The sequence below is a fragment of the Amblyomma mixtum genome, chromosome 4 (assembly GCF_055824585.1).
Source record: "Amblyomma mixtum isolate Tamu chromosome 4, ASM5582458v1, whole genome shotgun sequence".
Taxonomy (NCBI): Eukaryota; Metazoa; Arthropoda; class Arachnida; order Ixodida; family Ixodidae; genus Amblyomma; species Amblyomma mixtum.
This window is the reverse complement of record NC_143015.1, coordinates 92,407,155-92,466,789: the sequence shown is the minus strand read 5'-3', so window position 1 is coordinate 92,466,789 and position 59,635 is coordinate 92,407,155. Positions and strand designations below refer to the sequence as shown.

The following is a 59,635-nucleotide window of genomic DNA, read 5'->3' as shown; positions in this document are numbered from 1 at the left end:
ACGCACATCCGGACAGCTGGAGGCCATCTGGTGACACCGCTTGGCGTCTGCACCGCCAGAATGGAGATTCGTGTTGTCACCTTCATTGCCTGCTTCGCTGTGTTGGCTCATTGCTCGAAGGACCTCATCCTCGGGTTTGATTTTCTTCGGGAACACGGTGCGATAATCAACCTCCGCGAATTTGTCGTGACGTTCTCACCTCAGTGTGCCATAGCCGACAGCAGCGAGCCCAACAGGTATGTTTTTCGCGTGTGTGATGACAATGTCACGCTACCACCACGCTCCAGTTTGTTTATTACGGTGGAATGCTCCAACCCACGCACGCCTCACGGGGTTGCGGAAGGTAACCTGTCGTTACTGCTGAGTCAACAAGTCTGCGTTGCGCGGGGTGTTACTTCCCTCCGCGGAATGCGAACGCAGTTTTTTGTTACCAACTTTAGCGCCGAATACCGCCACTTGCCGCAAGCAACAGCCATAGCATATTTCGATTAAATTAGTGACTCAGTCTCCCACTGCACCTTGTCCCTCAACGATACCCATGCATAGACGTCTGACGCCCCCGTTATGACTGACATGAACCCCGACCTAACCGCCGATCAGAAACACCGCCTTCACATGATCCTCGACTCTTTTCGGGACTGCTTTGCGACCACTTCTAACGTTCGGCAAACATCGGTTGCTAATTATCGCATTGTAGTTGATGAAGGGGAGAGGCCTATACAACACCACCCCTATCGAGTGTCTGCGAAAGAACGGGAGATGATTAGGAGGCAGGTTGAGGAAATGCTCCGCGACGAGGTTATCCAGCCGTCAACAAGCCCGTGGGCTTCGCCCGTTGTGCTGGTCGCCAAGAAGGATGGCACTCTCCGATTCTGCGTCGACTATCGTCGCCTCAACAAGATTACTAAAAAGGACGTTTATCCGTTGCCCCGAATTGATGACTCGTTCGATCGCCTGCGTCATGCCCGATACTTTTCCTCTCTTGATCTACGCAGTGGGTACTGGCACATCGAAGTCGATGAACGAGACCGTGAAAAGACCGCGTTCATAACCCCCGACAGTTTGTACGAGTTCAAGGTGCTCCCCATTGGCCTGTGTACCGCTCCTGCCACCTTTCAAAGAATGATGGACACTGTCCTGGTTGGCCTCAAATGGCAGTCGTGTCTCGTCTATCTTGATGATGTGGTTATTTTCGCTGCGACCTACGAAGAACATCTCAAACGCTTGAGTGCAGTATTGACGGCAATCCGATCAGCCGGTCTGTCTCTAAAACCCGAAAAATGCCACTTCCCGTACCAACGGCTGAAGTTTTTGGGCCATGTTGTGACACCTGAGGGCGTCAGCCCCGACCCCGACAAGACGCCGCTGTAGCTGCGTTCCCGACTCCCACTTCTAGAGCAATAAAAGTCTTTCCTACCTACCCACTGATAAGCGAGCTGTGCGCCGGTTTCTTGGCCTCTGCGCTGAGCCTCTTACACGGCTGACAAAAGACGATCAGCCTTTCGTCTGGGCACAGGAACAGCAGGACGCCTTCGAAAAGCTCCGCAAATGCCTACAAACAACGCCCATTCTTGCCCATTTTGACGAGGAGGCGGACACTGAACTTCACACCGATACCAGCAACATTGGCCTCGGTGCAGTCCTCGTCCAGTGGCAAGATGGTGTTGAGCGCGTGATTACTTACGGCATCCGCACGCTGTGTCGGTCCGAGGCGAATTACTCAACCACTGAAAAGGAGTGCCTAGCTGTTGTGTGGGCGATAACGAAGTTCCGGCCCTATTTGTATGGTCGCCCGTTTCGGGTCGTGAGTGACCACCACTCACTGTGTTGGCTCGCAAATCTTAAAGACCCCTCGGGCCGGCTAGCCCGTTGGAGCCTTCGATTGCAAGAATTTGATGTAACAGTTGTCTACAAGTCGGGCAACAAACACAGCGATGCAGACTGCTTGTCCCGTGCTCCTATCCCGTCCAGCTCTGATGACCTCGAAGATGACCCTCTATTTATTGGTGCTCTGACCACGTCCGCCCTCGCACAACAACAGAGGGACGACACGGAATTGCGGCCACTCATCGATTATCTTAAGGGTACCGCCTCGTTACCGCCTCGTCTATTCGAGCGTGGCTTGTCGTCGTTTTGCTTGCGAGATGGCGTCCTCTACAAACGAAATTACGGCCCGACGGACTCTGGTTACCTGCTCGTGGTTCCAACGGCGCTCCGCACTGACGTTTTGCAGACATGCCACGACGAGTTTCCTTCCGGCCACCTCGGATTTTCTCGAACGATGGCACGTGTTCGTCACCATTATTACTGGCCCAAGCTTTCTGCGGCTGTCAAGCGTTATGTACGCACTTGCCGCGAGTGTCAACGTCGGAAGAAACCACCTTTCAAGCCGGCTGGCTTGCTCCAGCCCATTGCTCCGCCGAGAATTCCTTTCCACCAAGTCGGCATGGACTTACTGGGCCCATTTCCCACGTCATCATTGGGTAACCGGTATATTGTGGTTGCCACCGACTACCTCACCCGGTATTGTAAGACAAAAGCTCTTCCCCGCGGCACTGCTGCTGAAATTGCTGACTTTTTCATCATCAGCATAGTCCTCCGCCATGGCGCCCCTTATGTTGTTTTAACTGACCGAGGCACAGCGTTCACGTCCACGCTTACTCAGGAAGTTATGCGGCTCAGTGGCACAAGTCATTGTAAGGCCACAGCTTACCATCCTCAAACCAACGGCCTAACCGAGGGCCTCAATAAGACTATCGCTGATATGATTTCTATGTACGTCGACGATTACCATAAGAACTGGGACGAAATACTTCCGTACGTCACGTTTGCCTACAATACTGCCCTTCAAGAGACGACGGGGTTCACGCCATTTCGTTTGGTACACGGTCGTGAAGTCGTGACTATGTTGGACACGATGTTGTTGCCCGATATTGCGCACCCATTCGTTGCCGACGCTGATGCATTCGTTCGCCATGCAGAGGCTGCCCGCCAGCTGGCTCGGCAACGAACCTGCGTGCGGCAAGAAGTCGATGCTCACCGCTATAACCTTCGCCATCGTGAAGTCATTTTCCAGCCTGGCGATCAAGTGTGGGTTTGGAGTTCCATCCGTCTGCGCGGTCGCTCCGAGAAGCTTTGCGCCGTTACTTCGGCCCCTACGAGGTACTCCGCAAACTCAGCGACGTTAAGTATGAAGTGCGCCCGCAAGGAACTGTTCGTTCTTCCAGACGCCCGCCGACATCCGAAATTGTGCACGTCGCAAGACTCAAGCCATACCATGCCCGCTAGGACAACTCTCACCACGTTCAGTGCCTGGGACTCTGTTAACGCCCACACGTGGCTCCCCCTCACTTTCAGGCATCGAGTCGATGCCTCTCCAGAGGGGAGGGGCAATGCCGCACTTAGTTTAGACACCACTCTACCGGCACCCCCGTGCGGTCTGTCTTCGTCCTTTGTCGCGCGCCGGACTTCGTCATCTTCTGCTCGGTGCTAGGGTCGGCCGACTGCGCTCTGTCCAGTGTGCTCGCCAGGTACTGTTCTGCCAGGGATAGAACGTTCTACCGGCGTCCGTGACAATATAAAGAGCGAGGGCCTAATGCGTACACGACCTGCAATAAAGCATGTACGAGCTGAAGACAAGGAATTGCATTTCGAACGTTTTGAAAATCCGACTACAGGAGCGGTTGTCAGCATAGCGTGCAATGGAAAATTTATATTGAGGCCGAGAACTACATGTGCGTAGAAAACGACAGCACTAACAGTGGTAGATAACAAATCACTTTCTCTGAATTTGCCTAAGGTGATCACAATATGTGGGCATGATGGCAAGCAGAATCGCACTGGCGACGCCGCCATGCCTGGCGCACAACACACCAAGGGAGAATTCAAAGCGGTGAACCCTTTTTGAAAGTTTGATGCTTTATTCACCACAAAAATTATATAAACTGTGCTTCGTACATTAAGCATAATCCTTTATCAAGGCGGATGGTGCTCTTTTTCACTGTTTGCAGGTTGTGAAAAGTCTGGTTGTGTGCTAGAAGGGCCACTGGACGTAAAGAACGGAGATCTTTTTTGCTTCAAGAGTACTTGTCAGGTTCATGCACAGCCGGATGATTTTGCACTGAACGGCTTTCAGAGCGGTTAGGCATGCAAAATGTTCAAAAATTTCATTTGTTGCAGGTTTGATGAATGTTGACAAAAATTGGCAAAAGGTACAACGACTCATTTTGTTTAGCGCAGGCCGAATTTTTACACTTGCTTAAACGAAATACGGCCGAAGGTAAAAAAGGAAAGAAGGCAGTTTTCGGATCATAAGTAGCAATAATTGCTTCTTATTCTTTTCTTCAGATGTATCCAAGGGCATATCTCTTGAGATTGGTTTATCTTCCCAAATAATTATAACTCAATGCAGCCTTCATTGCCCAATATTGTAAGGCAGCTACCAGTATAGAAACAAACGCTCAATGCAAAAATGAACTATCGTAATGTATACGTAGAGCGGCGGTGGCCGAAAGCGACAGCACGAATTGTCAGCCGACGACCTTCATGAGGTACGCTATTCCGTGCTTGAGAACTCTGCTTGAAGGCGCTGCCTTAGCTGCACATAGCTGCAAAAACACGGGAGGCAATTTCAGTATAATCCTGCTTTCACGAACAACCTACAGTAAGATCATAAGCTCCGCGAGTGAAATAAGCTGAGATGGCTGTCTTTTGTTCGAAGAGCAAACTTATAACACCAGAAACAGTACTACCGCATCCTCTACACAGTTATCTCAGCAAAACGTGTGTGTGTATATATATATATATATATATATATATATATATATATATATATATATATATATATATACTAGTATGTTTCTCGCATTTATATTGCTTATCCTTAAAGCGCGCTCCTGATGTTATATTCAGGTATTTCGTGAAGAAACCTGCCATTAAACTCGGCACAAAGCATTTTAGTAAAACCTCGAAACAACGAAACAAAAGTTTTCAATAAATATATGCCAAATTTCTGGTTTTTCGGGGTCTCAGCTTTTCCATTCTGCTCTCGTACATTTAGAATGTTATAAGGTGCCACAGGTTTCATAGAAGGTATGAAAAAATAACCAGACTGTGCGTATTGCACACTCTTAACATAGTTTTGAAACACACATCTTTGAATTAAAACGGAGCACCGTACGGAACAGCTGCGTGACACCAGAAAGGAGAGTCATGCCGAGCGCCGCGATCTCGCATGCGCAACTTTCGGGTTTGGGCTGAAATTTTTAATGTCCGTACCTCAGGACACAGGTTCGTACGAATATTGTACAAAATAGAACAGTATTTGTATGCCACTGCTTCCAAGTTTCCAATAAAAACATGCACGTTAATTGCAGTGAAAAAAAAGTTGATGAATATATTTTGTTTAATTGCGGAGGCTATAATTACAATTTTTCTCACTGTTTGTGCCCGCCTGCCGCATAACCTATTTATAATTATGTTTTCACACTGCTCTTGGTATATATTTCGGAAATTGGTTTGGTTTGGTTTGGTTTGGTTTATTGGAGTTTAACGTCCCGAAGCAACTCAGGCTATGAGGGACGCCGCAGTGAAGGGCTCCGGAAATTTCGACCACCTGTAGTTCTTTAACGTACACTGACATCGCACAGCACACGGGCCTCTAGAATTTCGCCTTCATCGAAATTCGGCCGCCGCGGCAGGGACCGAACCCGCGTCTTTCGGGTCAGCAGCCGAGCGCCTTAACCACTGAACCACCGCGGCGGGGCATTTTTTATGCGAAGCATATTACTAGAGCTACACTACAGCCCGTCGAGCGCGGCGGTGGAGCTACCATTGACCTTTAGCGTGACCACGTGACACCACGTGACAACATGACGTCACAGCAGAGGAGAGATGGGCTGCCGGCTCGCGCGGTCGGCCGCGGCGGTGGAGGCTCCACATCAGAGGCGCTGCAGCTGACCACGTGACGCTACAGCAGCGGTATAAAGCTGAGCTTGCCTCGCTCTCCGGGCACTTACGAGGCGGCCAGGTGTTGGGATACCGCCTAGAAGCAGGGCTGATTTGAACGAGAAGCGAAAGCTTCAGCGTGCCACAGAGACCGATGAAGAGCGGGATGAACGTCTGGTAAGCGGCGTGCTCAATATGCGGCTCGGCGACAACGTTCTACAACAACTGAAGAACAAAGCGAGGAACTTTACCAAGCCTAGCCATCAATATGCTTCGCATCTGACTAGGCTTAACCTTAGCTAAGCCTCAGCCATTTTTTTTTTAATCGTTAAAGCATAATGTTCAATACACTGTTAATATTTAGCAAGCCGACAAGCATACTTGCTGCTGTACAAGCAAGAACGTCCATTAAACATTCATATTTCTGTAGTCGGTTCATCGCTATATCTTGCCCCTATAGCTAGGGCACTCTACTACTACAGACGATGCGCGCTTGTTACTTAGCGCCCTCATAACTTATGCATCAAGTAGCTTAAGAAAAGTTATTTTCGACGTGGCACCCAAGACTGACTACGCACACATCGAAGAAGAGGCCGAGGGAAGCTCTCCGATATTTTTTGCCATCTGGTCGAGCATGCCTAACCACGTTTATGGTCGGTAATAATGGGTTCAGAAGAAATACTTGCCACATCTCAGCTGACTAGCAGCCAGGTCTGCCTTCTTCTATGACAGCGTACCTCACTTGGGTTTACACATCTGTCTGATACAGCACTCTTAACGAGCCTTATAGTAGTGTGTACTTTGATCCAATTATAGTTTACTGCTGTTCTATGCAAAAAGTGAACAGAGGCGGCGACAAAAATGATGCTGCCAACTACCGACCAGTGTCAGTTCTCCCAGTGTTTTCAAAAGGTCTTGAAAAAGTTATTCTGTCTCGTCTCGACCCCTTTTTTACCAAGCATAAACTTCTTTCTGAATGTCAGCATGGGTTCAGAAAAGGGTGCTCTACCGAGTCTGCCCTTTTGATTCAAAAGGAATTGATACTCAAAAACATGGATGCAAATAAACTAACGCTTGGGGTGTTTGTAGATTATAGCAAAGCTTTCGACTGCCTCAACCATACTGTTCTCCTTAATAAACTGTATCACTATGGCATTCGGGGCATACCCCATTCACTCTTAAAGTCATACCTTGCAACACGCATGCAGTCTGTAGTTATCGATGGCAGTCTGTCGTCCTTTAAAGAAATACCATGCGGCGTCCCTCAAGGCAGCGTTTTGGGACCGTTTTTGTTTAATATCTATGTGAACGATGTGGTTCGTATTGATAAGCATGTCAAGTTTGTTTTGTACGCTGATGATACCAGCTTGTTTTTCACATCAGATAATAGTTTTCACCTACTGCATACCGCTAATGAAACTCTCTGCAAATTGCTTGATTGGTCGAGCAAAAACTGTTTAAGAATAAATCCTAAAAAATCAAAAGCCATTCTGTTTGCTTCAAAAAACAAACCAGTAAGTTTGATTGGCGGGCTCCGCTTGGGCAGCTCTACAATCGATATAGTCAAAGAGCACAAGGTTTTAGGAGTGGTACTATCGCACCGTATGACTTGGGATGCGCATATACAGCAACTGGTGAAAAAACTCTCTTCCGCTGTTGGCTTAATACGTCGATCTCGCGATATTTTTCCAACTAACATTAAACTTCAAGTTTTTCACTCCGTCTTTCGGTCCCACATTAACTACTGCACGTTAATTTGGGCCACGACTACTAAAAAAAAACATAACTACACTACATAGGCTCGAAAAGAAAGCTGTTCGTTGCATTGCTAATGTTTCATACTTTCACCACACTCATGACCTCTTTACTCAGTTCAAGTTGGTCAGTATACAACAGATTTACGATTACCGTCTACTATACCTGCTGTACTTCTCAAGTGTATCTTACCAGCAGTTCCTGAAGGAGCTGTGTACTCTTACTTTGCAAACTCGCACATATCGAACCAGAGCGTCTGAGGAATGGTTTGTACCGCGGCCACGCACTAATTATCTTCTGCAAACATTAACGTACAACGTACCATTTCTATTAAACAAGATTAAAACACAATTTTCTGGTTCCATTGCCCTAACGCGCACCGCATTGCGCAGCATGTTTGTTTCTGGGCAATTTTCTAAGACTGTTTTATGAGTTTGAGTGGTAATTGTGAAATTGGGCATACAGAGTGAGTGTGTGTGTTTGCCTTCTCATCGGGATCTCACATGTAAAACGCTTTATGGTACTAATTTTTATTCGTTTGTTGCGTAGTTTTATTGTAGGGCACATTGTTCTTTTGTGGCGTAGTTAAGTTGATGAATGAAGTCCGTGTATTCCATTACAATATTCACTTGCATTTTAACTATTGTACTCAGTAAGTAGGACAATGTATGTATTCTGTTGCACATTTCATTTGTATTTGAATTATTGAAGTGTATATGAAGTCGCTGCTGCCAAAATGGTTCCCTGACCTAGTCAAGCTGTCCTCACAGCTTTTTGTCACGGAAGCCATCAACAATGTACCAATGTTGAAAATAAATTTTTGATTTGATTTGATTAGAAGGAAAGCATTCTTACCGCGCCTTCCTCCACAATCCGCATTTGGTCTAGCGGAAGGATATCGCTCCCAATCTGAAAAAAAATACCGAACCCTTCATTGCTTTAGGTAAAGGAGCGCCAAAAAGAGCACTTTTCTCCAGTCCATGCACTGCCCTCAAAGAAGCAGCCAGGGTTCAGGTAGCGCGACTGAATGCTCCACTGGGGCAGTGATTGAGAAGTATGGGTCGACCATCATGAGGGAATTGGCCCTGTGTGGTAGCTCTGAGGAGGATGAACACTTGACACGTGTGTGGCGGGGAAGACTATCGTGTGCAGAACAAGCCGATGCGGCGGGCCCCTGAACCTACTGAAAGTTTCCATATGACGACTTCCATAATTCCATATGTCTCCATAAGAAATTTTATGGAGTCAGTAAGGTGAATATGGAGTCTGTATCGCCTATAACTAAGCACGTATATAAGCAAACCACCTAGACTTTGGAATTCCCAAGGCTTGCCAAGTGCCACGTAACGGTGTTTAGCGGCGGCACGGCACCACTGGATGGAGGGGTTTGTAGTGTGCCATTACTCCCCCTCTCTCAAAGGCACCGATTCGATGCAGCAGCAATGTCAGACGGAACGAGGAAGCACGTAGCATGTGCCTGTCATATGGTGTAAACACTCAAGAGACGCTAGCGGGCGTGGTATGGCTTCGTATGGGCGACGTGGGCAACTTTGGAAGTAGACAGTCTAGAGGAGCGAACTGTTGCTTGTGGAATAACTTCGTAGGTGACCTCACTGAGTTGGTGGAGCACCTCATAAGGGTGAAAGTATCGACGTAGAAGCTTTTCAGAACATCCTCTGATACGGATTGGGCTCCACGCCCAGACATTCTTGCCGGGATGGCAACGCACATCTCTGTGGCGGAGGTATAGCGGCGAGAGTCGTGGGCTTCCTGGTGCTGGATGCGCTGTCGAACGAATTGGTGGGCGGCCTCAGTGTGACGGATGAATTGGGCAGCACCTACAGCAGCGGAGGTAGTACTAGCTGGAAGCAGCATTGTGTCCAGCATGGTTGTGGCTTCTCGACCACGCACTAAACGACATGGAGTGAAGCGCGTCGTTTCTTGAATCGCATAGTATCATAGACAAATGTGAAGTAAGAGAGTAAGACATCGCAGTCCCTCTGGTCCGTGTCGAAGTACATGAAAATCGTGCCGGCTATATAGTATTGTTGAACCGTTCGGTGAGGCCGTTGGTTTGAAGGTGGCAAGCTGTTGTTTAGCGGTGACTTGTGCCGCTGAGCCACATAACCTCCTGCATAAGGACCGAGTTGAACGCTGTTCCCTTGTCAGTTAGAAAGTTGGCGCGTGCACCGCGGCGAAACCCAATGTTTTCAATTATAAAGTCCTCAATTTTGTCATCGGTACAACGGAGGAGAGCTTTAGTCTCAAAGTATCGCTGAGGTAGTCGGTGGAGGCCACAGTGTAACGGTTACTTTGCGAGGACTCCGGAAACGGGCCGAGCAAGTCCATAGCAACTTAGTGGAAAGCGACTTGTGGCGGATCAATAGTCTGCAATAGTCCGGCTGGCTTTGTCGGCGCCGTCTTGCGACGGTGGCACTAGCGGCAGGTTCTGTTGCAATGCTTCCCAACTGCAGTCGGCGTCACTGCTCTTCCGACCGGAATTATAGACGATGGTGACGTCGAGGGCTCCATCGTGCAACCAGTACCGATGGATCTTTGAGGTTATCCAGCCAATACGGGGAGTGGTGGTCGCTGGCAACTCTAAAAGGGCGGCCATACAAATACGGGCAAAATTTGGTCACTCCCCACACAACTGCCAGACATTCTTTTTCGGGGGTGAAATAGCTCGCCGTGGATCGTGACAAGGTGCGCCTTCCTTATGCGATTACGTGTTCGAGAGTATTCGGCCACTGCTCAAGGACCGCACCGAGGCCGATGCTGCTGGCGTCGGTGTGCAGTTCACTGTCGGCTGACTCGTCGAAGTCCACAAGGATGGGCGTACTTTGGAGACGAGTTCGAAGGTCCTCGAAGGCCTGTTGTTGCCCCTGGCACAAGAATAACGGTTAGGCATCGTTCGTGAGGCGAGTGAGGGGCTCAGCGATCTCGGAGAGGCTCTGCACAAAACGCCGATAACGGGCGCAGAGAACAGGAAAATGGCCCACACTTCACTTATCGCAGGGCACAACAAAAATAGCGACAGCGGCTGTCTTATTGTCTTATCCAGGTCCGGGATGACTCCCCCAGCGCTCAGGATGAGGCCCAGAAACGTCAACTCTTAAAAAACAGAGTTAAACTTGTCTGGCTTGACTGAAATACCGGCTTAACGAATTGCTTGAAAAACGGCGCGCAGGCGCCTCCGGCGCACTTCGAAGGTGTGGAGAAAATGGCAACGTCGTCCAGGTGCAAGTGGCAAGACAGCCTTTTCAGACTGGCAACTACGGTGTTGATCAGCCGCTGAGAGCTCACAGGAGCCAAGCACAAGCCGAAAGGGAGGTCATGGAATTCGCACATTATCCGGTGTAATGAAGGTGGTCTCTTCCCGCTCGCATCCGTCTACCTCGATTTATAAATAGCCACTCCGTAAATAAAGCGATCAGACGTACATCGCGTTGCACAGCCGTTCCAGTAAGTCAGAGAATAAACTTTTTTTTTTTGTGAATTTGTTCAGATGTCTTTAATCAGCACAGAAACGGAGGGTTCCATCATTCTTTGCCACTGGAACAAAAGGCGACGCCCACGGGTACATAAACAGCTGTATCACGTCGTCCTGGGCGCCTTGTCGGGCATCCGACAAGGCGCCTGACATAACGGTCACTGGCTGGCGTCAACTCTAATGCGGAGCTTTGTGAGTGGTGTCTGCCTAACCTTGGACGTCGAGCTGAAACAGTCGAATAATGATTCTATATTGCTCTCCAGGCAGCGTTTCTAATTAGACAGGAGGTTTGGGTTCCAGTTGCTTTTTATAGAAGTGGTCAGTGTCTCTGCTGGTGCCGGGGTTTCGGAAAAAGCGTGCTGTCTTTCGCATTGGCTAATTTCGCAATACGCAACAGCTGTTACGACATGTAAACACTGAGGTTTACAACCAAACCCGGTCAACAAAAGTTCGGTTAGCCCATTTATCAGTTCAATAATTCCGCGAGCTACACAAACTAGCAGACCCAGCAGCAGCGACATCTTAGTTTCAGTGATGCCACGAGTTCCGGGATGTTATCGTACTCTACAGTAACAAACATACTGGCTCTTTTCGAGATCAATACGCAGTCGTCACAGACGCCTATTTTAGTACTGCGTGGCATGTTATCCTCGTCGGCAGGATGTCGGGTGGTAAACAACACGATTATCTCCCGAAAATTGATGACGCCACCGTACTCCCGAAGCAAGTCCAAACCGAGAATGAGAGTCCTGGAGTACCCGAGTAACGCACCAAAGCAACCAGGGAAAGTAACACGGCGGATCTTTAGCGAAGTGCAGACGTTAGTCGGAGTCATCACATGGCTGCTGGCTGTGCAAATCTTCGGTCCACACCAGGAGGTTCGAACCTTTCTGAGGCTCCTGGCTAGACGAATACTCATTACTGAAAAATCAGCACTGGTATCAACAAAAGTGGTCACGTCGTGGTTGTCGGCGGCTACCGGAAACCAGTCGGTCGCAGCGCGTCGTTGAGGTCGTCGGGTCAGGTCGTCGTCGGTTGGATCGTCGCGGCGAATCATCGGGTGGAGGCTCTTGACTCGGTCCAGTAGCGGCGGCTCTACCCCCGGAGGACGCCGCCTACTGTTTTCCCGATTTGGGGATGTGCCTCTGAACAGGCCAGAGGACGACGGGCAGCTGGGCGAAGAGAACCGCCGTGGGGACCGCGGTCGGGACTGGCGTCAATGCGAGGTCGAGCGCTGCACATTATCCTCCAGGTACTGCTCGGTATCCGGCGGCCGTTCCCCGTAGCGTGGTAGGGGCGGAAGATGTGACCGGGCTCCCCGCAGGGATAGCGGAGCTACTGATTGTTTGGCATACGTCACAAGTGCGCTTTGCTCATGGTGGCCTGAACTCCTGCGGCACAGTGAGTACAGCGGCGATTGGTTACCGCAGAAAAGGCACATGAGCCAAGGGGGAAAGGCTCGCATCACTGGCTCAGGACTTCGTAGTGCCTCGTTCTAGGTCATCATGCTGGGCGCCAGCTGTGGAGCGGGTGATGGCTGCACAACTCGCCGGATTTCATCACGGACCACTTCCGGTACGGCAGCGAATCGGCCTGTGGAGTATGGAAGCGAACTTTCGTCAGTTCCTCACGCTCAATGCTCCTCACAAGCTCCCGGAGCTCCTTGGCGGGCAGGGACGCTGCTGCAGTTGTCTTCAGCAGCGGCGGATGCTGCAGTTGCCTGACGACCGTAGTGCGCGCCTAGTTCCTGCCGGGAACGCTCCATACTCGTTGCCTCATTGGTAAAGTTTGGCACCGTTCTTGGTGGGGTAACAGAGCAGTCCTACAAAAAAGCTGCTTCTTTACGCGGCGCATGAAATGGCGCACCTTCTTTGCCTCGAGTATCGCAGGGTCGGCCCTATTGAAGAATGGCGCCATGTCCTCAATTAAAATGGCAACGTTCTCGTTCGGCTGCTGCGACCTCGAACTCGAATTTAATGCGATTTCAGCCTTCTCCTTTCTCTCTCTAGTATTGAATGTCGCTAACAAATCCCAGGGAAAAACCTCCCATTTGGTGAAGGAAGCTTCGTGGCGCTCAAACCGCGTCTTGGCCGATTCCTGCAATGTGAACTAGATGTTAGGCAATTTGGGCTTGCCGTCCCACTTATTGAAGCACTTGAACCTGCCACCGTGGAGCGGTAGCGGTGACCGAGGTGCGTCAAGAACAAACAGTGAGGCATTTGCGGAATGCTGAGTTGCCTGGCTACTCGTGGTGCATGTCATGGCCCTTACCGGTGTAGTCAGTTGGTCGAACTCCGTTTGTAAACCTCGAAGACAGCGCCTCGCCTTGTAGACGGGTGTTGAGTCCAGTCGTTGAGAATTGGCGTGAAGGGTGTCCTCGAAGTTAGCGTACATGGGACGCAACCCAGCACCTCCACCGAATATGTCACTGACAAGCTGTTGGTGTACACAGGGATCGTTTGCTTAGACATGTGGGACGCGCAGCAGGAAGCTCGAGAAAGGAAGATGGCGAACAGTCTAGCCACTAGAATGCACAACCAGTTTTCAGGTAACACAGTTTATCCGCGGTACGGTGTAATTAGAGGGGTTAGTAGGGCGGCAATACTCCAATAATTCCACACGAGTGGCTCATAAGAAATTTTTCAGTAGGGAAATGACCGTGCTGACGGGCAAGGGCGGGCAGCCTGAAGGGATCCTCAGGGCGAAAAACGGCCTTGGAACAATAAGCATTCCAGGAAAATAACCGTCTCCAGAAAACCTTAATATCGAATGTGGATAGAACATAGAACACTCCTGTCTTGCGACATTGGGGATTCCGAAGAATTTGAATCCACTCAGGGAAATACTTCTCAGATACACGCAGTCGGAGCTAGTGCTTTGTGCTTGCGTTTACAAGTTGACGATATGTTCCCATCATAATATGTACTGCTGTATTTGTCGACAAAAGTTTGAAGGAGTAACCAGGAAACTGAAAATGTTGGGAAAATTCTGTTCACGATCAAAACTACCTCTGATGATCAATATAGGGTGCCTTAGGAGCTCACTCACCCAACGTGCCCAGAGCCACTGCCGAAGGCACTCCACTTCGTTCTGCGCAGAAAGCATTTTTATTTCTTCTCGCCACAGTTGCACCCTCTGAGACGCACACGGCACATTTACTCCTGTCAAACACAGTTTCTCCAAAAAAACCTGCTATAGTCTTTGAGAGTCGCAGCTAAATCTAAATATTTCACGGTTAGATTTCGGCGACTCCGCATGTAGGCCCATTTCCTGCAGATGGACGTATCAAAGGCAGCAATCAACTTGAAATGGTAATATAAAAAATGTGCAAAATTCTATTACAAACCTCCCATTCACCACAATCTGGAAGAAGTGACAATGGTATCTGTACCTCGAGAAATGCACTGCAACTGCGCATAGCTCCAGCCCTACACCATCCAGTTCAACCTTAGCCATGGCCTTAGCCCCTCAGACTCTTCATCCGCCATCTGAATTTAGGTGCCTTAGAATACTATTCTGTATTCTAAGGCACCTAAATTCAGATGGCGGATGAGGAGTCTGAGGGGCTAAGGCCATCGCTGTTTGTACAAGACATGATTAAATAATCGAAGACTGTTCAAGAGTTTATTCTGCATTGGACGTCGGTAGGATGATGAGCATGACGGCGACGATAATAGCTGGGCCACCATGTGAGATTTCTGTATTAGCAGACACTGCGCCAAGGCTGTTTCACTTGTCGAAAGTTCTCTACAACATTAATTATACAAAGTCTTATGTAGGCAAGAATTCGAAAGAAACAAAAGTAAATGCCGGTTCCTTTGTAGGCTGATGCAGCTTCAGCTAGATAGGAGAACCATTTCTTTTTCCATATTTATTAAAGAGGAAGCTGTCGAGAGAAGAACGGCAGTTTAGAAAATCTTCGCAGCGCATCAAGATGCTGGAAGCGAATTTCTCGGTTGCAGTTGAAGAAATCCAGCAGAATCCACTGCACCTAAAGGCTCTCATATGCGTCGTAGAAGAGAAGATCCGTGGGCTCAGAACCGATAATTAACAGCCGGATTCAGCCTTACTCCTCCAGCTCAAAGAGAATTTATACATGACGGGTCTGGGACCTGAGAGGTATTTAGGTTGGGGAGAATGGTTGGGGAGTTTATGCTTTCGTGATATAGGTAGCCGCATTAAGTGCTCGTTTCAGGATGGTTCGTACAGAAGCCTCTCGTAAAAGTGACCAAACTTTTCGGTTCTCTCGCTGGTTTAATGGTGGTCACAGAAATGTTCCGAGTTAATGTACTCAAAATCTTTGTTTCCCAAATGGGGTGAGAGAGCTTTGACAAAAATATTCTTTGGGCACTCTAATCATCATCAGCAAGTATAAGCTAAACGGTCGCTAGTGACACCGGCCAACTATCGGCTTTTAACCGCGCCCTACCCCTGCTGAGGCTCCGCTATCTAAAAACACCTTCCTGGAACTACCTGCGACGTTTGCTTTCCTTGGGAAATGCTCCGTTCTCCCTTATGTATGTAAGCGGTATATGCTTCTCAAAAGCACAGGAATTGCTGCTTATTGTAAGTAGAACATCGATTACTCTAGTTACCTTCCAGATGCATATTTCTGTACTAAAGTTAAGTAAACTCCTCAACATTCTGTCAATCAAGAAAGAATCCTCGATCTCAGTACCGGCAAGTTAATGCGTTCATAGCTCACAAACAGCTACGAAAATGACAATGAAAATATTAGACCTTCATTCCAAATGTGCCCAGAAGAAAAGTTTCGTTTCAGTGAAGGATACTCAAACTGCTAGCCATCCGAACTGTGCTGTGAACATTGTCGTCTTCATAAACACTCATTCCCTCGTTCCGCGTCACGAATTTTAAGCGTGGTTGCGAAAGGGTGGGTGTGCGAGCGATATCGCGCTTCAAGCAGTGAAATGAACCTTCCTTACGTAGCAATAGAAGAAGCTTGCGGGGATGGTGTAGCCGCAACTGGCACAGGACAGGGTTAATTGTATAGATACCGGACAGTCCTTTGCCCCGCAGCGGGCGTAGTCAGGCTGATGATGCTGATGATGAATGTAGCGGTAGGCATTGAAGACGCTATTCATTAGGAACAAGAGAATCCGCTAAGCGTGGCGGCATTATAGCGTCTGCAACGACCCGCGTAACCTAATTTTGTACCCTGCTATTCATGGATCTTGTCCTAAACCTCCTGAAATCAGGTCGCGTGCATAATTTTTCCTTACATTAGCATTACTGCGGGTTATAAAATATTGAACTGCGTTTTTAGTTCACTTTTCAGCGATTTCCTCTCCTCATACATCAATTTGATCGTACACTTTTGACTTGGTTCTTCGGCGCATACTTCTACTGTTTTGAATTTCTGACAGCAAATTCTTTTTATACCTCCTTCAAAAAAGGTGCTGTTTAGGGCTACATGTATTTTATGAGAACTTTATGAAACAGAACAGTCTCAAAGTTGTGCCAGCGAATTGACGCAGTGTAAGCAGGCCTCGCGACAACCTCCTTCGACCAAGGAAATGGGAAAGTCAAAATCCATAGTCTGCACACGGGTGCAGATTTTTAAGGTGAACATTGTGAGACGCTTTCGAAAAACTTTTTCCATATGCACACATTTCGACAACGGTTCGCTCTCCTAACGAGCTTCCGACGAGACCGCGGAACTCGCGCCAGCACCCAGGGAATACTCGGCCATACTACAAAACTATAGAGGCAGAAGAATGCGATATCCCCCACCGCACAAATCTCTCAGCAGAGAGGAAGCTGTCACTTGGAGACAATTACAAACAGGCTCTTTCCCAAACCTACATATACTAAACAAAATGCACCCTACGGTATACACGAACAAATGTCCCTGGTGCGACGAAAAACCTACACTATACCACATCACATGGGCCTGCCAAAACATAGACGTGGTCCCCAAAATACAAAACCCGAGTGCGGAGCAGTGGGAGACTCTGCTGTCCAGCGACCGCTGCGAAGACCAACAAGGTCTGGTACAGCGAGCTCAACGGGCGGCAGTGGCCAGCGGAGCCCTGGACTGAGGGCAACCGACCACTGATTAGAGGCGGACGACTTCGACAGAGAAGGCTCCAGGGGGTAGAACCAAAACGTCTCTGAAGATTCCCCCAAACCGCAGGAAAAACCATTAGTGTAAATAAAGTTTTTCCTTCCTTCCTAACGATCAATGCATTTTCCAGCACTTCTAATACGCTCCTACAAAAATTGGCGCAGGTTTGCTTGTAAACAGAATTCCCTCTGCTAAGATGTCTTATTGTTCTTCAGAGTGTTGTCTGTTTCATGAAAAGGTGGAGTCCAAATTAAGCTCGTATTATTTTGTTCAAATACTGAACTTGCCTTTTACTAGGTTAATTGGTGCTTTTATTGTACCCATCTTCTTAAAGCGAAAAATTCAGGGGGCACTTTGTTGACCTAAAGTGCGGTGAGGCGAAAGCCTTAAGCGCAGTGTTGCTGCTTGTGTCACTGATGTGTGGTTAAGATGTTAAGCTTCGCCTCTAAGAGTGGAACACGACAGCGCCTTGCAACGCTGCCAGGGAGTCGACAGAACGCCGTCGCCCGTTCGGCTGTGCGCCTTGCTCGTCGGTAAATTGGTTTTTGAGGAAAGGAAATGTATCTGTCTCGCATATCTTGGTGGACACCTGAACCTTGCGTAGCGAGCAGGGAGGAAGATGGAAGTGAACGAAGACACCCTATTCACGAGACGCGCCTTTGTTCATTCCAAACCATTGAGCTGGCGTGAGTTTTTGCATTGCTGGGAAGGGTTTTATTTTTGGGACGTGTTACAAAGGACCATAAAGAAAGAGCTACCACTTGATGCGCACGGAATTCGCTATTTAAGCACTGAAAATGAGGATGGGGCACCTTTTGATCTCATAATGCTCTTGGGCCTCCACTGTATATGGCGCTCCAGAATGGCAGGCTACCATTGTGTCAAAGACGCACGACCGGCCCGAATTTATTTTCGGGAAAGCATGGACTGGTTTCTTGCAATCCAAAAAGCAGCTGCGGAGCCTCCCGAGTGGCTCTCAAGACTAGAGCCGTTGTGTATGTTGCGGGAATTTTAAGCTGACGAAGCCAGTCTCGTGCTGGCTGACCACGACAGTGTCGTATGTATATAGCGTTATGTGTATTTTTGTTGTGCAATGTCATGAGCCAAAGCCAGGCAATAAAGAAAAAAAAAGCTGGCGTGGCCGAGTGGTAGCATGCTCGTCTCGCACTCCGGAGACCGGGGTTCGATTCCCGAACTCGACTAATTTCCTACTCGGTTTTATTTATTTATATGGCCTGATTAGAAAGGTTAATTAGGCTGATTGTGTAAATTAAGCAATTAACCAAACCCATTCGAACTTACTTGGAGCATCACTATACGATCCCTTTAATTGGTTGCATGGTTACTGGCCAAAGTACAATTGACCCCGTTTGAAATGCGCGCACTGTGACGTCACGACCGTTTCGACCAACTGAAAAGCGTGACATTTCTGTCGACAACTTCTGCTTACAGCGATGAGGCATTAAAGGCTTCCGCCTTAATAAAAATTGATTCTTCATATTTAGAAGGAAAATGTAACAAACTATGTAGTCCATTCTCATCTCAAGAAGCTCTTGCTTTTGCTTTGAGCTGCTCAGTTCAAGACTTCAACTATTACAAGACCTTTCCATTGAGCATTGTTCACTTTATCACTTCTTAGGCCCTCAGTCATGCAGTCAGAGAAGCAATCTTTACATTTTGAAGGAGTTAGCAAAATTCGTTGGAACCGTTGTATTTTGGCACCGAACTTTTTCTTTTTCGATGCCACACTTTTTTCACCATGCACTCCATACTGGTCTACGTGGTTTGGTTTGGTCAAGAGATCATTTTTTTTAATGCTAATAGTGGTGAAGATCCTGCGAATCAATTCATATACTGTGGTTTTAATTGCACGACGAAAAGCTCCAAAAACCAGCCAGAAATAATAACTGCTCCCATTGTGAACCATTAAATCCGCCTGCTTTTGGTTTGGTAATTTTTTTGTGCCAGCCATAGTGTAAAACCTGCTTCTCGATAAAATGGCGGTTATTTTCTTAATTGCATACTGCCTGGTCAAACTTTGGTTCGTAAATCTGTAAAAAGTCTGGACACAGAGTCGGAGTCTCTAAACAGAGAGATGCTTCCAGTTAGAGTTTAAGGGAACCTGGTAACCGATTAGCTGATGTCAGCATAAGCTGGATATGGCGACTACATGTCAGGTCTGAATTGAGGTTAAGTCTGGGATGCTTACACGTGCTTCCTAACCCGACTGTAGTGTTCACTAGGGAGTATGCTGTTTGAATACGAGACGTTCGGTGAGAAAAAGACGTCATTTTTCTTTTTCGAAATATTAAGTTGCATGAGACAAGTCGAGCACCATATGTTAGTGAATCGAGGCGAGATTGAAGGACTTATAAACCATAATTACCACCACTTGGTGCAAACTAAAATAATGTAATTTTCACAAGCCTTGTTAACTTTATCGATTCTAATTCATTGCCTACTTCCGCAAAACATGGCTCTGGAAAGTCTTCTTCACGCGTCAGTCAACTGGCTAACTTCATTAGCGAACTTCAGGATATTTTAGTTCGCGCAACCGAAGCTGACTGCGTTTTCCTTGATTACGCCCAAGGGTTCACGAGGGTATGCCATCATTTATTATTATTTAGACAGACCGAACTTAATATTGTCTCCAATGTCTTGAAATTCATTGCATACTTTATTCTTAACAGATCACAGTAGGTTTCTGGTAACAGGAATAACTCATCTTTAAACGCAGTTTGCTCGTGTGTACCTCAAGGGTCAGTGCACGAACCTCTTTGATTTCTTAGTTACATCAAAAATCTCCCTTTCATTGTGTCCCTAACATTCACCTGTTTGGAGACTGCGTTGTTTTCCTAACATTCAACGGGATCACTTTAACATTTGTTTTTTGTTAAGAATGGCTTATGGAACTCAATACTAATACATGTAAAATTATGCGAGTATCAATAAGCCCTAACTCTCCACCTGTGAACTACTCGAGTAATGTCCCCTTAGAAGTGGTTACTCTGTACGAATATTTCGGTGTCATCATTTCTGCCTACCTAACTTGGAGGCGCCGTATTGAGTACACTACTAACAGTGCTAATAGCTCTAACGGCGTGTTGGGCTATGTATACCTTAACTTCTCTAAAGACCCATCTTACTTGAAATTTATACATTCAAAAACACTAATACGTTCACAACTGGAACACTCAACTGCATCATGCCGCAAAGCCAGACAGCCGTAAAAATCGGACTGTCTGGTCAGCTGTGATACTCAGAAGTTTTCTCTTTGGAACGAAGGATCGCTTACAGTAGTGTTGAACCTGTACGTCTTGAGACACGCTGGTTAGAGCGTACGACCTTTGAGTTCAACTCTTGACTTTGCAGTGAAACACGAGCCACCTTTGCAGGCTGAGTGCCCGAAACTGGGTTTGCCCCCGAAAGGGCGCATTGGGGTTTGCGGAGCCTCTTCCAGCCGCACACCCCTGAGGACGCCGGGCGCCGGGCCGGGGGTGGCTTGCACCCATTTTTACCGGTGGGTGTCCGGCGGTGGGATTCGAACCAACCACTTCCCGCAGCCGAAGCGGACGCCCAGAACGCTACGCCATGCCTACCATGAAAAGCTAATTACTCACTCGAGCTAGTTTGTAATAACGCTGCTCCTTTTATCTTGTCCAATTTGAACCGCAGTACGAGAGTAACAAGTACGAAAGCTAACCGTTCTTTGCCACTCTTCGCATCCTGCAGCAAGATAACTCGTGTGAGCCATAAACTGTGCCATCATCGAACGCTACACAATTTACTGATATTTCTCCCTGACACGCGTCACGCTGAATTGATCATCCTCACATAGTTCGAATTGGTTTGGTTTATGGTTTATAGGTGTTTAACGTCCTAAAGTGACTCAATCTACGAGGGACGCCGTACTGAAGGTCTCCGGAAATTTCGGCCACCTGGGGTCCTTTAACGTGCACTGACACCGATGAGTGCACGGGCCTCTAGAATTTCATTTCTATCGAAATAAAGTTGGAATTAAAATATGCGACATCATATCTACATTGCCGCCTTTTTTACCTCCTGCTTTGCCGGGATGGAACCACCTCCCCACAGGAATTGACGACGTCAGTGATAACGACCCTTTTTGAATAGCACTAGCTAACACTCTGTAGCAGAAAGATGAACCCTATTTTGTTTTGTGGCATTCATTGTATTTTATGTATTTTATTATTTGTAAATACGCCTCTATTTAATGCCGTTTCCCTGAGGCCTGAAAAAGCAAATGGCGTGCAACATTGATTTAGATTATTTCGCTGTGTTCCACGGTAATGAAGCAGTCAGAATATCTAAAAAGAGAAACAATACGAGTGAAAAACAATCAAGCGAAAAACAATTTTTCTCGCTCTAGTTAAAATTTTGTAATGATCGAGCTCTGCTGATTTGTAATATTTTATCCTCTGTGCGCTTTGAGACCTCTGCTCCTTGTTTGATGAGTGCCTCCTGTTTATGTTGCGTAGTTTCTGTTCAGGTAAATCCAGTAGCCACTTATTTCAAGATAAACTCATCTGTTTTTTGTCAATGAGAGCCACTAACGAACTTGTCCGCAAGTTTCTAAGTGAACAAAATATAAATATCCCATGGTATAATCTACCGTTCTAACACTTTTTTTTTCATTTTACGTTCTTATAACAGGTACTGATGAAATCATCTCTTTTTCAGCACGCGTTACAAAAAGCGTCATTGCCTTATCACTGGTATTATGGAGGCAAGAGTGCTGTATGCGCAGTGTGACCAGACCAAATGCACGAGATGCAGGATAATAAAGCTCACCTCATACTTTTCGTCATGAATCAGCTGGTCGCATATATCTATTGCTTCGCATCCGCTTTTCGCGAACTGAAAAAAAAAACGGAAAAGCCATTGCCCATAAATAAAAGCCGTTTAGCAGCTCAGAAGACACACCACCGCATATATAAACCCACAGAGAAGAATGTGTGTCATGTGAATGGGCAAAAACATAAGAAGATTTACGTACGGTTAGTAAAAGCGGGTGTGTGAAAAATATTTGGACGGGGAACCTAAGCTCCGCCATAAGCGTAGGGCGCAATAAAGTTAACTGGTTAATGCTCATATATGCGAAATTTGTCACCTTAGTTTTTACATTCACAGATTGCCTAACGTCCTGTGACCATGCCTGGGCCAACGGTGCGGCGGATAAGCGATGCTCCACTGACATGCGATGGCAGGTGCTGGCACCAGTGTGGTTTTTGTTTGATTGAAGCAGCGCAAGGCCGAAAGCCAAAGAAGAGAGCAGAGAAAGAAACGGACGACACAGCGCTGAACTAACAACTGATATTTATTTGCACGCTGCACGTATAAATACATTTAGGCACCAAAATAGAAAACAAAGCAAAGAGCTCATTCATGCACTCGGATTCTGCACGCCAACACAAGCTAAGATGTGCAATTCAGGAAGCGAAGTTCTTTTTGAGATAAACACACTGATGGAGCGCTTACACATGTGTCACCATACATCTTGATGTTCGAAGCCTCGATTATTTCACGGCACAGCTTATCTCTGTTCCTACCCACAACTCTGCAAAATTTAAACTGTGGGGTGCACTCGCACTCACGGCAGTGCATGTTGAGGTTACGGGACTCTTTATTATCAACATTGTTGCGGTGCTGCCTAAGCCTATCATTTAAGCACTGTCCTGTCTGGCCAATATAAAACCTATTACAAGTGAGAGGAATAGAATACACGACATTTTTTTGACACTTCACGATTTTGCACTCATGATTTTTCGGGCAATCGGGTTTGTGCGCGATCGGTTGCTCGTCCCCAGTAACGTCTCACGACGAATCATTAGTTTAACCATCACCTGTGACGGTGGTCTCTCTGCTCACAATCCGGGCAGGTTTTTATGACGCCACAGATCATGTTCCCTAGCTGGCATGCCTGCAGGGGTTGCTTCTCTGGGAATTTTAGGCTCACACCGCCGATGCCGACAACCCTGAATTTTCTGCATAATGAGAGGCTTAACGCTTTCGCGTTGAAACGCACAACCAAGTTCTGCAAATGTACCAGCGCTTGCTGCAAACGTACCAACGACCCCTGACTGCCAATCTCAAAAATATATGTGTTATACCGAGGAAGGATAGCACACTGCCCTAGAGTAAAAGCTGATGATAAATTTTTATGGTTCAAGGGTATCTATTGCTAAGCAGTGCCATGGCGCCAAATCTTTTCCATTCTTATCAAGGTGGTGTCTAACACCTATTTGTCGAGCAACTCATCCTAATTAAGCCGAGCGCCAGGCAAGGGGAAAGCTTGTACCATTTGTTTCTCGAGGGTGTGCCCGGCGGCTCTGGTGATCTAAACTCACACCTCCGGCATGCGAGGCGATTCTCAAACCAGTGGAAAAGACCAATTGCGCATACATCTGCAATAACCCGTCAAAGCTATCGCGTAATTCCTTTGGGGCGGGGCTGAAGTGCGCCTCGAATTTTTTAACGCGCACCAACGTCTCATATTGCACAGGCACTTTTATGGCGCCGCCTGCGAAACCCCCAGACATGCAGCACCACGCCTGCGACTCTTCCTTGGGATTGGGAACACGTAGATGTAGATGCTGTCCACATAGCGAACAGGAACGGAAGCTGCACCTGTAGCTACCACGAACTCTACTATTTGCAGTGGAGAGCACGTTCCATCTTTTTATTATGTTCTGTACTTATCGCATCTACTTCCGGTTCCTGAAGACACATCCGCTTCACGTTGACGCCTACAGCCCTAGTCATCAGAAGCCTGCCCCTGACTACCGTACGCTGTTTTCAACGCCATCGACGACAACCTTTCACCTGCCCAGCGTGATGAGGTCATCACCCTGCTTCACCGTTTTCATGTGTCGTTTGACTTCCCGCAGACGACCTTGGGCCGCACATCCACCGTCATCCACCATATTGACACCGGTACCCATGCCTCATTACGCCAGCACCCATATCGTGTATCGCCCGCGGAGCGCCAAGTGATCAACACACCCACGTCGCCAACATGCTTGAGCGTGGTGTAATACAGGCTTCTCACAGCCCGTGGGCCTCCCCTGTTGTCCTCGTTGAGAAGAAAGATGGTGGCTCTATCCGCCTTCGCGTCGACTACCGAAGGCTTAACAGGATTACCAGCAAAGACGTCAACCCGTCAGTGACTGTTATACTTTTAATTCTACTCATACCTGACCAGACAAACTTTCGTCGAACCCTTGACTACGTCTACCTGCTTCCCCGTATCGATAACTCTTAGGCCTGCCTAAAGGAAGCCGAGTTCTTCTCATCCTTGGACTTGTGATCTGACTACTAGCAGATCCCGATGGCGGAACCTCACCACGTGAAAACAGCCTTTGTCACTTCAGATGGATTATATGAATTCAACGTGATGCCGTTTGAGTTATGCAACGCGCCTGCGATATTCGAGTGAATGATGGACGCTGTTCTGAACGGACTCAAGTGGCACTCCCGCCTTTGCTACCTTGATAATATTCCCCTGTTCTCCCCGGACTTTCCTACCCATCTCCGTCGCCTAGAACGAGTCCTTACTTGTCTGACTGCTGCTGGCTTTCAGCTAAATTTAAGGAAATGCTGCTTCCCCGCTAAGACGCACCATAATTTGGACCATGTAGTCTTCAAGGCTGATGAAGCCGCCGCGGTGGCTCAGTGGCTATGGTGCTCGGCTGCTGGCCCGAAAGACGCGGGTTCGATCCCGGCTGCGGCGGCTGAATTTCTTTGGAGGAGAAATTCGAGGCCCGTGTACTGTGCGATGTCAGTGCACGTTAAAGAACCCCAGGTGGTCGAAATTTCCGGAGCCCTCCACTACGGCGTCTCTCATAGCCTTAGTCGCTTTGGGACGTTAAACCCCATAAAACTAAAACCAACCAAACCAAGGCTGATGCTCTTCCCGATCCTGAAAACAACTCAAAGAACTGCGAAGCTTCACTGGTTTATGCTCGTATCTCGATGCCTTATTCGAGAATTTGCTCTTATAATCGCCCCGTTAACACGCCTCCTCGCTACCACCGACAATCTCTCGACAATGTCTCGACTTGGACACCAGCTTGCGATGACGCCTTTACCACCCTACGGCTCCTAATCGCCTCATCCCCGATTTTTACGACATTTTGTCCCTGCTGCTCCGAATGAAATCCACACTGACGCCAGCGGAGTGGGTCTTGGCGCACTGCTAGCGCAGAGGAAGCCGGCTTCTGGCGAATACGTGGTGGCTTACGCGAGTCGCACCCTGACAAAAGCTGAATCTAATTATTCGGTGACCGAAAAAGAATGCTTGGCCACCATCGGGGCGACTGGAAAATTTCGGCCTTACATCTTTGGCCGCCTGTTTTACTTCGTGACGGATCATCATGCCGACTGTTGGCTATCTTCTCCGAAGGAGCCGTCTGGACGCCTTGCTTGTTGGGCCTCCCGCCTGCAGGAGTACGCTATTCATCTCGCTTACCGCTTCGGCCACAAACATTCCGATGCTTATGCCCTTTCCCGTTCACTTATTCCGAGTGCTCCACGATCCCCCGCCTCTTACGATTGATCGTCCCTTGACCTCTCGGGATTGCCGTCTGAACAACGAAAAGACCTTTGGACTGCTTCCCTTATCGCTCTGCGGTCACCCTCCATCCTTTCTGCTTCTCGGGCTCTCCAACGCCCAGCTCGTCACTTCGCCTTTCTGAATGCTATGCTCTACCGCCATAATTATCCGTCCGAGGAGCGCAAGTAGCTCCTGGTTATTCCCCCGCCACCCGCGCTATGACGTCTGCACCGGTTTCCACGCTGACCCTCAGCGTTCTCATGCCGGTGTGTCGAAAACACATGCACGCTTGTGTCTGCGGTACTACTGGCGAAGCATGTACCGCTTTGTGGAGCAAAATGTCCCCTCTTGCCCTGTCTACCAACGGCGAAAGCCACCTCCTGCCCTGCCCGCACATTCGACCGCGTTGGGGTCGATCTTTACGGTCCTCTTCAACCGACCCCTGACGGCCATCATTATTTCATCGTCGCCATCGATAATTCCAACCGTCATGCGGAAACTGCGCCGTTGGCGTCCGCCTCCGCGAGTGATGTTGCACCTTTGATCCTTGGTCAAATGTTTAGGGGAATCCCCCAAGGTGGAGTAGATTTGTAATAAGGGAGTAATTACTCATTGGCATCCACCCAAGCGCAGCCATACTCTCCAACACTCTTCCCACTTCGAGTTACTGATCAATTCGCTCTCGCCCTACCATAAGCTTGCCGTCCCGGTTAGCTCAATTGGTAGAGCGACTGCTCCGGTGTGGCGGTGGTTCCGGGTTCGAACCCCGGACCAGGACGAATTTTTCTTTAACTACGAAGTTTCTGGGAAAGCTGTACAGCTTTCCTTTGTAGCCGTATGGCTGCGCTTGGGTGGATGCCAATGAGTAATTACTCCCTTATTACCTTTGATCCTTCATCACGTCATCCTTCGACATGGCGCCCCCAAAGAACTTCTTGGTGACCTCGGCCCCGTCGAGGCAGTGCACAAGGAATGTCAAAATATTCATCTCACTACCTCAGCTTACCATCGCTAAACCAGCGGCTTAGCTGAGCGTTTCAATCGCATTCTCACAGACATACCCGTAAGTACGTGAGCTGCCACCACTCTAATTGGGACAAAATCCTTCCCTTTGTTACAAACACATGTAATTCCGCCGTGCAAGCTACCACACTGGGTGCTCGCCCTTTTTCCTTCACTACGGTCGGGATCCTACGTGCATCATGCACACCATCCTCCTTTATGGCCCTGACGATTCCGAGTCAATGCCACTTTCCCAGGCTGCTTTGCAAGCCGAAGAGTGCCGCCAGTTTTCCCGTGAATTGATCACAGAAAAACAGCAAACAGCAGCGCAGCCGCTGTAGCTTCACTCCGGCGTCCTTCTACCCTCCAGACTCGTTTGTCTGGCTTTGGGTTCCTTCCTCCACCCCGGGCCTCTGCACAAAACTTCTATCCCGCTATAACGGTCCCTACCGCGTGATTGAGCAAACTTCGCCGGTCAACTACCTCGTCGAGCCGCTCGTGTCCTCATCGGATCGGAGTCGTGGCGGGCGTGAAATTGTCCACGCCGACCGCCAAAAGCCTTACTAGGACCCGCAGGTTGTGTGCTCGCCTTGAATAGCCAGGATCGCAGCTCCTTCGCCGGAGGGTGATTCTAATATAACAGGCCAGCGCGGGAACAGTGCAGACAACCGCCGAAGAGGACAAAGACGGTTGTGACCAATGCGCGAGATCTGTATGCTGCACCGCTTTTTTTTTTACTAACTGAACGTCTCGCTAAGGCTGTCTGGATCGCTACCTTGCCGCTACCTTCTGGTCTTTGGCCCGGACCGCCTACATCCCTTAAATATGCATAAAGCTATTATGGCTTAGTACTGACACGGGAGCGGTACGCGATTATTAGGAAGCTCTGCAATATTGTGCCCGCGCAAACTCGCAAATCATTATCCCACTTTTTCCTCGTTTTGCAAAACAAGAATTCTCTCAACAGAGAGTGGGTCAATTTGATACTGATGTCCTGTTGTTTAGTATATCGTATGGAAGTACAGACAAGAGATGAATTACACTGCAGTTCCCAGTAAGAAGAATGTTTGTGGACACATTGTTGTATTATTTGTTAGAATGCGATAGCGTTTAACTGTTTAGCCCGCCCGACCTGTTCCTCCTATTTCTTTGCTCCTACACGCCGCATGCACACAGCCTCTACAGCCGCCGATATTTCACGTACAGCGACTCTTCTGTGGGCATCATTTCCATTTGTGAAGATTGACAGAAGCCAACAGCCACAGAAACCAAGGGGCACAGGGGATTTTTTTTTAAGTTATTTATTTTGTGGTGTTGATCAATTTAGAATATTACTGAATATGTTATCGTTTTAAAGGTGACTGATTAGAAAAGCAGAAGAAAAAACAACCACCTGCCGCCGGTGGGATCCGAACCCACGACCTCCGAATTACGCGTCCGGTGCTCTACCTCTGAGCTACGGCGACGGCTGTCAATTCTTCTGCTTTCGGGGGCATTTATGTTTACAAGTAACCTATCCTTGAGAGTGTTCATCAGCGCCACCCACGTTCATAAGCGGCGGACGTAGAACGTCCTGAGTTACCGCAGGTGTGACGTAGAACGTCATCGAACGGAGAGGGTGGAAGCTGCGTGAGAACCCTCTTATGCTTCCTAAGGCGTCAAGGCTGCCAGAATCGAGGCCCTCGCTAAGCAATTAAGCAAACAAGGGAAGGGGATGAGGGGCTCGTTATAAATAACGAGCCCCTCATCCCCTTCCCTTGTTTGCTTATTTGTGAAGATTGTTCACTACAGTGTGCGCATGCGGTGTTAATTGTGACTCCATTCGAACGAGATACTCGGAGATGTCTAGACGCGTTTGCACACAGCTAAGCGCAGGTGACAAGGTCCACTTATCTGTAACTGGTAAGCCCACCACCGCGCTCGGCTATGTCGCGTAACCAGCGCATCTGCGTACTTAGCCACGTGACGTCATTTAGCGAATTTAGCGAATTTAACTACTAGCTGCATCGCGTTTCCCCAGCGCACCTGATAATTTGGCCCTGCCACATCGTCTCACAACGTGACACATCCCGTCGACCAATCAGCGGTCGGCCACGTCACGTGATCCTGTGACGTCATTACAGGCCCTATGAATGAACCAAATTTGCAGCTAACGACGCCGTGTTTTGATTACTAGCCACGCTGTGAGTTTTCCGTGATGAGTCTTCTAATCCAATCGCATAAAACCTGCCTCCATTATCATTCCCCATTATTATATCAACTGCGCTACATTACCTGATAAATTGTAGTTTGTGAGGGAAAAGGCTTCAGTTTCATGTATATCGGGATGCAGTTCTTGACGACGTAATTTACGTACCGTCCAAGGGATGTTTGGACGAAGAGAGCTGAAATAAAAATGTAAAAGTGTTTGAAGCAATATGTATGTCACAAATTAAGCTTTTCTTATCTTCTTTACATTTATCAGCCTCAAATCTCCTTTCTTTGCTCTAAAACTAAATGGTTTTAAATAGAGCACATGCACACGTTGAAAGCAGATCACAATACAGCTTAGTGATACTGCATGGTATACGCTTTGTACATATTTTGCAGCTATTGGATGCTAAAAAGATTAAAAGCTTACTGAATTCTCAGCCAGTGGTGGAAAACCTATAGCCTATATGTCTTTCTCCAACATTACGGCTTCCTGTGGAAGGTAAAGCTCTACGATGTGCTAAAAGAAACGCCAGGTGGCATAGCAGGCGGTACCTGTAGCGCCGCTCTATTATAACGTCCACTGCGTGCGGCAACGTGAGGGGCAGGTACTGGGGTCATATAATCGATGTTTCGCCACAGGCAGTGCGAGATATATTACTAGGTGCTTCCTTGGAGTGAAGCTAATGCATTTATTTATTTATTTACAGATACCTTACAGGCCTCCAGGGAGGCATTGTGTAAGGGGGAGCAATAAATATGTACAACAGTAGCTAGAAAAAACCAAAAATGCATAGAAACAAACACTGTTACGTTCTAAAAGCTGATTACAAATTATCACGACTGTACAAAATACATGCAGAAAAACATTGAATAAAAAATAAAAAAATTAGAATGGAATTAAGACATAATAGCAACTGGAAAAACAGAACATGAGCAAATACACAGGAAGGCAAATGGGCTGATATACAGGGTGTGACAAAAAAAAAGCATGACTCGGGAAAGAAGAAAACGTGCTAGGTGTTATCGATATAAAGTTTGACCAGATGATTATGAAACGTGCCATGGTTGCGCTGCGATGCAATGCAGTTTGGAAGATCGTTCCACAGACATATAGCACGTGGGAGCGGAGAAAAGTTAAATGCGTGAGTACTGCCATAAATGCGTGTGTACTTGAGGTTATTGTGCGATCTGGTTGATGAATAAGAGGGTCGTTGCAGGTGCGATAACGGTGACCGAGTGGCATGGATTAATTTGTGAAAAAGAGATAAAAGGGCTATGTCTCGACGAGTTCTTAATTGAAGGAGAGAAAGTTCCAGCTTTATTTGGGTAATACTTGATTTAAAACTATAACTTCGTGAAATAAATCGACTAGCCCTATTTTGGATTGCTTCTAGCATGTCAATTAGGTACTTCTGGTGAGGAGACCAAATGGGCGACGCATACTCAAGCTGAGATCTAACAAAAGTTAAATATGCTTGTTTACGCACATTTGCAGTGGTGCTTTGTAAGTTGCCTGCGCAGGAAATCTAATGAACGTGAAGCATTGCCAGCAATGGTGGTTATTTGATATGAACGCAGCGGTTTTACCCCGATTTATCACCAACTCTAAGATGAAGGTTGAATCATTTTAACGCAAACATACAAAGTTTAAGAGTACTTACATTTGTTAACCAAAATCTCAACACGTTATTATGTACTGTCTTCGTACTTTAGAAAGAGATAGCAAATTTTCCTGCGTCACTCCTACACGCCGCATGCACGCAGCCTGTACAGCCGCCGATATTCCATGTACAGCGACACCTTTGTGGCCGCCATTTCTATTTGTGAGGATTATTAAGCTACTAGGGTTATCAGTGCTTGAATAATGCAAATATTTTGAGAGCGGTATATGAGATGGCGTATGTACTGAATGTTGTTTGTTCTTAGCGCTTCCATAGCACTAATTGCCGGAAAGCACTTTAGGTATCTGGATGAATGGACAACGAAGTCAGCCCATTATTGGACAAAGTGTTCGACATATTTTAATTGGACTGTAACCATGCTATCAGGCACGAAATCGCGAAAGGCAGCCGAATAAATAAAAGCAACAAATATAGTTCTGAACGGAGAAACGTAAAACGGGAATGCACAGGTGAGTAATCCGCACGCTGAGTTCAAGCCAGCGAAAGACGCCTTGCTATAAACAATGCCAGATGTTCATTGTTCGCAATTTATTTCGTTCAACCTATGTTATCTTCATGATTAAGCTCTGCGAAAAAAACACCGACAGGGACAGAAAACGCCTACACACATAGAGCACAGAACTAACTTTTATTCGAAAAGCGCTTCGAGCATTACCTTTTATACGCTCTAAACAACCACCACATGGCCCAGCCGTGATCAGAACAGATAAGTATTGACAGTTACGTGTAATGATGCGCGGACCCGCCTGATCGCCAATCTAAACAACACCAGTGTGTGCAAGCTTACGCCCCGTTGATACCTTGATAAAAGGATAAAAGCAGACGGGAAGAAAAAGATCTTGAAAGTGAAGATAATACCAATACCACGAATGAGGGCATCAACAAAACGCTGTATTACTAGCGAAACTTGCTCAGCAAAATGGGGCGCGGAACCAACAGTAATAACAGTAAACAATTAGGGTGCAAAGCCACTAAAAAACGTCAGCTGAAAAGAACTAAGAACTAAGAAAAAAATAACGAGGCTAAAACTGTGAAACTGAGAGTGAAAGAATGAGACAATAATAAACAAAGACAAAGGCGACGCGAGCAATGAAAAGGCAGAAACCAGGCTAAAATCTTTGAAGGATGGAAAAAACAATAAACGAGAGTACCAATTAACAGTTAACCAGACTGTAATCTATGAACGATAGAAAAAACTAATAAGAGTACAGGTGCGGGGTTAAAATAGACGGTTTAAAGTGTTCCTTTTCTAAAAACGAGATTTCTTTATCAGAAAGCATAATGGGCGGTGTGCTCACACAATTCTTCGAATTCTTTGCGATTAGGAAGGCCTCGATCAGTCATCTCCCTTTCCGTTTTGGTTCAGTCGTAGCGAGGAACTGTGTGCTTTCGAGAAACGGGTGACAATTAGTTTTTTCGCACTTCTTACAATGTAAAGCAAAATTTTCTCCTGAGTTGGTAGAAAGATTGCGAACATGTTCAGCCGCCCTCTCATTAAAGCATCGCCCAGTTTGACCGATGTACATCTTTCCAGAGGATAATGGCACCTGATAAGTAACTTCTCTGGCACATTCAATGTACTCAAGGCTGTGATTTGAGGTGCATCTTTGCTGTCTGTCATCTCGGTTCACGATTGCACACAGTTCAGCGAGCTTACACGGCACCGCAAACACGAGTTGGACGCCGTGTCTTTCTGCAACTTTCTTTATATTGTGAGACACTCGGTGCAGGTAAGGCATAACAGACACTGGTTTTCGGTCTTCGTTCGTTTGGCGGTTCGTATTCTTCATTCTGTGAAAAGATGTACATCGGTCAAACTGGGCGATGTTTTAATGAGAGGGCGGCTGAACATGTTCGCAATCTTTCTACCAACTCAGGAGAAAATTTCCCTTTACGTTGCAGGAAGTGCGAAAAAACTAATTTTCAACCGTTTCTCGAAAGCACAGAGTTCCTCGCTACGGCTAGAACCAAAACGGAAAGGGAGATAATTGAGACCTTCCTAATGGCAAAGAATTCGAAGAATTATGTGAGTACACTGTCCATTATGCTTTCTGATAAAGAAATCTCGTTTTTAGAAAGGAACACTTTAAACCGTCCATTTTAACCACGCACCTGTACTCTTGTTAATTGTTTTTTCCATCCTTCATAGATTTTAGCCTGGTTAATTGTTAATTGGTACTCTTATTAATTGTTTTTTCCATCCTTCAAAGATTTTAGCCTGGTTTTTGCCTTTTCATTGCTCGCGTCGCCTTTAACTTTGTTTATTGTTGTATCATTCTTTCACTCTCAGTTTCACAGTTTTAGCCTCGTTATTTTTTTCTTAGTTCTTAGTTCTTTTCTGCTTACGTTTTTTAGTGGCTTTACTCCTTTATCGTTTAGTGTTATTACTGTTGGTTCCGCGCCCCATTTTGCTGAGCAAGTTTCGCTAGTACTACAGCGTTTTGTTGATGCCCTCATTCGTGGTATTGGTATTATCTTCACTTTCAGGATCTTTTTCTTCCCGTCTGCTTTTATCCTTTTTCAAGGTATCAACGGGGCGTAAGCTTGCACACACTGGTGTTGTTTAGATTGGCGATCAGGCGGGTCCGCGCATCATTACACGTAACTGTCAATACCTATCTGTTTTGATCACGGCTGGGCCATGTGGTGGTTGTTTGGAGCGTATAAAAGGTAATGCTCGAAGCGTTTTTCGAATAAAAGTTTGAAGTTCTGCGCTCTATGTGTGTGCGTGTTTTCTGTATCTGTCCGTGTTTTTTTCGCGCAGTTTAATCATGAACGACAAGCACCAACTTGCCCGCCAGAAAACCCTTCTTGAATATGTTATCTCGTTCATGGCAAACATTTCGTTAGGTCTCAACGAAGGAAACAAAATAAATAGATAAGAGGGCAATGAAATGACAAACATGAGCACTGACCATCCGCTGATTGAGTTGTGTGGTCAAAAGGCCTCCCATGCTGACCATTAACAGTAGTGTTCACGCCATCAACTGATATCCCTTTGTGGAGAGTAGGCCTCCTTCCCACGCTGACAGTATTGTGACAGTTTTTCGTGGTCATTGGGAATAACAACTTGACTATCAATTACTCGTACTAGAGTGTGCTAAAGCCAATTTTATTGTTGTCTTATGGCGAAAAGTGCAGCACACCCACTCTTGGGAATACTCAAGACACGAGCTGTTAGGGCATTTTTTCTTGGCCCCTATGCGCGCCTTTCGTGCTTTTTTTTCACCGAAGATGATTCATCACCAGCTCGTTCAGCAATGGACTGTACATGCCTATGGTGCCATTGCGTAGATTTTTTTTTTCCTATCGGCAATAGCTTAGTGGCGCAGGTTGCCACAGGAAATTATCTGTGTGCCTCAAGCACCATTAAGTAAGAAGTGCGTGAAATTAATATTCAATTAAAGCTTAAGCTACTAGGATTATCTGCGATTGAAGAATACAAATATTTTGGGAGCGATTTATGAGATGGCATATGTACTGATAGTTGTTTGTTCTTACCGCTTCCGTAGAGCTAATGCCCGAAAAGTACTTTAGGTACTTGAATGTATAGACGACAAACTCAGCCCATTATTGGACTAAGCGTTCGACATATTTTAATTTCACTGTACTTCTACGCATTAGTTTTCGTGCCGTGTTCTCCGCTTTCAGGTCTTTGTAGTTTGTCGCTACAAGCACAAAAAAAATGTAATTTTATCTTATGAATCTGCAAAACTCTTAAGCTCGCCTGTCGTTCGCGCAGCCTGGGCAGTGCGACTCCTTAAGATGTATTCAAGCGGCTTTCCTTATTATGAACGGAAAGTTAATCCCCATTGTCAAAGTTCAGAGCGACTAACGTCTGCAATAACAGTCAGAAATATCCCAAGTCAGTCAGAAAGACTTAATATGCTTGAGTGCAAGCTTTAAAAAACCGTGGCATAAGTACAGTAGCATTGAAATGCGGCACTGAAAGAACAGCACAGAGCGAAATAGAATAACTCAGCAAAGCATGGTTTTGCGTCAGGAGGCCGATGCCAGACCTGGGTCATTTTCGTTTCTATTCCACGTGTGCCCCTTCAGAGCTCTAGATTCCTCTGGGAGTATTTCACTGCACACCATTCATAAAAAAAAAATAGGTGTGGTTCAACTACCCTTGAACCAGGTTAGAGAGCGAAAGCCATGGCGTAACTATATATGGTAACTATACGGTAGCTATATATGGTAACTATATATCGTAACTATATGGTAACTATATGGTAACTATATGGTTACCATATATATATATATATATATATATATATATATATATATATATATATATATATGGTAACCATATAGTTAACCATATAGGTAACCATATAGTATGGTAACTATATGGTAACTATATGGCGTAACTATATGGTAGAGCGACTGCTCCGGTGAAGCAGTGGTCCCGGGTTCGAACCGCGGAACAGGACGAATTTTTTCTTTAACTACGAAGTTTCTGAGAAAGCTGTATAGCTTTCCTTTGTAGCCGTATGGCAGCGGTCGGGTGGATGTCAATGAGTAATTACTCCCTTATTACAAATCTACTCCACCTTGGGGGATTCCCCTAAAACATTTGACCAACACAGTTCCCACTTCGAGTTATTGATCAATTCGCTCTCGCCCTACCATAAGCTTGACGTCCCGGTTAGCTCAATCAATAAAGAAAAAAAAAGTCCCGGTTAGCTCAATTGGTAGAGCGACTGCTCCGGTGAAGCGGTGGTCCCGGGTTCGAACCCCGGACCAGGACGAATTTTTCTTTAACTACGAAGTTTCTGAGAAAGCTGTATAGCTTTCCTTTGTAGCCGTATGGCTGCGCTCGGGTGGATTCCAATGAGTAATTACTCCCTTATTACAACTATACGCGGCATGACGTCTGTAACATTCAGTGCGTTCCGGACATTGGATAGGCAGCGCGCCCACCCTGTGGCAGTTAATGGCTAACGGTTTTAAAGTGAAACGGTTTCACTTTCAAACAAACAGATAGCGTTCCTGTCTGGTTTTATGTGATTTTGACCTGGTTTTTTCCGGTAGTTCTTCCTTCGTTTTTAGTTCTGCTTTTACTCTCCCTTTTGTACCTCTGTTTTATCTCTTTTATTCTTCGTGTTCGCACTTTTACATCTCATTTGCCACCATTTTTCATTTAGCCGTGTTAGTCGTTGGCTCTCATGCACTTCAGATGCTTCGCCTCGGTCATCATCATGTTTCGTTACCGCGATTTGTGCTTTTACCACTTTTAAAAACGATTTCTGCCCACTGTTTGTTACGCAGGAAAAAAAGGGCAAGTGAAATAATTTCTTCTCGCTGCTTCTTGTAATCTTTCTTCTTTTTTCCGGTCTTGGTCACCTGTCTACTGTATGCTTAACTCTCGAATATTTTTTCTTGCTTGTGGCTTGACACGTGCAGTGATTCTAGTTTTTACCCTAGTGGGCGGTTCCTTGAGGGTATATATGTAGAGGTTGGCGCCTTTCTCAAATAAAGTTGCAGTTCAGCGCTCGTGTGCGTGTTTCCTCGTCTTGTGTCCTTGTGTAGCATGCGCTGTTGAAATTATTATGAATGACCAACTAGCCCGTGAGCTCACCTTGTTCATGCTTATTGATTCAATTTCTTTTTCTCTTTTTCCTGGTTTGACCTCTAACTCAGCTGAAGGTCAAAACTAGGCACCCGGCGACCCAGGCACGACGTCCCGTAGTGACGCTTTCGCTTCAGTGCATTAAAATTACTTTTGTCATTAAGAACAAAATTTGAATCGTTTCAGGGTAACTAACTCGCTACTCCAATGCAAGACTGTACGCGATGACCTTATATCTACCCTACGAAAGCTGAGTTCAGGGAATCCCCATAGTATTTATCAATCTAATCTTCGCCGCCGCGGTGGCTCAGTGGCTATGGTGCTCGGCTGCTGACCCAAAAGACGCGGGTTCGATCCCGGCCGCGGCGGCTAGAATTTCATTGGAGGAGAAATTCTAGAGACCCGTGTACTGTGCGATGTCAGTGCACGTTAAAGAACCCCAGGTGGTCGAAATTTCCGGAGCCCTCCACTACGGCGTCTCTCATAGCCTTAGTCGCTTTGGGACGTTAAACCCCACAAAACCAAACAAAACAAAACCAATCTAATCTTCAGTTAGAAGTCTTTCAACATACAAAGAGTTCCTAATCTCCATGCCCGGATTTATTTACACATCCGGTGCAGTGCTGCTAAAACTACATTTTGAATTTTTCGGTCGTGCCAGAAACAGCCGTAGAAGTAGTATTTTTCGCACTATAAACAGTAACATTTTTCGTCATCAATGATATGCTCTCATATTGCAGATAAGGAGAAAACAAGTAGAAACAACATTTTCTGCTCTAGTGCAACAGCATAGGAAAATAAATAAAAAGAGAATGCACGAAATACAGGAGATCCATTGAAAATACTGAACATGACGTCGAACTCACAGGTGCGGCTGGAAAGGATACGTTTCACATACAGGCCGCGAAGATGTAATATCCCCGCTTTAACGTCACACTGCAATTAGTATTGAACTAAAGGAATCTCTTATCACTTAACTGGATTCTCATGCAAAACGCTTCGCACATGACACTTTAGCGACAGCGTACGTTACGTGTAAAGCAACTATCCATGTTTACTCACCATCTTTCGGATCAATACGACAAGAACACACAAAATACACGGAGGTACTCCAAAACAGGAGCAGTACACACACGGCAGGTGCGTGCGCCATGTTTTTGTCAAGTCTGGAAGCTGAGACTTGCGCCGTGAGCAGCGAGTACTTGAGCAGCTGCGTCAATATCAGCGACGAGAGCGACGAGAGACACGCTGTATGTGTACAAGTAATTCGGAACGACATAGCGCAGGCTGCCCAATGATCCTTGGATGTTGAACATGCTGTCCGAGAGCCAGTTCCTGGTTCGTATGGACCAGGTAAATTAATAACGATAACTTCTCAAGGCACGCTTTTTATTTTGCAGGTTCTGCAACAGAATTCCGCTATTCCTAAGCCTACAGCAGAGTTTGTGGGCTAGACAATGGGGAGAAAATTGGACAGAACAGCGGATGCAAAGAAAGAAAAACGTTGGCGTCCGCTTTAAATTCAAAATCGCATAGCTGAGAATCTGAGCTTTCGCTAACGGGATAAAGAAAAGATGAGTTATGATGGCATGTTCATAAAAGCAGAAAGCCCAATTGCTGGTTACGTTTTTTTTCTGAATTTTGGATGAAGAAAACCCTAGTCATTTAAGCCTTAGTTGTTTCACATAGGTATGAGAATACGGTGTTGAAAACGAGGCGTTCAATTAGAAGCTGCAGTTTTCCATCGGCAGTTTGAAAAGTGCGATGAAACACCTTTCAGTGCTCTTTGCCTCATTCCTTAGGCTGCTAAAAAACGGGGATTTCCTGTCTGGAAAAAAACAGAAGCAGTTGTATGTAGCGCACTATACATCAAAACTATTTGCCAAGGCAGGACAAGGGGGGTTTCTTTTGCGTGACATAGAGAACACCAAAGTTCTCTACGACGGCAGAGTTACAAAATTTTGTGCATCAGTGTTGGTAGGATTTTTATTGCGAAATACCAGAACTCTTGCTATATTCCCGGTGATCAAGAGCATTATATGGGTGGAAATAGACGTAGTAATGAGCCGACTAATAATTATTCAGATAAAGGAATAATTTGTCAGCATTGACTGAGTAGAAAACTAGAGTCCTGCTATATCAAGACCGAGATTTACAAGTTAGATATGAGGATTCTTAGCCTGACAAAATATTATGAAGTACCTCAATGCGTTATTGACACTGTCACTAATTATTTAGACGTATTTGTTCTCACTGAATTCAGCGCCAATGTCTTTGTTTATATCGATTTCAAATGTTCATATAAAAAAAAAAGAAATTTCTCGCTCGGGCACGGCGCCGTGTTTGGCGCATCGGTACAATTGTGAAAGAAAGGTGTGATGTGGTTTCACCAAGTTTCCCCGCACAGATTATATTTCCAACAAAGCGAGCGGCTTTCACGTGTGCCTTACCTTCTCTGCTCTACATGGTGGATGGATGTTTTGCTTTTTATTTTTAACATTTCGACCGACAAATTTCGGTGTTTTCTTTTTTCACGGCAAATTTTTTCGCTTTTCAAGGCAAATATTACTCTCTACGAATGATTTACCGTTGTTTCTTCGGCGGTATCAGGCAGCGTTCCTTTGGGGTAAAAAGTTCTTTCAGTGTAGTATTTTGTCACTTTTGAGCCGACAACAACAATTTTAAAGTAACTAACGCGTACATTGATGTACAGACTAACGCGGTTTTAAGGTGATCAGTTCAGGCTTAACCTACTCGTACTAAACTGCTCTAATAACATTTAATAAGGCAAGATGGCTGCAGTGAATACACCAGCTTGGTTTGCCGAAGGGTTTCTAATTCTGCACCATCGTGTTTGTTGCGGAATAAGTGTCCATCATCTCGGGAAAAAATTCTTGGTCCGTTTCATCTGGAACGAGCGTGATAGCCTTGTAACCGCTCTTGACTGTGCATACAGCATATGTTCATTAATGTGCAGCTACTAATAAACGCAGTACGAGGTTCCGTTCAATGTACATTGACTCCTGTAGACAGAGATATTGAGGAACATTGAGAGTTCGCAAGAAAACGCACAAGTGGTCACTACCAGGCTAATTATGGATGCCTGCCAATTTTCATTAGGCAACGCGTAGAAGCAGTAATAATGCAAGCGTCTGCATGAGTGGATATTGTCAGCGAAAACCAAGTTGACTAGTTATGTCACGCCTACACCGCAAAGTCTTTCATGCCACCAATTAACATTCAGCTTTTTCTATTATAACAGGGTACCAGGCGTCAAATATATTTGCTATATGTTCAATATGTGCAAGTAAAATCTGCCACCGGCAAAGAAGGAACGCAAAACATTCGAGACCACATTTCCATCGTCGACTGCCGTACATCGGCATCTTAACTAAAGCGACTAGCCAGCGTTCGCTAATGCGTTCGCGAGCACAAAATATAGTTTGTTGGTAGAGCGTTTGTAACTTCAATAGAAGCTGCATACGTCTAGGCTCGAAAATGCAAGTACCGGCACCAAAACAGGTAAAATAGGTAAAGTGCAAGAACACTGGCGCCAGACACACATCAGCCATCAGTGAGGTGGATCGCGCGGGATGAGGAGAAAACTTCACGGCAGGGATTGATTGATTCAATTGATTTATTGATTCAATTTTTATTTCTCAACAAGGGAAATCACCTGTGCTGAGTTCAGGCTTTTTCCTCGTCAGTGACAAAGCTTTTAAGTGATGCATTGTTTTCGAATTCCCATCAGAATTGAACGACTGAAACCTGTGTGCTACTTTGGGGTTTCGTTCCGAAAAAAAATCATGTCACAGCCTACAAGAGCTACCTTCGCAAAAAACGGGGGTAAGAGGTGAGAGGTCCAATGCATCATCATGCGTTTATAGAGAGTTTACGAGTGCGTGCAATGGTGAAAATGGCTGGCACAGCTACCAGCTTTAGGCTCGAAAAGCAGTGCCGGTGAATGAAGTGCTCGTTCTCATAATAGCAAAAGTACCAACCACGTGCTGGTCAAATGAAGGACATTGAAGTTGCTTGTTGACCGCGCAATCGCAGCGCAGATATTCTTTGCCGAATACAGTTGGCGTGCTCCCGACACATGTGGAACGGCAAAATGCGTGCGTCTGTTGGCTATCACCCATGGTTACACAAATACACATACATGAAAATGAGTCAACTCGTTGGCATATTTGTTGCCGTTCTAGGTTCGTGTTTGCCTTCATTATACATATACGGTGTTTGAAATTACTCAACACAGAATTTTTTTTTAAAAAAGCCTTGAAATATTCGCCTCTGAGTTCTTTGCGGATTAATTGTACGGCAGGGTGGAAATTATTTACGTAATAGAGCGGAAATAAAAGGTGAGTAATTAAATGGCTTGGCTTAGCTTATGGGGTTTAACGTCCCAAAGCGACTCAGGCTATGAGAGACGCCGTAGTGAACGGCTCCAGAAATTTCGACCACCTGGCGTTCTTTAACCTGCACTGACATCGCACAGTACACGGTCCTCTAGAATTTCTCCTCCAAAGAAATTCCAGCCGCCGCGGCCGGGATCGAACCCGCGTCTTTCGGGTCAGCAGCCGAGCACCATAACCACTGAGCCACCGCGGCGGCTGAGTAATTAACTGAAATTCGCTGATAAACTTTCAGATTTTTCAGTTTACAGCGCAAGATTATATTGGCAAAATTAACCCACTCAAAGAAGAATGCTAACGCAGTTTATAAAAACTCTGAATTAGCGTCGCGCTTCCAGCTATGCAGCGTAGAAAACTCGCGTTTGGCAGTTCATGAAGTTGGCTTCGCCGCGTTACAGGTAGACGAAATGGAGTCGCTGCACGTGATGTCGTCGCTGGAATCACATCGAGAGCATCTGCGCCAAAGAAAACGTAAACTACCTCTGCATTTGATACAAACAACGCCAATTTTATCAATATGCAATGTGGAAAAGCCTACTTGAAGACCTCTCAAAATAGTTTTCCTTCCTTCGTTATCTTCCCTTATTCTGGAATTTAAAAAATTCTGCTCGCCTTCGATTTTAAGAGCCTTAAATTTCGCACTACAACCATGGGCTTGGAAAGTAATCTCAAATAGCATAATCAGTGAATTTTAGTTAATTATTAGTCTTTTCATTCACTTCTAACATATAATTAATACCTTCCTCCACGTAAAATCAAAACTGCAGACACCACACCAAATTTTCTTTCAAAGCTTTTAAAAAAATCTGTTTCGAACAATTTGAAGCACCCTGAATGAGGAGTGGTAGTGAAGAGATGACATTTACGGCCGTAAACAAACACGTTGAATTTAAAGAAATGTTTAAGAATATAGTGCTTTACAGTGGTATACAGTAATGATGAAGTGGCTTTTGTGTAGCAATGAACAAAGAAGCTAGGTACTGAGTCCAGCTACGTATGTATTTTTTTACTTTTGTTCACAACATTACAATATTAATCACTATTTCACTGTCTCTCTCCGATCAGCTAATGTCGCAAAGCTTCTTCCTGGGAGTCTGCAAGTAAGAATGTAGCCAACCACAAACTAGCATCAGTCACAACACGCAGTAATTTTTAAAAGCGTGTGTTCGTGTCTGGTTTTTCGACTGGGTAGTCGCTGTTGTCCTGCCTTTCGTGTTCTTATAACCACATATCACCACGCAGAAACATAAAAGAGGGGGATGGGAGATGCTGCACACGAATTTTAACAAACGTATAGACCCGAAAGAAATTTGAAGCGTCAGTGGCGTCTTGTACTACAGTGTCTTGTACCGTTGATTGTTTGCAGCGCCCTCTCTGTCCCCTCGTTTGACGCGTAGCATCTTGGAACTGCTCTTTGATAATTGCCGCCTTCATTATTCATCAGTTCATGCAGAACCGTCGTATATTTGCAAAGGCCGCTAAGGGAAAACTTCCTTCGATGAAAAGGAGCGTGTATCAACTGTGTCACTTCTGAGTTCGCCCGTCAAATGCGCGGTGAGGGAAGGGATGATGAAAGCACTGGTAGAATTTAAAGATTAAAATAAACGCAATTGTGGAGGGATCCGGATTGATTCGGACCTCCTGTAGTTATTTAGAGCTTATTGAAACCGCACACCACACGGGTATTCCTTCGAATTCTCCTCCAACGAAACGCAGCCGCCTTGCGGGGAATTCATCTCCCTCTTGGGGCTATGTAGCAGAGAGCATGAACGGCTAAACAGTCGCGAGAGAGTGTCGCCAATAAGCGACGATTATGTGCTAAAAACAACCACAGGTACCTGATGAATGCGCCATGACGTTGAACGCGTGGCCAAATGCGAAACAAGAAGTGAGCAAACGAGTGTAATAGCACTGCACGACCGCGGCAGCACTTCTTGCAGTTACATCCACAAGACCATCGATGGAGCAGTGGCTGAGGCGGCCGCTTACGCCTGAGAACATTCCATCGTTCTTGGTAGCATGTGCTGGCGCCACATTCTCCCATTCTGCAAGTGGCCAGGCCTGGTCGCCGGGCTCGCCAAAAGCCAATAGCGGCGACGGTAACCGAGCGCACTGTCGCTTGTTAAGAAAAACCTACACTCTTGCTTGTTAAGAAAACCTAAGAACAGTAAAGCGACTTTTGATGGAGGCTCCTTAAGTCTTGAGTGCGGCTACCACCAGCTATGATGAGTCCTGGAAAGCGCTGCGCCTTTCCTGTAGTACGTTTCGGGCTTGCATCTGTTTCCATCGACAAGAAAAGCAGCAATTTTTTTAATGGCCTCTTTATTTACAAGTCGAAGCTATAGCCACGTAATTAAAACTTAATAATCTTGGTGTCGTTTTGATATGTCCATTGTGAACAAGTTGCTATTTAAAACTGTACAGTTCAGCGAGCAACCATACGAGCATAGCATTTAGGAATAATGGGTAGCGAGGTACTCGAAGTGGTGATGGAATACGTGTACTAACGGCATGTAGTGGCTGGTGATCCGGATCATGAGAGGTAAATAACTAGAAGAATACGAATGAGGTGAAGCGCATATGGCAGGCCATCTCATATCATGAATGGCAGTTTACCAATATCCCTCAAGAGAAAAGTATACAACAGCTGTATCATATCGGTACTCACCTATGGGGCAGAAACGTGGAGTCTAACAAAGAGGGTTCAGCTTAAGTTAAGGACAACGCAACGAGCAATGGAACGAAAAATGACCGGTGTAACGCTAAGAGACGGCAAGCGGACTGAGTAGGTGAGGGAACAAGCGCGTATTAATGACATCCTGGTCAAAATCAAAAGGTAGAAATGGGCTTGGGCAGGGCATGCAATGCGAAGGCAAGATAACCGCTGGTTCTTCAGGGTAACGGAGTGGATTCCAAGAGAAGGCAAGCGTAGCAAAGGGGCGGCAGAAACTTAGGTGGGTAGATGAGAGTAAGAATTTTGTGTGGATACGGTGGCTGCAGCTTGCAAAGGACAGGGTTAATTGGAGAGACATGGGAGAGGCCTTTGCACTGCAGTGGGCATAGTCCGGCCGGTTATGATGATAATGGGACTTAGGAATTTCGCTGGGCTACTTGATTAGGCTGCAAGCATGTTCCAGAAAATTACGACGAGTGACTGTTTAACCAGAATCTGCTCCTCATTTTACTGCATTTAACAGCCGTATTTGCGGCTGTAAACATTACCATTGCACGTAAACATTACCATTGCACAATTTCGCGAATTTTTAATACGCGCTTTTCTGCTTTTTTGTTTTCTGAATCACAATTATGGCTTGAACAAGCCGTTATTATTTCGTGTTTGAAGCTACTGTGTGACAAATTTGGATGAATCGAAGAAAATCGGACATAACAGTGCTGATTTGCAATAAATCCTGTTTTTTTTTAACCATTAAAGACACAGTGCTGACGTAGAAAGGAAAAAGTCAAGCTTATTTAAAATATAGAAATATAACAAGCTGACTGTAAATCACTTAGAGGAAGCGTTTATGTGCCATTCAAACAATGAATTTTTATTCTTAAGTTGGCGTGGACATGATGCATGAGCCCATAATTTAGGTGATATAAAAAGCACCCACAAATTGTATGCATCTTTTGCCACAATCTGAAATGGTGCATAGGTGGCATGAACTATTAGTCTGCATCGACATTATTGCAGGTGAGCATGCCATTGGCACTTTACCTTGATGACATTCTTGAGTGGATATGCCATCAAATGAATACAAGTGAATGATTGCAGCTACATTTCTTTCATTGTATTGATTTGTGATTCCGCTTCCTGAACATAGCAATATCTTAAGGTTTTTAGAATAAACAGCATGTTGCGAGCAAGCGCGGTTGTATGCACAAGTGTTTTGTTAGATCCAGTGTTGTTTTGGATGGTATGCTGCGGTCAGAGCATTCTCTTATGTCGTGATAGCACCTGGATAGTGTATACTTTCGCTATGCAGTATTATTTGTTTATGGAAAGACCGAGGGCCTTAAAGGAATACGCTATGGGAATATTGTGTTTGATAAGGAAGAAAACAGTGTCATGGCACAGGTAAATATCGCAGTTCAATAAAAAAATTCAGGGGGCACTTCGGCTCTCTAAAGCGCTGCAAGGCGAAAGCCTTTCCTGGCGCACTGATTCGCACTGACTGCGAGACTGTTTGTGCTGCACTAGTGCTTTATTTGACTAAACACTTTGACTACACATTACAACTACACATTTCGACTGCCGACTTTGACTGCTTCTTTAGCACGACTCTCTCTCTGCTTCGCTGAGTTCGGTTGTATCCATGGCTCTGTTCCCAGTATTGAGGTATGTAATGTGGTCACCTACGGACGTCTTACGCCCCCTGTCGGAGCGGACGACAACTATTTTATTAGTTGTCGTCTGCTCCAAAAGAGGGTGACAGGCATCCGTGGGTGACCTCATTACTTCGAATCCGCGCACTCTGACGCCATAACCATTTCGACCAACCGAAAAGCGTGAAATCTCTGCTCACAACCTTCTGTCGACAGCGATGAGGCATTAAAGGCTTTCGCTTTAAAAACAGGACGTAGCTGCAAGTCTAAAGGGCAGCATTTTTCATTTAATGGTGTTCTAAATGCTTCAAAATACGAGATATTTGTAGGTTGCGTGAGACTTTGTTTGGTCGAAAAAATCGGTTTAGTGATTTGGCTATGATCTGATCGAAATTTTCCTTACCTTTCAAAAAGTATATCACATATCTGTATTAGGATTTCAGAAATTGTTAGCGCTTTTTGGTTGTCATGCCGACTGGAAAGGCGGGTGAGTCTCGACCTGGTCTTTATTGGATACTTAAAAATTTATTTATCTGCGGTTCTTATCAGAAACACAACCTTTAGTTTCGGTATTGAATTGCGCCTTATTCGTGGTACGCTTTCCAGCCACTACGGCTCCACCTGTAGCTCTCCAGTTAGGGGAAGTTTAGAGAATAAAAATGCTTTTGCGTCTTTATTCGCGTTGATCTCAAAACAACCTCGGGGGGTGTCTTCCCTTTTTTCTCGGGTACTATAAAGCTTAAGCAAACAAAATTTTCCAATCATTCAGGTCTATTTTACATCAGAGATCCACAGATGTTAATCACAGCCATTTACCTAATTGGTACCAGATTTAATAACCTATGTTTGTTTGGATTTTTCTGCATTAAAAGCACATTCATTGGTGGCAATCTCTTTGCATCGAGAAAGAAATAAAATAAATGTAGTTTTCGTTCTAAGCGCATAATTTTGATAACAAGTGTGTTTAGCTTTTGTTGCTACTCTCGTACAAAATTTCAAGTCTCTGAAAATAGTAGACTTAAAGAAAAAGGCACATAAGGAAAAATAAAGTCAAAATAAAACATGCTGGACAAAATTTCATCCTCTTTCTGAGCGCAGATGCAAGCTGCGTCTATCTTTAGGACTCTTAGCGAATGTTATAGCCATAGCCACTGTTGCAACTGCTATGTAGGCAACTTTAGAAAACCTCTTTGAAAGGCTTCCACCACTTTAACTATGTTGACCGTACTCGAGTAATGATGGAACACACAGTACTCCTTCCTTCCTTCTTCCCTTCCTTCCTTCCTTCATTCGTCCCTCTTGTGTCAGCGCTGCATGTTCAGAATGTCAAACCAACTTTCCCAGCAACACACCCTGCTAATGATGGAAGTAGCGCGAAGGATCACGCCAACAATATGGAGTACGGCACGAGCGCTGATGATTTTTACTGAACCAATTAGGGCATATTCAGTTGTATTGAGATTATTTAAGAGGCCGACATCACAAGCATGACTGCGCAGAGAGATGCAGCACAAAGTGTCCAAAGCGCAGGGTAGGTAAAACAGCTCGTATACGATGGGAAGGCGCAGCGCACATATGTTATGCTCACCATTCATCAATAAGAGGTGAATTCATGCGCTCATGTTCACCATACTATTTGCCAAACTTGCTTGCGAATAATTCAAACTGTTCTGTTTTAAATTAGTTAACACAATTTTGTTTATTCGAAAAGAAAGAGGAAATCCAAGCAGACCACAACCGCAGGGTAATCAGCTTCATGGCAATTGCTTTTTGGGGTTGAATAATTCTTTCTGCGCTGACATAATTTCAGATGTCTTTTTTACTAATGTATAAATATTAGGTAAATCCAAGAGATCCATGAGCATCTGCTGCATGATCGTCTCTGAAATGGGCCTGTAGTCTTCTCTTGCTCCTTGCTACTAATGATAAATTCGTTATACTGCCGTTATCCCTAAAAGCGAAAACATGCAGAAGGCCAACCATGTCCTCATTGATAAATGTAGCTATTCCTTTACAGCCTGCCGTAACACCTATAACGTGTTATACACTGCTTTCTCCACATTTCCTGTAATTTATAAGCTATAGGCTCCACAGGCCATACAAATAAGTCTGTGTGTAAATGCTTGCGTCCAAATTTACTCGCTCTAAAAGAAATTTAATCAAGGCTTCCGAAAGGGGGCACATGCATTTGAAGTATTATTCAGTGTTGCTTTCAAGTTTTCGCTTATTTGAGGTTTTAGTTAACGAAATAAGTTTTCAATTCATTTTGGTCTCCTGCATGCGGTCTCGGTTTCGCGTATCTTCATTTTTAAGTTCCAGGTAACTTCCTCTTCTTGTTACCTATGCACCCCGTTACAAGCTTTTTGGTTCATTTTATTCAACTCTGGTCTATTTTTTGCTGTACAAATATTCGAAGGCTTTTTTTGCCTACCACTTTCTATCCATCTTTGTCTTAGTCTCTCTTCAAAGGATATTTTACTTTGTGCCTCCCCTGATCGAATAAACTAACCCATATCCCGCAGCGCAGCTTCATTTCATGCCCTTCCATCAGAACTTCTAACCAGTTCGGCGGCTATTTTCACGTTAATCTCTATCCACAACCGAATGCGATTTCACGTGCAGTAAGCGTCCGAAGTAAGATCCCCACAAAAATTTTAGCCTTTCCAGCTGCTGTTATTACTCCGTATCTGTTGCATCACTATAGCGCTCTACGCCCCATTTCGACCGCGTTCCTCCTTCGTTTCTTCCTAACGAGCTGTTCCTCAGTCTGTATTAATCACTTTCATTATTGTGCATTCACAGGTATCTGCGATTCTCCATGCGCCGCATTTCACGTCCAAATATTGACACTGTTCGAGTATCGGCGTCATTCAACACTGTGACGCCCGACTCTTCAACAATAATTTGTAATCCAATGTTTGTTGCATGCTTCGTAGAGGTTACTGAGAGCTGTTGAAGCTGTGCTTTGCCTATCTGCAAAAAATAAACGAACACGCCCAAGCGCCCCTGCCAGCGCCATTTCGCGAATTGTTCCCGGAGTGTCCTCCGTCTCCACGGTGTGTTTGAACAGCGTGCAGCTGTCCCCCGCACCGGCGATATTCTCGGTCGCCAGCTGCGTGGCTGCACGGAACAGGTGGCACCGCTCGCCCATCCCCGTAGACACCACCGTTGTGCTGCCTGGAGATGTACGACGCATAGACAGCTTTGATATACATGTGATGGCTCTGAATTCGCAGACAAAAAGCAAATATTCGCCTTCCTCCTGTCATAATCTTTCATTCTCCGAAAAAAAAAAGTAGACGGTACTACGCAGAAATCGAGTACCAGACATTTCTTAATATTTTGTTTTCCCATGTTTGAAAGGTGAATTGCAGTATAGTACATTATCCGAATACGTTTACCCTAGAATGCTGACTATGATATTTGCTGCAGTGTTACGGCTGCCACTGCTATTTAGCGCTCCTAACATGCTCCTAGCACAGCGCTGCCCACCCAAACATATTTTCCTGTATTGGTGCAAACAGGGTGACACTACCTCGAATTTGTTTTTTTAATCAGGACTCTCTTTTCTGGTTCCTGCAGTTTGATTGTAATGAATAGCTTTTTTGTATTAATGTTTTCGATTGTTGAATAAACGAAAAAAATCTCTTCAGAGGGGCATCCGTCATTGGGCAAATGACTGGGTCTCTTACACTTGCAGTGTGATATTCCAGAGTTTGTCACCTACGCAACGCAGGTGGTGCTCTGGCTAGCTCCATTTGAAGAACTATCGTAAAAACTAAACAGAGGCGAAGCGCCTTTCACCATTACGCTCGAAGATCCAGTAAACGCGCATTTTGTGAGTACGCATGGTTCCTTTATCAAGACGGTCCGCTCTTCAAAAATACAGCCATTCTCTTTGGCACGTATATGCTGTGTCATTACTGAATGTGCGTAATTCATGGAAATGTCGCGTAAAGTTTGAAATTCGCATGATGTAGTCTATTACGTAAAAACTGAGCAAAAAGCCTTGCTTCGTTTCCTGATGACTGCTTTGCTTGGCAGTTCTTAATCCTATCTTTGTTCGAGGCACAACGTGGTAATCCGAGGCATATCTTGAGCGCCTGTGCTTGAATATTCTCTAACATCCGCAAGCAAGAAATGCTCATGATAGAGAGTGCAGGAAGGCTGTATCGAATGTAGTCTGGAAAGAGAGTATAGTAAAGTAATAGCAAGGAGCGCTCCGTTGGGCCCCATTTGATGCCAGCTACGAAGCGAAGGACGTGGCAGGGACATGAAAGAACAAACACCCTAACCTTGAGAGCTGCAACGTTTGGAAAAAAAAAAAGAACAAACGCCCTCAGTCTGGGAGTGTCATATTTGGAAACAACAACAAACGAAAGACTCACAAAATAATTAAAAGAAAAGTAAAGAAGCTAGCTGAAAGAAGGGCTAGGGCATGTCTTTGGCTCCTCTTCCTGCTGAGGCGAACGGCTTCGTGACCTGCACAGAACATACATGCAGATTTTGGCTGAAATGAGCACTTAAATGAGATGATGGAGGATTGCACGACACAAGTGTAACCTAGACCAAAATCGTGGTTTGAGCTAGTTGGTACATCTTCAAAACTTCACCAGCGCTGCGACGAGGAACAAGAACAGAGAAGGAAGGACAAGGACAAGAGCTTCTCCTTGTCCTTCCTTCTCTGTTCTTGTTCCTCGTCGCAGCGCTGGTGAAATTTTGAAGTGTAACCTAGTAGGCATTTTCAAACAATGGCCGAGTCAGCTCCAATCATCGTTTTGAACCCTTCCCCAACACCAGCTCAAAACTGCCCTCCTCAAAGACAAACTCGCTCACTACACCACTCTCACTTCACTGTAGCAGTCTCAGTCCAACTCCACTCCTGGTAGTTTTAATGCGAAAGCACTACTTCACAAGGTCAAACCGGCTCACCGGTTTGTGTGATGCTTCACCTTGAGGGTGACCTTAAGCAAACCATAATTGAAAAAATAAATAAAATAAATATCGCCGCCACTGGGATTCGAAACCGTGGCGGCGCAAACAGGTCAGTTTCGTTGGCACTGCTTGAGATTCCTAGGCTGTCGCCGCAGTTTTCTTTTTGGAAACATGGAAACTTAGAACCTTCCAATGTAGGCAAAAATTTAATAGTATAGGGAGTAATCTCAATGCCCTTCTTGACAGTCCGTTGAAAACTGTCCCCCCAAAAAAAACATGGCATCACGACAAAACACAAAGCGATGGTCAATAGTTTCTGGCTGCTGACACAGCCGACAGTTCACAGACCATGGAACAAGAGTCCCTTTTTCACGAAGCGACCTGTTGACCGTAAAGTTGACGAGCGAAGTTTAAAAAACAAAGTCTTTGCGGCCGCTTGCACACACATCCGTTGCACCCGCTTTAATACACTGTTGTCTAGAAAGGAGAGGCAAGGCTGCCAATACATCGGTACAGGAAACAACGCCTCAATCAGAATTTTGTACCGAGTGCTACATTGGCCAGTTTCGCCGTTCTGCGTACCTCCAACAGGTGCGGTTCTCCGCATGCGCCAGGAGCCGAGTGACGTCACAGCGCGCAACCGGAGCGCACCTCGCCGCTCGACTCACCGCCGCTCAGTGCTGCCAACCCTAGGGATTTTTCCCTACATCGAGAGCATTTGGACGTTGTTTTGGGGGAAATTTGATTTTTTTTATAATCTAGGAAAATTTCATTTGCTCGGAGAGTTTCCTTTATTTTTCTCCCTCAAACTGTGAAGACAGTGCAAGCTTTTCGTTGTTTTTTCTCTACAAATAACGGAGGCCCGCACAACACCGCCGCGCGAAGCCTGTTTCACATGCAAGTGAAAGCGCTTTGTTTCTCCGACGCAAAAGCTGTTTAGAGCCATCGCGGCGGCTCCAGCATTCAGAGCGACGATTCTTCCAACAAGTTACCAATTTTTCGCAGCACTGCGCTGCTCAATTTTCAGTCGCTTGCATGCGAACCAGCCTTTACACGGACGTAACCGGACGTGTATGGTCCCTGACGTGGCCAGTGGCACCCGCTGATGTGATCTGGCGCGCCACCGCCTTCCCTCAGCACGCGTGCCCCTTCCTCAGGCTGCATTTGGAGCTCGCTGCACGACGTGAAATTCCTGTTTAGTAAGCATATCTGCATGTTTGTTTTGATAACTAGGAAAGAGCAAGGGCGCCATTTTTGCTTGAGAAGGGAGCGCCTTGCTGGAAATCTTAGCTAGTCCAACTAGGGGAACCATTCCCAGCTCTGCCGCCACGGTGGCTCAGTGGCTATGGTGCTCGGCTGCTGATCGCAAAGACGCGGGTTCGATCCCGGGCTTCAGCGGTCGAATTCTGATGAAGGCGAAATTTCTAGAGGGCCGTGTAATGTGCGATGTCAGTGCACGTTAAAGAACCCCAGGTGGTCGAAATGTCCGGAGCCCTTCACTACGGGGTCCCTCATAGCCTGCGTCGCTTTGGGACGTTAGACGCCCCAAAACCACAATTCCAGTTCCACCACGACGAACAAAGTGAGTTGAGGTCACATGAGGCGCACAAAAGCTGTAACAATCACTTCATTGTTTTAATTGACTCAAACTGCTACGTCAGCCACCCTCTATAGCAATCGGAGCAAATGGACAAACAGCTCTTACATCGCAGTTTCCGTAAATTCCTCCAGCGACCTCCAGTCATTTTGCACGTGGCATCCTTCGGCCGAAGTCGAAACCGACACAATGTGAGGGACAAAAATTCAGTTAATTCCACATGCCGACCCATATGTTTACTAATATCTTGCGTACAGTGAAAAAAAAATACACATGCACGATATAGAGCTGTTAATTTGTAATTTCCAAAGAGCGCTATACTGTTTATCTTATAGCTACATTTAGAAGTTCTTCATTTTAGATCCTTCATTTCAAATTTACAGCTAATTTGCTTATCAACGTCTGGTAATAGGGAAGCTGCATGATAAAACTTGCTACTGAACTGCGCATAAATATACATTTTTTCACAATTTAAAGCTTTTTTTCCTATCTAGGGAAATCTAGGGAATTTTTTATTGCGAATTCGGGGAGAAGCGGCGCTGGAGGTTGGCAGCACTGCCGCCGCTATAGTGTACTAGAATCCTGAGCAGTGTGTTAAGGCGCCGCCGCTCACCATGCATTGGCGTGACGGAAAGAAACAGCAGTCGCGCGGCGGCGCTGCTGCAGCGTGGGCTGGCGGGAAAAGGCGCGCTTTTCGTTGTCGGCTGCTGGTCAGTGGCGCGTGCATTGACGCGGGTGCGTGGGCCCACGCGGCTCTCATAATAGAGACTTTTAGGCGAGCGGGTTTGCGGCCAGCGGCGCTGAGCGGCCCAGCGGATCCACCAGCGGAGCGTCGAGCGAGAATAGACTTTTAGCTCGGCGGGTACGGAACCCGCCTGAGCGGAAAAGATCGGCGCGCTCTGTTGCGCCATCTTGTGGTCAGAATTGGAGCTAGCGTAATTATGAATACGCGTCGCGCTTGTTTTTATTATGCTATAACTGCGGAATAAATGTAATTTTCTTTTGTTTTTTCTATATTAGTTTAAAATAGGGGTCTTTTGGATGCAGTAGAGGAATATTTGTGTTAGAAAAAATGTTTGCGACTGCGACGCTACGAAAATGAAGCCATGTGCTAACCGCCAGGTTAGTTGTTCTTTCGCGCGCTTTTTTAGTTGCTTCCAAGATGCCGAAAAGCATATTGCAAGATCCGCTACTCCTGTCGAGACTTAAATGGTCCGAGATAGAAGATTTGTTGTGCCTGGAAGTGTTTGGACAGACGCGCCGTGACCCACTTTCCGTACGTGGACTTCTCAACATTGACGCGATGGACAGTGGTGTTTTCAGGACCTATTTTCGTTTTGAAAAGGATGATGTGCGGCGACTAAGGGTGGCCTTGCGCATCCCCGAACACGTGGTAACCCCGCAGAGGGTTTCAGTACCTGGCGACGAGGCTCTGTGCATAACGCTTAGACGGCTGGCTTATCCAAACCGGTTAATGGATCTCGAGGACCTTTTCGGGCGGCACAGTTCGACGATGTCCTCCTTGGCAAATCAAGTTCTCCGGCACATCGACGAATGTTTCTTTCACTTGCTGGATGACGTAAATAATCACAGCTGGCTCAACATCGACACACTGGAGAAATTCTCGCAGGTAAGTGGCTAATACATCATAATTAGGTTTGAAACCTACTCAGGCTAGGAAAAACGGCCGCCTTGGCCGAGATTCGATCCCGCATCCTCAGGCACACTAGTCGAGCGCCCTAACCATTGCGCCAGCACGGCGGGGCTGTACATCATAACTAGGATCACAGATCAATTTGTAGAAATTTTGAACCCACTTGTTTGTTCTTTCAGGCCATTCATTCCAAAGGAGCCCCTCTGACGAACTGCTGGGCTTTCATCGATGGCACAGCACGGGCAATTTGCCGACCCTCAAGGGACCAAAAACTTTATTTCAGCGGCCACAAACGATTCCATGCCCTGAAGTATCAAGCCATAATGTGCCCCAATGGAATCATTTGCCAATTGGATGGGTCATATCCCGGCAGTAAACATGATGCTGGTGAGTGAATAACCAACTTCAGCAAAAACAAATGAGCCCAGCTGTCCTAACCAAGTGCTGCTGACTCATATAATACTATTTTTTTTTACTCTTTCAGGTAACTTTGGGATCAGCAAAGTGTACTCTAAACTGGAAAAGCTTGTTCAAGGGCATGATTACTGCATTTATGGAGACCCTGCCTACCCACTGCGGCCCCTTCTGCTCAAGCCCTATGGCGGTGCATCCTTGACTCCGGAGCAGTGCGAATTTAATAAGGCTATGAGTAGTGTGAGGCAGGCCGTGGAGTGGGGTTTCGGTAAAATTGCAGGGCTGTTTGCTTTTGTAGACTTTAAGAAGAACCAAAAGATGTACCTCCAGAACTTGCACCGAATCTACAAAGCGAGTGCTCTTCTTGCAAACTGCCATACCTGTTTATACAGTGCCCAGGTATCGCAATATTTCGGACTTGATCCACCAGATCTTGAAGCTTACCTCACTCCTCTGTAGTTCTAGCAAACCAAACATATTCCGAAATCTGAGTTTTTGCAAAACCTTATCCTAAAATGCAGTCTAAACGCAAACACTTAGCACAGGAGTCACGTATTTTTATTCAAAAAGTGAAAAATTGCTTGGATTTGCGCGTTGATCATTTTCTGAAGGCTTTCAAGTAGTTTTTCATGCTCTCTTTTATGGCGAGAGACTTCAAGCTGGTGTTTTTTTCTTCTAGATCCAGCTTCCGCTCCTCAAGAGCGAGTCGCCGTGCCTCATTTTCCACTTTTGCATTTTCAATTTTCATCTTTTCTTTCTCAATTTCCATCTCCTTCAGGCGTATTTCATATTCGTGCGTCTGACGCATGGTCAGCAGCTGGAGGCCCATATGTTGTAGTCCTCTGCCTCCTGCAAGGACAGGCACAGAAGGCTATTTTTAAATTTAATTCATACCTCTGCGACAACCTTTGTGAAACTGGACTTTACTCCTTCTTTTAACTTTCTATCTCCTGAATTCCATTCCCCCTTTCTCAGCTTATGCCTTGTGAAAAACTTCTCGAATAAAAAAAAATAATTCATGTAAGAGCACCTACTAAAGCACAAAAGTCAGCATTGCATTTTTCCACAAAACATAATGAATTGGCATTCCACAACTGAAGCTGACTGATTATTATGAAATCAGTGTTGAAGTACTAATTTGCACACAAATGGAAAAAAGAACCCATAGCAAGAAGAGTAGAACATTTAGAAATCTCTTTTTTTCTTTTTTCATTATGACTTTTCAACTATGACTGGATGTTGTTATGCTGTAATTGCCTTGCAATCATGTTCCGAATGTGTATAGCTCTTTTAATGTGTATCTGCAAGTGTTGACATGTCGCTATGCAACATCTAATTCTCTGTTGTTAGCCAATATATAAGCCATGGGCCAAACTTTGTCTTATCTTGTTTTATAAAAAAATTTTGTAAGGGGTTGGAGCTTTTGTTAGGTGTTCTGTCATAACCTTTACCCCAGTCACCTCTTTGTCTGTGTCTGAAAATATTATAGTTGTCGCAAAATATATAAATATATTTAAAAGTTTTTATATATATAAATATATATAAAAACTATATAAAATATATAGTTGTCGCCTAGCTGCAGGTTGGCGCAGACCTTGTCCAGTCACAGTCGTCGACTGCTGGTGTGGCTGTCCTGCAGAGACTTGGGGCAGCGGCTGATGGTCATTTGCTGATTGAGAAGCTTGCTCTTCCTGGTGCTCCTCAACCTCTCCATCAGAAGCAGCAGCAGATGGGGTTACTGGGTTGTATATGCTGAGGAGGGCCTGAGCAGCAGGAGATTGTGACTCTAATGCATCAACAAAGAAAAAAAATGGAGAGAGAAAAACATAGCAGTCAGTCCGATAGCACCTTTTCCCGCAACTGGATCCATGTGAAAATAAACACTCACATCTGACTATTAATTTTTACAAGCCTCAGCAGTCGAGAATAAGATCTACGGATGTCATAATAATTTTCCTTCTCAGTATTATATTGCATTTCATGTTGAGTACTGCATTGTTATTGTTGCAATCCAGACTTTGTTTTGCTTATCAAATTACGACTGCTCTTGTTCATGCATATATTTTTATCTGTATTCTCAGGGTTAAATTAAAACAATGATCCTGCTTGTTCGCTCTAATCAATGCGTATTTTGAGCATTTATGTAGTTTTTATAATTAAAGGCAGGGGTTGTTGTTACTTTTTATTTATCAAATCCTGTACAGGAGGTCCTTTTGAGCCTCCTCCTCTCATGCATTGTAAATAAACTGAAGGCTAATCAATACCATAATTACAATCACCTGCATTGCTGTGTCTTGTTGTCAACGTGCGTATAAGCGGCCAACATCCTGAATAACACATGGGTCCTCTGCTGTCCCTAAATGTGCATTTCAGGCTCCAGTGCGCTTTTTTTTCACTATCGATAATGCACAAGGTGCCGCCAAGTTGATTGATAGTAAGTATGATCATTACATGTCGCCTTCTGAACCACTGCCTTAAGCTGGCTTACTTTCTATTAGTATTGGGGTATATATTTTTGCTTTTAAATATCTTGCAAATCTACAGTAGCAACAATCTAGGAATTATTTTATTTGTCCGTAGATACTGAAATCCCACATTCTGGAATTTTAACGAGATGGGGAAAAATAACAATACACCAGACAGTGCAATGACAAAACAAGTAAAAATTGACAAGTTAAAGCATAAAAAGAAAAATATCCATTTCCTACATGCCATCGAATGATGGAAGCAAATAATAGTGACGACTGCAGCACTTCAGGTGACTCAGGTTATTCTAGTCAGTCACCATTCTTGGAGAAAAGGAATACATATAACAGTTACTACGCGGCTGATATGGAACATGCCTTTGTCTAGTAGCGTAACCAGTTGAAAAGGAGATAGTTTCATGGATCGGTTTTACAGTGTACATTATTTATTGAAATAAGAACTTCAATCAGCTGACATGATTGCTTTGACTTATTGAGGGCAAGTTAGCTCTTGTTAATCAGGCATTGACTGAAGTACACTTAAAACTATTATAAGAAACCTTAACCCTTTTGTGCGTTCTTTTTCTACATTATTAGTTACATTTCGTATTGCAGTGGTTTATTTGTAGAAACGCATAGCGCGAGAACACCCATAATATGTTCCAAGTTCTGCATGCATTTTCTAATTCCCGTGCCGAAGATCAAAAGCACAAACACGCGACACGGACCCACACATGTCAAAACTTACCATCCACTACTCCTAACACGCAACTCTGGGAAGCCACCGCCGCAGAATCGCTGCAGCAAGGAGCCTCTTCCTGCGCCGAATTACTGCTACTTGTTCCCGCGTCAATCGCGGTCCTCTTCACGGAGGTAGTGCAGTTGCTTGCCAGTTGCTGCCTCTTTCTGTTAACAACAATGCCCCCGCTTCGCGGAAATATTCGGGGCCCATAGTTAACAGTGCGGGCATAATCTGACAAATCCTGCAGGATCTGTTCCTTTTCCGCGTATTCCTCTTCCGTGGCCTACCTGAATATGGCAAAATACACACGCCTCATAAACAAGTGAACGATAGTGTACAACTGTTTTAGCAGTATACGCAAACAGAACTTACTTCTTCAAATTCTTCGTATCCTGTTGTCTCCAGTATCTCAGAAGATCAACCCTGTCCTTCACACCACGCAGCGTGAGGTCTCTGTTGATCACTTTCTTCAGGTTCGTGATCACTAATATCCATTTAATCTCGTCGCCAAAAGGTCTCGTTGCTGCTACTTCCCGCAGAATACAAATGTCTTCATATGGAGTAAAGCATTTGCGAGGCTTCTTGGCTTGCAAACGGGCCTGCGCCGCGGTCGTAACCGACGAAACAGCGTTGCCAGCGGTCGTGCTGGCGGCCGCCATCTTGAATACCCATACACGCTCGCGCGCGCTTCGCTGAGGAAGGCCTCCCAGCGGGGCGCCGTAAACGCGCTCGCCGCCCCAGCGCACTGCGCATGCGCAGTGGCGTCCGCGCTCGTCCGCTCCGCTCCGCTGGCCGTAAAAACGCTCAGCTAAAACTCTCTAATTGTTTTTCGTGTGATCCCTTTCTCGGTCTGTAATTGCCGCTGGCCGTCCGACAGTGAAGAAATGCCGAATCGTCGTCCGCAACGGCACTGCTCTGCACCTGGATGCACAAGAGGCTACCACTGGACTAAGGGTGAGCAGCCGTCGCTTTTCGCTGTTCCAAAAGATGAAGCGCCCAGGAAGGTCTAGGAGCGGAATTCGCACCGGAAATACCTACAAGACCCTGGATGAAACGAGCTCGGTATGTGAACAGCATTTCGAAGCGCCGTGCATTCTCAGAGACTACGTGCACGTTATAAACGGAGAAGTGCGCTTACCACGCGGGAAACCAGAGTTGACGCCGGACGCAGTGCCGGCGTTGCTTCCCAATGCCCCGAGCTACTTGTCAATGCAAGCGTCCCAACCAAGGCCTCCGAGGACGCGCAAAAGCAGTCTGGTTGACTCGACTGCCACGAAGAGATTAACAACACGTTGTGCTGAGACAGCCGAGACAGCTTTGTCCATGGACGTGCATGCTGACCACGAACCCGAGACCACTGCGGAGGCAGCTTTAAAAAAGGCTTGCTCGAGCTTTGTGTCCCTTCCACTCATTGGAGCTGCCACCGGATTCCAAACCACGAAGGGTTAGTTTACTGCAAACTTAAAATGGGCGAAAATGAGGACATTTTATCCGAGAGAGGGGTAATTTTCTCCTAAGACCGTATGCCCGGCGACGTGTATTCAGTGCATCTCTGAGGGCGTCGAAATGAAGCAGGGCGCATTTCGAGCTTCGAAGAAGCGGAGGGTATTGTACGGAACGTCGACTCGTACCGCCTTTGTAAAGGTGCTTTAGAAATTTCAAGAATGCCGCTGTCTGACCTTACAAAATGCCTTCAGCTTCAAATGATCAGCAGAGATGGTTCATACTTTAGCAAGCACTGCGCCGAGAAAGAGCCATCTGGAGGTATGTACCATAGCTGCTTGCATTGTATGATGTTCATGCGTATGATTCAAGGCCTTGTAGAGAGTCAAAGAAAAAAGAATAAGAGATAAGGATAAGATTGCAGTCATTACCTACGCACATGGGATCTCACACAACTTAAGAAAGATAGAAAGAAGAGTAGGAATAAATGTTTTATTTTAAGCTCCGGATCGCTTGTCAAGCCTCTGCAAGCGCGTTAATCAGATGGGCCGTGAGCACACAGGATGCACCATAAACCATCGCGACCGGTTCGTTTCCTGTGCTCAGGGCGTTGTGTATTCTATCCCCTCGTCTTGCGGCCATGCATACGTAGGCCAAACCGGCAGATGCCTTAATAAGAGATCGTCCGAGCACAATTACAATGTGACGCAACGAATCTCAGGCCATCTGGGCATCCACTGCCAAGATTGTAAATGTACCCCTGAGCTAGATAACACGAGCGTGCTGCGCAGGTGCGATGACAAAACCTGTGTGTAGCTTGCGCTGTTCTGTTCCGCCTTGTGTGATTCAAATTCTCTTTTATATAATTTTATTTATTATGCTGCTATTTCCCAGGAAGACCCTGGATCGCATGTCGCTGCATGAGGAAAACGCTTATGTAGAGGCAAGCAAGGCTGAAGCGCTCGGTCGAGAAGCATATTCATAGTGCTGCTCAGAGACTGCGTTTGGCAGTACAGAAAAACAAACGGCTGTGCCAAGGTTCAGGAGAAGCTAAAGGAAATGCAAGCCGAAAATGTGTCAAAACCTGATGAAGTGCTTGAAGCGCAAATTGGTGCTTTGCCGCCTAAGCAGCAAGAATGTGTTAGGCAGTGCTTCTCAGCTGCAAAGAAGAAAAGTTCAAAAGGAAACGCCTATTCGAAGGACTGGATATTAGAATGTTTATTATAAAAATGAAGTGCCAGGCTGTACGAGCATATTCGCAAGCATAAATTTATTTCTCTTCCCAGCAAAAGTACATTAAAACGTTTTCTCAGACTCTATACAAAAGTGGGTTCGGCTTCA

General features: G+C 45.8%; 1 protein-coding gene and 1 long non-coding RNA gene across 2 annotated transcripts; one reads left to right on the top strand and one right to left on the bottom strand.

The window, feature by feature from the left end:
* Positions 1–22,091: 22,091 nt before the first annotated feature.
* On the bottom strand, positions 22,092–37,468 carry LOC149347434 (uncharacterized). Its single transcript, XR_016292134.1, has 3 exons — positions 37,366–37,468; positions 29,128–29,237; positions 22,092–22,157 (listed from the first exon to the last, which is right to left on the bottom strand). It is a non-coding gene; the product is annotated as an uncharacterized LOC149347434 (long non-coding RNA).
* Positions 37,469–52,732: 15,264 nt separating this feature from the next.
* On the top strand, positions 52,733–54,160 carry LOC149347433 (uncharacterized). Its single transcript, XM_089585575.1, has 3 exons — positions 52,733–53,206; positions 53,410–53,617; positions 53,715–54,160. Exons 1-3 carry the CDS (start codon positions 52,739–52,741, stop codon positions 54,101–54,103), a joined length of 1,065 nt encoding a protein of 354 aa, XP_089441701.1. The 5' UTR covers positions 52,733–52,738; the 3' UTR covers positions 54,104–54,160.
* Positions 54,161–59,635: the final 5,475 nt, after the last annotated feature.

What these genes read in the sequence shown, in the direction of transcription:
- LOC149347433 (XM_089585575.1), top strand. Translation starts at nt 52,739, where the DNA reads ATGCCGAAAAGCATATTGCAAGATCCGCTACTCCTGTCGAGACTTAAA. An exon ending in CACTGGAGAAATTCTCGCAG is followed by an intron (nt 53,207 to 53,409) that starts GTAAGTGGCTAA and finishes TTGTTCTTTCAG; the next exon opens with GCCATTCATTCCAAAGGAGC. An exon ending in CGGCAGTAAACATGATGCTG is followed by an intron (nt 53,618 to 53,714) that starts GTGAGTGAATAA and finishes TTACTCTTTCAG; the next exon opens with GTAACTTTGGGATCAGCAAA.